At 40.6% G+C, this 72,089-nt stretch overlaps 1 protein-coding gene across 4 annotated transcripts; it reads left to right on the top strand.

Moving 5' to 3' along the window:
• Window positions 1–5,691: 5,691 nt before the first annotated feature.
• txlng (taxilin gamma) lies at window positions 5,692–37,948 on the top strand. Of its 4 annotated transcripts, XM_077563408.1 has the most exons (12): window positions 5,693–5,814; window positions 9,155–9,256; window positions 14,607–14,754; window positions 15,109–15,150; window positions 15,788–15,879; window positions 17,813–17,983; window positions 21,770–21,964; window positions 26,131–26,250; window positions 26,678–26,752; window positions 26,980–27,072; window positions 31,514–31,609; window positions 32,903–37,948. In XM_077563408.1, exons 2-12 carry the CDS (start codon window positions 9,164–9,166, stop codon window positions 33,212–33,214), a joined length of 1,437 nt encoding a protein of 478 aa, XP_077419534.1. In that variant the 5' UTR covers window positions 5,693–5,814; window positions 9,155–9,163; the 3' UTR covers window positions 33,215–37,948. The 4 variants fall into 4 exon arrangements, with proteins under 4 accessions (XP_077419536.1, XP_077419534.1, XP_077419538.1 ...); XM_077563410.1 differs by lacking the exon at window positions 17,813–17,983 and having other exon boundaries at window positions 5,692–5,814; XM_077563409.1 differs by lacking the exon at window positions 15,109–15,150 and having other exon boundaries at window positions 5,694–5,814.
• Window positions 37,949–72,089: the final 34,141 nt, after the last annotated feature.

Genomic DNA, 72,089 nt, shown 5'->3' on the forward strand with positions numbered 1-72,089 from the left:
GGCCTAGGAAGGCCATCATCTGTCTTTTGGTCTTTGGTTTGGGGGCATCAAGGATAGCTTGTTTCCGATCAGAGGTTAGTTTTCTTCCTTCTGCCGATATGATGTGACCTAAGAAAACTACTTCGGTCTGAGTCCACTGTAGTTTGGTCAGTGAGGCTTTGTTTCCTGTCTTTGCCAGGTGTTGACACAGTTTCACTGCTTCTTCTTGATTTTCTTCTTTGGTTGGACTGGCGATGAGAATGTCATCTACGTAAATCAAGATTTGAGTGGTTTCACTGTGTTCATGGAGGCTCAGACAGTTGTTGATTTCTTGAGAGAAAATGGTGGGGCTCTCTGCATAGCCTTGGGGTAGTCTCGTATAGGTGTACTTCTTTTGATTAAAGGTGAAACCAAACCAATGACGGGCAGACTCGTGCAATGGGATGGAAAAGAAGACGTTGCTTAGATCAATTACTGTGAACCATTTCTGTTGTGGCTTCAGCGCATTGAGTAGAGTGTGGGGGTCGGGGACGCAGGGGGCTCTCTGTTTTACTGCCTGATTTACGGCTCTTAAGTCGTGGACCATTCGCCAGGTCGTGGTGTCTGCTTTCTTTACTGGAAAGATTGGAGTGTTACAAGTTACCTTGGGGGCTTCTATGAGCACTCCAGCTTTTACCATGTTCATGATTACTGGTGTGATTCCTTCTTTGGCATCAGGTTTGAGTGGGTATTGATTGATTCGTGGGCGATAGTTTGTTCTTGGTTCAATTGTTACTTCTGTGGCTGTGGTCATTAGGCCCACATCGGTTTTTGACGCTGACCACAGCTGAGGTGGTATTTGATCCATGACGTCTTTTAGTGCCAGGATCGTGGTTTCCTCCGGATGTCATGTACTTAGGTGGGTGCTGGGGACAAATGTTGTCACCCAGTTTAGTTTTTTCCTCCAGACCACGTTTCCTGATGACATGATGCGTTTAAATCTTCCATCTTGACATGGAGTCCACGGGAGTCGTTGTTCGGACCATGTTACATCTCTTATTTTTGATCCTATGTCTTTCCATCTCCAGCCTGTTGGTTTTGCCAGTGAAATGTGGAAGGGAATGCCAAAGCCTTCATATGTGGTTAATGCATATATGTAATCTGGAAAGATTACTGTGGCTGCCATCCATCCTGCCTGTTCGTCCCAAATTAGGTCCTTTATTTGGGCCCGCATGGTTGTCAATCGGGACCATTGATCAAAGAAGTCTCTGTCCTCTCTGTTCGGGGCGAAGCGGATGGTGGAGTGAAGTGGGTACGTGGTTTGGGGCACCCAATTTGAATTTGGTAGGATTTGTTCTGGCATCTGTTGCAGATTGTTTGTTACTGATGTTGGACCTTTTTGGATCGGATCCAGACTGTAGAATGGGCGTGGTTTGTCTTTTCCTTCTAGTACTAACATCTGCATTGGTGTTTCTTGTCCTCTTTTTGTCACGACCATGCTAGAGCCTTCGACCATTAATACAAGGCTCATGGTTTTTATCAAATCTCGTCCGATGAGGTTTTCAGGACAACGAGGCACGTAAACGAAAGTTTGATCTGGGTATTCTGTTCCGTCTTCATCAATAATGGTCAGTGGTTCGGTAAAGTAATGGATGGCTGGTCTACCTCCCACTCCTATGACCATTATTGTGCTTTTTGACAATTTGACACCTGTTGGTAGATCAGTGATCACGGAGGATTGTGCTCCTGAATCCACAATGAATTTCAATGTTGTAGTAAATGGCCCTAAGCCTAGTTTTCTTACTGTTGGGTCAATAGAGGACATCTGGCTAAACAGGACTGTCAGGTCAAGCACCTCGACGATCGTTCTGGTGTCATCAGGGTTTTCATCACATGACCTTTCCTGCTCGCGTCATTCGGTTGGATCCCAGTGGTCAGATTTTGGGGTCTCAATTTTTTGTTTGGAGCGGCAATCTCGGGCGAAGTGGCCGTACTTGCCACAATTGTAGCACACATCCTGTCTGGTGGCTGGTCGGCCTCTTCCTCTTCCGCGTCCACGTCCTCTACCCCGATTGGGTTGGTTTTGGTAGTAAATTGGTCCAGAAGGTGGAGGAGAGGCATGTTGAAAAAATGTGTGCATGGCATTGAAGACTGATGATTGCGCTTTTTGTCTTTTTAGGTCTTCAGCGTGTGAGGCCCAAGCTACGAGATCATTCACCGGGGCAGTTCTCCAGGTGTGGTAATGTTTCTTGATAAAATTGACTGTACCGTCCACTAGTCCATCCAGGAATGTTGCCCGCAGTAATGTTTGGTATGTGCTTTGTGCCTCAGTGCTTTCTTCGATGCCACCATGTAGTTTCAGTACGTCTTGGAGGCGGTCCACATATTTTTGTGCGCTTTCTTCAGGTTCTTGGCGGCATTGGCGGACTTTAGTTAAATCAGGTGGTTTCTTGAACACTGCGATGGCTCTTTCTAAAAGAGTATTTAGGGCGTTGTCTAGTTCTTGGCCTGGTTGGTAGACCTGGCCTCGTTGGTTGGCTGGAGCAAAGGCTCCTTGGAATCTTCCGACTCGATGTCCTGCGGTCAGACGTAGGACGCTTAGTAATTCATTGCCATTGAGGTGATAGGATCCATGTAGTTCTCTAATTGCAGCTGCCCATTTTTCAACGTTATCTTCAATGGGAGGAACTGATGCGCATGCGGCTACTTTTTCTTCTTCAGTCCATGGGCGATAGAGCAGCAAGGTCTGTGGATGGGCGGGTTGGCCAGGGTTTGGCATTCCATAAGCTGGGTTGGCTACAGCTACCATGGGATATGCTGCCACCTGCTGGATGTCTGGGTATAATTTTGTTGTTGCAGCCAGGACGTCTGCTGTTGGTTTGTTTGATCTTGTACGGCTTCCAATAGGAGGGGAGGCTCCGTCCCCAAAACTCGTGGAGGTGGAGTTTGGGGAGGAGGTAGACGGGGTAGGCGGTTCCCGCTGTTGGTTGACGTTTACTTCCTCTTCTGGATCATTTTGCTGTTGCACTTCAGCTGGTGCATTTCCGTTGTCTCTTCGTCTGGCGCCTGTTTCTTCCGTTGGTCTTATCTTCATCTGGTACATTTTTCTTTCTGTCTTTTCCTTTTTTCTTTTCTCACTTTCCAAAATGCTTTCTGCCCTCATTTTACACTGTTTTATCCACACTTCAACAGCACGTAGTTGTGCTTCCAATTTTTCTACATTCTTTCCCTTTTTAATCTTCTTTGCTCTTTTCTCCACTAAACTTTTCTTAACTTCCTCTTTGTTCCTGACATCTCTCAAAGACGGGTTAAAATCATACTTGGTCACCCAGGATTCCAGATACTTGCACGCATTAGCGTCAAAGCTTGCAATAAACTTAACATCCTGGTGTTGTTCTATTTCTTTTCTCAATGACTGGCCCATTGTTTCTACTCCGGAGCGGGCAGCAGTTACTCCCTTTCCTTATCACACACACACACACACACACACACACACACACACACACACACACACACACACACACACACACACTCACTCACTCACTCTTTTCTGTGGTGCACCATTTTCTAATTTAAAACCATGTTTTGTGTTTTAGGCGATTATTTTTAATCGCAGTCAGTTCTGTTCTGACCTGATAAATCTTAGTTATATTGAACACAGATATTTTGGTAAACAATGAGTGGGGAGGTGTAAATTATTACGTATTTACGGCAACGTTTAATTTCCTCTACCCGGGCACCCGAAAACTACACTTTTATTTAACAAGTTAAAAACTAGTCAATAAAAGTATTATGGATCTCATCTAATAAAACCGTGATCCCTTTGATGCCCGGATCATATATACCATGGGTTTTTCTATCTTCACGGGCCAACGCCCAAGCGCTTTGCTTTTACTCCCCACTTTTCTATTTTATGTTACTTCTACAGTATATTTAGTGTTCCTTTTTCAAACTTTTGTGTAAATCGTGATAATTAAACAGCATAATACCTGTTAGTCCTCGGTGCCGGTCTGGTTCGCAGGACCCGGTGTCCGGGCGAACGGCCGGGGCCGGAGTGGGGAGACCCGTCCCGCAAGGGGAGACGCTGTCGACAGATTCTCGGTGTCCTCGGTTCGGCGGCGGTCGTCCGTCCAGATGCAGGTCCCGGGTTTCGGCACCAGTTAAATGTTGGGTCTGATATTACAGATCCCCTTAGTTACCGACCGTGCACAAAGGAAAAACGAGGCAGAAGCTGTGCTTTGTTTCAATGCAACCGCGGCTGGGGAGAGAAGGGGAGACGTGAGACGTTAACTCACGCTCGGCTCCGTCCGACTCCCTCCCCTCCCCCGGCCACAAGTCGCTTTTATTACAGTTAAGTTTCAGTTTCATTTTCATATAAACATGGTTAAGTTTCTGTTTTCATATGTCATGGAAAAACACAGAACAGTTTGAGCAAGTTGAGCCGCGCCTTAGGCGCCGCCTCTAAACGACAGTTGATAATATAAAAACATAAAAATATATACAGGATATTCTTTAAAATACACATAATGTTAAGACTACTGTTTTAAGCAACTTCACAGACCGCCAAGGCCCCCGCCTTTGGCTGCCACCCAACTCACTGCGCACCCGACCCCTTTGGCCCCTTCCACCGGTGGTGAGCCCATGGGAAGGGGGACCCATGTTGGCTTTTCGGGCTGTGCCCGGCCGGTCCCCATGGGTATAGGCCCGGCCACCAGACGCTCGCCTTCGAGCCCCACCTCCAGGCCTAGCTCCAGAGGGGAGCCCCGGTGACCCGCGTCCGGGCAAGGGAAACGAAGATCCAAGGTTTGTGTTCGTCATTGGGGTCGTTTGAGCCATGCTTTGTCTGGTCCCTCACCTAGGACCTGTTTGCCTTGGGTGGCCCTACCAGGGGCATGAAGCCCCGGACAACATAGCTCCCAGGCTCATTGGGACACGCAAACCCCTCCACCACGATAAGGTGATGACTCACGGAGGGGTGCATTCTTCTTATTATTATTATTTTTGCTTGAGCAGCAACCACTGCGAGGCCCCGCTATTGCTTTTGTCTGTCTTTTTTTTTCTTTCTCTTTATCTCTTGGTATAAATTATTATAGGAACTTATATAGCTATATGGAGCTTTGACGCTTCAGTGAAAGCAACATTAGCGACATCTAGTGGGGGAAGGACGTCAAAGTACCCTATATCACTAGTGAAGCCCAATACAGTACTCACTCTTATCGTTTTCACTTTCTGCAATAAAAGTAAAATAAATATGTTTGTGTTATTTTTAAATAGACAAACTTGCCATAAAATGTTTGTTTTTTCATAAGTAAATATGTTGGACATCGTTATAATGGGAGTAGGCCTATAATGTGAAAAGAAATAACAAAATGACAAAGGTATATATTTACTTCACGCTCAGAATTTTATTTCTTTATTTCTGGCTTTTGCAAATCTGTTCAGATGGCACTGAAGAAGGGAAGGAAATGGAAGACAAGACAAGACGCGGGAAGATGTGTTTACATTGCAAGACACAAACCTGCGGTCCTAGCAATTTGATTGATGGTAAATGCAGCAAACAAAAAGCAGCCTGTAAAAATAATATTGTGTTGGTATAGATTAGAAGATATTTATCACATATCCTGGTTAAAGCAACACACCCTTTACTTCTTATTTACTAATTGTACTGTTTTAAAAGAGAAAAATATGATTTAAATAGGAATTTAAACACATTTAAACGATCCGATCAAGTGATCAAGCAACATAATGTTATTTAACCATTATTGTGAAAGCCATAAACGGACGTAGTACTTGTTTCCTTTTTTCTCCCGGCGCTAGCTTGATAACAGTTACGCCACCGGCACCACATTGAAACAGGTAAATACCCCAGATATTTGATAAACGTTTTTTTTTTCATTTACATTTGGACGATCTAACAGCTAACACCGTTTTGTCACCCACTTTGAGTTAGAATTAGTTGCTGTTGAAGTGACCGTTACACGTGATATTTACCGAAGTTCACTTCTGGAGTTAGCTGTTAGCATAGGATTGGCACCGCTAACAAAAGCTAACCCACGATAAGATCAGGTTGAATACCGATTTAAGAACACATCTGTTAATTAACCAGTGAGGTGCCGTCAAATAAGATATCGATGTCAGGCCAGAGTGCGATGGAACTCTTTTATTTTTTATCGGAGTGGATATGAATAAGATACGATTGGTTGGTGTTCGTCTAGCTAACAAGACTTTTACATTCCTCGTGTGCTAACACCGTCACACCAGAGTCCCTATATGATTTTCAAAACGTCAGTAAATTAAAACAAATCTAGTTCTTGTGAGCACATTCAGAAACATTTTTAGCTCCGAAAAAAGGTTCATTTCTTCTACGAAGTCGATATTTTGCTGTGACCGGCAATTCTCATGTAAGCGCTATTTTACCGTGAACCGCGCGAAAACTACGAGTACGTATTTTGCGCCAATGAATGAAACTAGCTGGTGAAGTATTGGTTAGAGCGGTTGCCCTGAAAGTGCGATGTCAGGGGTCGAAACCCGCTCTGTATAGTTTTTCCTACGAACTCGTGAGTTGTAAACGAGTCGTTTTGCTTCACATGTTTATTGAAGAATTGGGCGGTTATTGACGTTTCCAGAAATAAGTAGTAAACGCGATTGATGCATTTGAAAAGACACAAAGTACTGCCTTTCTGAGGGTTGACAGAAAACAAAAAGTTTGAACATCGCTAGCCAGTCTGGTGCCCGGTGTTTATTACTTTGGCTGCTAAATGCTATCTTGGTTGACAGTTCAACAGATGTAAGCATAACACTCACCAGATATCCCAACTTTCTTGCTCACCATTCTCCACGCCTGCGGCTCCTTTTTGACTGGGTGCTGCTCACAGACCGCAATGATTTTGTTCAACATTGTTTTTATTTCACTAAGCTGTTTGTGGCATAGTAAGAGAAGTTAACTCCACAACGTCCGAAACTCGTTGCAAGACGCGAACTTTACGACTGATGTGTTGCTCTACTCGAACGTAATGGGCATAATATGTTAATTTTGGCTGTAAACTGCGATGGGAAACTGCATATTTCGTCCCTTGGCACACGGCCGCTGGGGACATGCAGTGAGGTGACTACCATTTATTGGGGGGTAGGTGGTCTGCACGCTTAGCCTGGTGGGTAGGGGGAATCAAGGAAAGCCCACCAGTAATAAAACGCTGGGGGTAACTTTGTATCCTAATATTTGTGTATTACAGTGTTCCCTTCCCTCGTTTATTGTGGGGTTACGTTCTAAAAACTACCTGCAATAAGTGAAATCCGCAAAGTGAAGTTTGACCCTTTTTTTCCTTTCAATTTTTTGGGGAGGGCTGGCGGCGGTTACGCCTCTAATGTAATTATAAGCCACCCCATATAGTTCCTATTCTTCTCAACACCTTCTACACTTAATAAATTTGATCCCAAGATTACACCGTGTGCGTAACGGCTCCGCTCCGTCTTGACTGCGTGCTCCAGACACGTCAATTTTATGGACAAAATTCACCGGCTGCACGCAGCTCCGTCGCAGACAACTTCCCGCCGAATCTCGTGTGATCGTGCGCGATAATGTGGCATTACAAACAATGACAAACACAAAGAAAGTGTGCTCAATAGAGAAGCAGAAAGAGAGGTGGACTTTGATTGAACCGCACCGTCCACTCCCACAGCTTCTGCTATGATGTTTCATGCGCATCCATTTTTAGGTTGTCCAAATAAAAAAAGATGTGCCGTGTCATATAATCCACCTCCATTATAAATCTCTCTTTGTCCATTTTTGCTGCAGTGAATTAAGCGTTAAGGATTATGACGTTTTGCTGACATGATTGCGAAATAGGATCTGGTGTGTGTTTTATTCTGAAAAGTAACCGGAATTTTTATTTTGAAAGGAACGGGGATTTGGGGGCATGAGCTGTTATAGTCATGTCTCGTTTTTTGTGACACAATTGTCAACCAATCAACCAACCAAACAAAGATCAGATTTTTTGTTAAATCCGATCTTTTTATCTACTGCTCACATTACAAAAACGAATGCGACATCTAATGTGAATGCAACGCGCCCATGATGCGACTCACATGCGCAAAGAGCACACGTCGAGTGACGTACACCCAAAACAACGTCACGTTGTAGTGTTCACGGAATTAACCAGACTTGCAATGCAAGCGACCTTCAGTGCCGAATGCAAATTTAGCTGTGCCAACGCGCTCTACTGATTGGTAGGCTGGTGGACTCCTTTCGCGGACGTGTTAGGAGTTGGATTCATGTGACTTGTCTGCATGAATTATACAAATTAAGATGCGCAAACGCCAGGTCCCGATTGGTGGACTGTTTTCATGCTCGCTCATGTTTGGCTGCTTTCCTCGGCTTCCTCGAGCTTCAGTGTTTGCAATCAGAGCAGAAACCCATCAAACTCATTTTTTTTTCATCTCATAACGCCAGAGTAGCAAGGTTGGAAGAGGTAAAAATATTTTTGGGAAATGAGGGGAGACTCCTCTAGCTACATTTCATTGAAGATGACGTCGCGTCATTGACGTGTGTGATGAACTGTCTGCAGGGCTGAATTTCTAGTGTCGCCACAAATGTCAACTTTATGCTTCATGTTTCAAGTGTGATTTAAATTAAAAACAAATAAAAAGTTAACACTGTTATTCAAAACAGCTTTGTATATTCACAGAGGTGTCTATAGTCTACCTTCCAAGCACCCTCTCCTGCCTGTGCAGAGCGCATATCAGGCTTTTGATGGCGTTTGAATCGGATGCGTGTGGATGAGCGTTCACCATGCAGATGCATCGCATACATATCCGATTTATATCCACATACAAAAGAGGCTCAGGTCTGGTGTGAAAAAATCGAAATTGTACCGTTCACACTGCATGAAAAAAATCAGATATCGGAATTGAGCTGCAGTGTGAACGCAGTCTTAGAAGGAAGAAAAACAGCAAGAAAACCAACAAGATAGCGAGGGAAACCTGCAATACCTAAAGCTATGGTCACAAATGACAATCCGTTATGGTCACAGACGGAAATCCTCGAAACAGCGAGGTCACAAAGGGTGAACCGCGATATAGCAAGGGAACACGGTATTGCCAAATTGGGTTTCTGACTGTGCTGCTTAGTTTTTTATTTAATATCTTCCTTTTGAGTAGCATTTATCTCTTACAAGCCTTGTTCCCTTTGTCTATCTAGGTTGACCTAATGGAGACAGCAGAAGTTTGTCAGATTGATGTGGCGACCAGAAGAATTGTGGAGGGAAATGACTCACCAACTGAACAAGACAGCCATTTTGAGGTACTGGCAAAAGCATTATTTCAGGGGGTTGCAAATAATTTTCCATAGGGGAAACTGGAATGGTTGTTAAGGGCCGGTTGTCATGCTTACCACAACTGTCTTCCATAGATCTTTTGTCACAGCCCTCATAGGACCACGCTGGATGGCAAAAGAACCACTTGCCTCTTATGAAACCATTGATAGTACCAACTCGTACGGCATATAGTCCTGTATCTAATCGATTATCTTCTAAAATATATCCTGCTGTGCGGCTGGTTGTACAAATAGACAAGGGTGTAAACCAAACAGCTTTTTATTGCATACCTACTAATGAAGATAAAAGATGTCAATGAGTAGCAATAATCAATCAAAAGGACTCCTGGCAGCCCTCAAAGTATTCGCGGATTTGCAGCGATAATTTTTTACAAGGTTAGTAGGTCAATGTTCATATAATTTGACTTCAAACATGCACTAGCTAGATAGTTAGCCTCCACTCAAACTGCACACACAGCTTGGTTTTTAAGTGTACCTTCTTCAAAAACTAGGGGTGTTAGAAAAAATCGATTCGACAATATATCGCCATATTACAGCGCGCAATTCTCGAATCGATTCGGTATGCGGCTGAATCGATTTTTAAACATACATTTTTTATGGAAATATTCAACAAAACGTCTTAATTAAGGTTAGGATTCACTCATTAAGCATGGAAGAATGTTATATTAATGGAAGATTAAGCCTTAATATTTTATTTCAGTGCTGTTCAGACATGAAACAGACTGCAACCTGTTTGTTAAATGCAGTGGCTCTGCCTGAATTTTCAGATAAATACATTTTCATACAAATCTTACAGTGTACATGTACAAGTTTACTGATTAGTATTTTCTAAATTTGAGTAAAAAATCACAATAATCAATTTATAGATTTGTATTGGGATTAATCGGTAGCGAATTGTGATACGAATCGAATCGCCAGATACTAGGCAATTCACCCCCCTATTCAAAACTATTAAGTGCATTTGGGTGTTTAATAGTGGGGGATTAGGTATTCGTGCTTGGAGTTTTTAACTCTACATCTCAATATAGAACGGAATGTGTAAAAATACCCAGCCAGCGACAACCTTTTAAACCAGCTCCGCTGTAAGGAAGATACGGCATGAACTACATGATGATATAGGTCGTGCGGTGTGAATTCTGGCAAAGTCGTCGATTTGATAAACTCTGTAAAAACAGCAGGCGACAGAAGGTAAGGGTCAGTTTCCAAATTACCGATCTTATGTAAATGTCAGGCTCTATGAGCCCCGACAAAATATGCCACTTAGACCGACAGGCGAACTTCATTTGAAGTAGTAGATTCCATGACTCGATGGACAATAATAACTTTTAACTAGAAAAATTCCCGCGGAAATTTTGAATGGGACTGCTGACTCTTGTAAATGAGCTGAACAGTTTAAAATTTAAACCACTGGAATCGCTCAAGAAATGTGGAATTGCTGACTCTTGCAAGGTGGAAACACGCATGTATGTAGTACTTGTAGACATAGTAGTAGTAGTATAGTAGTAAGTAGTAAGCAAGTACAAACAGAAGTAGTAGTATTAGTAGTACTTGTAGTAATTTTAGTAGTAGTCAATTGGCTAAGATGGCCGCCGACCCGGGTGGGCGAGGGGGAGAGAGTCCTTGCCGTACCTAATTAATTGGCCAAGATGCCCTTGGTGGGCAGAAAGGCGGTAATCCAGGGTGTACCTAATTAATTAGCTAAAATGGCCGCCGCCCTGGCGAGCGGAGTGGCGAGAATCCTGGGCGTACCTAATAAATTGGCCAAGATGGCCGCCGACCCGGGTGGGCAAAGGGGAGAGTCCTTGCCGTACCTAATTAATTGGCCAAGATGGCCGCCGCCCTGGGTGGGCAGAGTGGGGATAAATTAGGTACACACCTAATTAATTGGCTAAAATGGCCGCCGCCCTGGGCGAGCGGAGTGGCGGGAATCCTGGGCGTACCTAATAAATTGGCCAAGATGGCCGCCGCCCTGAGCGAGCGTAGTGGCAAGAATCCTGGGTGTACCTAATTAATTGGCCAAGATGGCCGCCGCCCTGGGCGAACGTAGTGGCGAGAATTCTGGGTGTACCTAATTAATTGGCCAAGATGGCCGCCGCCCTGGGCGAGCGTAGTGGCGAGAATCCTGGGTGTACCTAATTAATTGGCCAAGATGGCCGCCGCCCTGGGCGAGCGGAGTGGCAAGAATCCTGGGCGTACCTAATCAATTGGCCAAGATGGCCGCCCCCCTGGGTGGGCAGAGTGGCGATAATCCAGGGTGTACCTAATCAATTGCCAATCCATTGCATTTAATAGAAAAAATAAAAATAATAATAATAATGTGTTATTTTGGAAAATGTATTTTAAAAAATGGAAATGAGCTGAACAGTTTAAAATTCAAACGATTGAAATCGGTCAAGAAATGTGGAAGTTAGGCATAATCACCATAAAGTAAAAGTATCTTACTGTCTCTTTAAGAAACATGCACATTGACGCACACGCATTGGACTAACACGTTGGAGAGACGTCACGCACCAAGCCTCTCACGACTTAACGGTTCAAGATGCTTAAGGTGAAAATAAAGGTACTAAATGACACCTTAGCCAAATAAAAGTTAGTTTGTCTGAAAGAAGACACTCGTGACTACAAAATGTGAGAATTTGATGTCTAGTGAGCAAAGATTGTGGCCATGGTGACGAGTTGAAGTGACGTCACGCACCCACATTGCATTGAGATTGAATGAGAGACGCACACCTCAAAGAAGAGCCTCTCACGACTTAACGGTTGAATGGCTCGTTAGAACGGCAAGGGTTTGGGGAACACGAGCATGTTCTCATTTTCTTAATCGGATAAAAAATGACCAAATGAGAGCAGGTTGAAAACTTATGATTTATCAGAAATGGAGAGAGGAAGGCGCCTGAAATTAACATGGCAGAGATAGGCGAGTTGGTCCGACTTGTCCGAGCTTAAAGGAAAAATAAAGGTACTAAATGACACCTTAGCCAAATAAAAGTTAGTTTGTCTGAAAGAAGACACTCGTGACTACAAAATGTGAGAATTTGACGTCTAGTGACAAAAGATTGTGGCCATGGTGACGAGTTGAAGTGAAATTTTTTCAAATACATTATTTGGTTCCCGGCACTGGATGGCTAATTAGCCAACAGAGTGTGTGAGAAAGCTAATTCAGCCACTGTCTTTGAACCCGCACAGGGGGGGGGATCTTTCATTCCTTAAAAAAGATTTCGACACTGAACTAAAGATGGGAAAAATTCCTACAAAATGAGCTAAAATTCGTATCGGTCGGACAACGTATGCGCGCGCAGCGTGTCTTGGAAAAAGGTGCTTGATGTGTGATCTTCTCTTCCCTTTTCCCATTCATTCCCAATGGGGAGTTAATTTGGGAGTTTTTTGGGAATAGCGTCGCCATGGTAACTGGGAATTCTTAGAAAAATAATAGCGCAGCGAGTCAGATCGAGCCGCATCGTTTGATACCTCATTTGTGCTGGTGCGATGTACGGTGCGGGCCGCATTTTAGCGGAAAAATCGCTGGAATAATAAAAAATAAAAAAATAAATAAACCACTGTCCTAGGTAGAATAACAATATGTGCCTGCTTGCTCCGCGCGGTCGAAGCTGCTGCTCCGCAAGCAGTCCCATAATTAGTAAAATAACAGTCGCTAAATCCCTAAGTCGCTCCGCGTCCTGTCCACTTTAATTCAACAGTCATTTCCTTTTGCCGTCCGCCATGGGGCAGTCACATGATCATGTGATGTTGGTGAAAAAACGCTTTTGTCCATATGGTGCCGCCATAATCAACATAAACTAAAAGTTCCTTATGGTTGCTTTAAATTCTTATATAAACTCTGTCCGTTCCGAGAACTGTCTGTAGAAAAAAAATTGTGCCTGTTACGTTGTTGAATTCTACTGTCTGCGTGCTGAAAAACGTCCACACCAAAAGTGAGGGGGTGCGTTTGTATTGTAGTCAATTTAATTCGGGCAGGCGAGTAGTTTGTAGCCGTTAGCCGGTATCTAGTTTGTTGCGTTCGGATTACGGCAGATTGCCACAAATTGTTTTAAATTAGGTGGGAGTCGCTGTCTGTGCTTGTAGCGGACATTGAGTTTGATTATCTGTGCAGCATTCTCAGAATTAATCCTGATTTGTCTTTATTCATTTTATTAACAGCTTTGATTCGAAGTTAGCACATGACGCTAAAGAATCCCTTTGTGGCTCTCTTCTTCGGCTGTCTATGAAGTCTTTCAAAATACTGTGGTGGGACCTGAAGCGGGCAGTTTATGCTAGACGCCCATCCAACCTCTCTCAACTGTCTGCATTTTGCAAGGAAGCGTGGCAAAAATTCCCAAAAGTAGATGTGAAAGACTGATAAGTCACTAAAGAAAGTGTTTGGATTAAGTTTTCATTGCAAAAGGAGGTGCAATGTCCGATTAAGTGAGAGGTTCACATACTTTTGCAACCATGAAATCTGAGTTTTTCTTAAATCAACAACCTTTGTTCAAGAATGAATGACAATGTTATCATTCTTTTCGTTCAATAAGATTATTTTAATATTTTATACAAAAAATCTGACCATGCCTGAAGGGTTTACAAAGTTTTGAGCAGCACTGTTTTATTTATTTATGTCAGGGGTATGAATTGCCTAGTACCTGGCGATTCAATTCATATCACGATTTATAGGTCACGATTCGATACGGATTAATCCCGATACGAATCTATAAATTGATTATTGCGATTAAATATATATTTTTTTAACTCAAATTTTGAAAATACTAATCAGTAAACTTGTACATGCACACTGTAAGATTTGTATGAAAATGTATTTATTTATCTGAAAATTCAGGCTTATAACTCAGCCACTGCATTTAACAAACAGGTTGCAGTCTGTTTCATGTTTGAACAGCACCGAAATAAAATATTAAGGATTAATGTTCCATTAATATAACATTCTTCCATGCTTAATGTGTGAATCCTAACCCTAAGTAAGACGTTATGTTGAATATTCCCATAATAAAATTTATGTTTAAAAATCGATTCGGCCGCATATCAAATCGATTCGAGAATTGCGCGCTGTATACACCTTCGTAAGAGAAACGTTTCTTGGGAGGAGTAATATGGTAGCCTTGCGGCTTCAAAAGTCTTGGCCTATCGGCTATTCAGAGCAGTGGTTCGTCTTCGCTGATTCTTCTTCTACGCTTTCTGTTACTGTTGAAAATGGCTCAATGAGTCAAGGTATCCCTTTAATAGCATCATATTACTACTCTGTGGGTTTAAAAAACTCTATAGTTCTCCACTTTTAACTTCCTTGTTTGCATATGTCTCTTGTCAGGAGGAGGTTGCAGAGTTTGGTTTCGAGTTGTGCTGCAATGAAGAAGAAAGAGGCGAGACTCCTGGCAGAGAGGACAGCCCAAGTGACTTGAGGGAGGCAGAGCTTGATCCTGGAGGAGAATTGAAATCTGCTGAAGATGATGCATTTGGTACGAACTCTGAAATGTTACAATTTTCAGACTAGATTTTATTTATTATACTGTACATTACTTTATGCTTTTGTCTTCTGTTTCAATAAGTTAATCTGCTGTACCTTTGCTCCCTGTGATAAAGAAATGCTTTAAGTTATTATATTAAATATCTATTCACAGTAATGCAGTTTTTGTTTTATTGAGCATCTTTTATTGCTCATCCTTTATAAGTTATTATTTTTTTTAAATCATGGTTGGACAGTAAAACGGAAGTTTTTACTATACTTTCCGAACTATAAGCAGATACTTTTTTCCCACGATTTGAACCCTGCAGCTCTCAATGTAACATGATTTATTTATGATTTTTTACAGATGAGCTTCAAACTGCCAATGGAGTAGATGCCTCCGACTTCCGTAGGTCACACACCTACGCTGTTTCTGCTTACTGTTGCGACATATAGGCCGCGTCCCAATACTGGCACTTCCACTCTTGTGCCCCTTGATTGCGCGTTCTCGTTGATGAGTGTGAGTGTGTAGGTTGTCTCAGTTCTCCAAAGCACTCTGAGACGCACTCGGAGAACTGAGACATTCTACACACTCGCACCCATTTACGGTAACCCGCAATTGAAGTGCGCGTTTTGGCACACAGCCTTTTATGGCGCAACAGTAACCGGAAACGGCGTAGGTGTGTGTCTTAAGTAAGTCGGAAGTCCCGCCTCCTTCGTGGTATATACCCCACAGATGTACACAGTCTCATCACATCTGACCAATAAAATTGCTTACAATAAAAAAAATTTTTTTTAAAAACACACCATAAAGTCACAGTGGACTAATAAAGCTCATACTCAACCCCTCATACTCGGGGGGAGTTGAGTTCCATGAGTACCTAATGGCAGGTGTTTGGGGACCACTGTTCCAAGCTATATCCAACCAAGTTATGTTTTTTACTATTATCCATGATAAGATATAACACAGTGTTTTCTGTAATATGGGGGAGTGTGAACATTTTTGTGACATACTTAAGTTCTTTGTGTTTTTATTTTCATTTCAGGGAAGGAGGTTGTGTTACTTATGCAGGCCTTGAATTCCTTAGCCACACCTGAAGAAAAATTGGCTGCTCTGTGCAAAAAATATGCAGACCTGGTAAGATTGCTATTTCGGATAGAGATTTTCAAATTGTCCAATTATCTGTTAAATCTTGAGTCTAAATATAAATGTTATTATGTATTGAAAAATATGAAACTTGTCCTAAGACTACAAACTAAGCAGAATTTGAATTTGGATATGGCTATTTAATAGCGCAACAAAGTTGGTCCTTTTACTGTGCAGTCTCAAAAGAACTTTAGGGTTGTTAGTTGCAGAGTAAATTGTAATACGATACTGCTAATTGCAATATAATTTTTTTAATGACGTATATAATTGTAAGTCCTATGGTGTGATCAAGGCATTGCCTTTATATTGTATATTGAAATTAGCAATATGAAAGTAAAATAAGTCCTTTGCAATAATTGCACCTGCATGCTTCACTTATACCTGCTTCCAAAAATGTGCAGTTTTTAAATCATCATCTTTCATTATTTCATTCCTTACCCAATGCTTTCAAGACTTTTTTTTTTTTAAATATTAAATAACAAAAACATGACTCTTTGTTTGTGCCAAGTAATGGAACAGTATAACTGCACATTTGTCTTATACATGTTGACAATGTGTGGAGAATACAGAGTTTGACAACAATTTAGACATCTTGTGCAAGTACACAGATACCAATGCCATCAACATGTGATCTTGGTGTATGAATACTGGAAAGGGAAATATAATGCAATACTTTTTGTTTTTATTGTTATTATTTTGCAGGGTTGGACGATTATGGAAAATAATCTAATTAGGACCACCCTCCCCCAATCAAAATTCCGATTTGTGATTGAATTTGTAGTGATCTTTTTTTTTTTTCAAGGTCCTTTTCCAATGTAATTTTTAACAATTAATTAATCTTTATTAACAAACAATATCAAATCTATCATGTATTATAGCGCAGTAAGGTAAAGGCTAATGAAGCGTTAATGTAAAAATACAGTTTTACTACAATTACAGGTATAAACTTAATAAATACTTCATGACAACATAATTCTGCCACACAGGTGTAGTATAAACATAACTATATATACAAACTAAAGTGCAGATTACAATAATAATGCAATCAAATAGCGATAGTAGCTTTACCACTTCCTACATATCACTGCTCCCGATCTTAGTCACTCAACTTATCGATGGATAAATAAATAAAACTTAAATGTCTAAAAATTAAAGATTCCGATCTGACTACAAAACATCACACACGCTAATGGGTAGGAAAGGTAAGATATTGCATGCTTATGATGCACATCTTTCTATGTCAATAACCGATAAGCGCTAGCAGCATTAACTTGGTGGTGTCTCATCGATTAATTGTGGAGTAGTAAAGTCTTTTTGTCTGTTTTTGGGTTAATTCAGGAAACACAGCCTAATTTATCCTCTTAGTATTTGACTGTTTGACAACTTTACACGCATGCATTCTAATTTGTCAGGGCTCAAGTGGGAACACACTATCGTCCGACGTCCGTGTGAGTGTGTGTGTTCAAATATCAGAAGCGTTAATCGAAGGTAAACCTTTTCTTCTACTGTACTTACGCGGTACCCATCCGCCATTAGACAGACACTTCCAGCCATGTGCTCTAACATAGGACGGCAGCTGGAAAAAAAAATCACAAAATAAGCACACGCGTACATGGTGAGTTTTTTTTCCCTTCACACAGGAAGTTTTTCTTAGCAAGGCAAAAAAAGCTAAACCATATTAGATACTCGCCTCCTTCTACAAACTCAGGTGGACAAGGAACATATAGGGAATCACACACTGCATAGCAAAAGGAGGATGGAAGGTTTGTTGTAGGACAGTAATATCTTGCTAGCAACTTTAAGAAATAATACCACTCCTGACCTCATACTTTGTGCGGAGATAAGGTAACTTGTTATTGTACCAACATGAAATGCTGCAGTAACTAGGATAATAATTGGATGTTTTCTTTTATTGTGCATTCAGTTGGAGGAGAGCCGTTGTATGCAGAAGCGTCTGAAAGCCCTGCAGAAAAAGCAGTCTCAAATCGTAAAAGAGAAAATCCACCTGCAGGGGGAGCACAGCAAAGCTATCCTGGCCCGCAGCAAATTGGAGAGCCTCTGTAGGGAGCTCCAAAGACACAACAAGACTTTGAAGGTTTACAACAGACTACAATTATAAATGCCAAAAACATTTATTATTCCTAGGGCTGGGTGGTATGCTTGAAAAGTGTATCACGATATAAGTATTTCAAATCAGTCAATATCTGTAATTATTGATTTATTTAATTTTTTTTGCTATTCAAAATAAGGACCCGGAGAAAAAAGGCAGAATTTAGTTAAGTTTATTTTAAAATATTATATTTACCCATTAATAAGAGGTCAACACAACTATGAAAAAGTCAAGTCGAGTTAATGCTGAAACCTGAATACTAATATTTGAATGCGTGTGGAATGCCTTTGGAATGCTTATGAAGTATATTGAAAGATGAATGATGTGAAAATTACAAATTATTAATTGTAGTTAAATGATAATATAATAGAAGTCGAACTGCAATCAGTCTAAGCTTGGATTTGAACCATGCGTTCCAGTTTACTTCAAATGCTTCACCTAAACCACAATAGACTTATCGTATATCCAATGTTGTGAAATGGTATTGAAGAATGTTTTGCTGAATGCCAATGAATGTATCATTGAAAATAAATGGGGATTTAGCGGGTTGAATAACACTAAAACTGGGAATTTTAGGAATGAGAAATGGGTGTTAAATAATTAGACAATGATTATTACATGAACTTGAACTCAGACTGTGCTACAAGCGGGATTTGAACATCGATCTTTCACGCAGTAGGCATATGCTTTAACCACAGCACTATTGTGGGCTTGGAAGTATCTGTGATATTGTAACCCTCTCAAATGCCTCTGTGGTGCAAGGCAAGTGCTTAACCACTTGGCTAACTGACTTGTTGTCATGGCACAAAACATATTTATATTCAATAATGTGCTATATAATACTGAAAGAAAATCACCTAGATGTATCATGCATTTCCTGATATGATAGTGAGTTGGTAAACATGTATATCACTTAGTGGAACGGCCATGGATACATTTGCAATGTACAGTCGGAGGTGGGATTTGAACCCACAACCTCCTGGTTACTGGACAATGTACTTTACCAACTGTGCCACTGTATCTAACACCTGGGAATGATGATCAGTTGTATGTAAATGAGTGGGCGTGGAAAGTAGGACTTACAAAAAGTTGAATTACTGTCCCATTGAAAACGAATTGGGAGCATTTGATATTAAACGTTAAATTGCGCAAAAACTGTACATAAGTGGAATGAGAAAAATAAGGTCCCGGTTGGCGTGAATTTTTTAAGTTGAAATTGAACCAGTGAAAATTGGATGTTGTGTGTGAAAGTTGAAAGAGGACAAATAAGTGAGGAGATGAAAAATAATAATAAAGAATCTGAATAACATTTCAGCATTCACACAATGTGCTTAGTAGGGCTGGGTGATATGGCTGAAAATGTCTCAAAATATAAGTATTATCACATCAATCTGTAAATGTATTTTACCTCTTTATAATAAAGGGACCGCTGAACATTGGCACTTACAGTATGTAATACTGATCACATGAATTTAAAAGTATTTTCCTACATTACATATGTTTGTAATGTCCTCGAGGACATCTGTGGGTGGGTGCTCCGGGAGTACGGGGTAAAGAGGCAATGTCAGAGTTGGGTCCGGATTGCTAGCAGTAAGTCCGATTTGTTTCCAATGAGGGTTGGACTCTCCCAAGGCAGCTCTTTTTCACCAATTTAGAAACAGAATTTCTAGGCACAGCAGAGGCGTTGAGGACGATTCAGTTTGGTGGCCTCAGCATTGCATCTCTGCTTTTTGCAGATCATGTGGTGCTGTTGGCTTCTTCAAGCCACGATCTCCAACTATTACTGGAGTGGTTCGCAACAGTGTGTGAGCAGTTGGGATGAAAATTAGCAGCACCTCCAAATCTGAGACCATGGTCCTCAATCAGAAAAGTGTGGAGTTCCCTCTCCAGGTTGCATATGAGATTCTAGCCTAAGGGGATGAGTTCAAGTATTTTGGGTTCTTGATCACAAGTGAGGGCAGGATGGAGCGGGAGATAGACAGATTCGGACTCTGTACCGGTTTGTTGTCGTTAAGAAGGAGCTGAGCCGAAAGGCAAAGCTCTTGATTTACCAGTCGATCGGATCTGCGTTCTGCCCTCGCCAACGGTCACAGCCCTCCTTTCAAGATAGGGTGAGAAGCTGGGTCATCCGGGAGGGACTCAAGAGTCTAGGCACTGTTCCTCCATGTTGAGAGGAGCCAGCTGAGGTGGCTCAGGCGTCTGGGTAGGATACCTCCTAGGCGCCTCCCTTGAGAGAGGTTCCTGACATGTCCCACCGGCAGGAGGCCCCAGGGATGACCCAGGACAAAGACTGGGAAGTCAGGGTTTCCATGCATCCTGGAAAACCTGGAAAATGAATGACGAATTTTCCAGTCATGGAAAACGTGGAATTTGAGAAAAAGGTAAAATGTCTTGGAAAAGCTTGAGCTGTCCTGGAAAAAATGTTTTTTCTTTCTGCCTTGTGGGTGGACGCAAACAGGATATAAACATACTTGTGTCTGTTTTCAGCTGCCTTTAATGGGCAACATTGAGCTGTAGTGTCTTGCTGCTTCATCTCTGCTTCTAGCTAGCACAGCGCCCCACGTGACACTGCCAACCAATCAAATTGTATATTCCCATAGAACAGTCCTTTCAGTTCAAGTGTTTTTGTTGCGCTGTGTACTTGAGTGTAAGGTTTTTCTCCCTTCCGCCATTGTCCGACAACAGAAACAGAGAATATGTCAATGACAAAAACTTAATTGGGAATTCACCGCTATTAAAATACTGTATATGTGTACAGAGAGCAGAGCTTGCAGTTTTTATCTAATGTTTTTTTGCTAGTGTTATGCCCCCTGGACTAGACAACCTGGCTGGCTGTGGTGCTAGTATTTCCTTTGGCCTCTCTCCAACCAATCAGCAGCTCATTAGTCAATCAGCTATATTCCATCGACTTGATTTACTTAGCAATGAAAGTAATGTGGATGTCAACATCTAAGTGAGATCTTATACTGTATTAGTGTTGTGTCGTTCGCGAACGAGCGTTCTTTTGAGCGGCTCTTTTGGTGTGAGATGAGAATCGATTTGCAACTGTGCGAGAGCTGTTCATTATTTTTTAGCCAATTTGGTAACATTGAAGCAGTGTGGTTTAATGTACGAAACATAAGATGAAGAAGCCCGGAGCAGTCCCGAGTAGTCCTGAAAAATAATTTTGAAACAAAAGAGTAGGAATCCTGGATGTCCTTTACTTCTACGGCACATAGCCATCTTGAGGTGTTTGGTTGTGTTAATGTGCACAATTTATTCTTATTGCAAGAGTTGTACTGAGGCAAAATTTATCTGAACGAAGTTAATCCACACTTTTGTTTGGTGCGCATACGCCATATGCACAAGGCGTGCGCATGTTCACTTCTTTGTTGGTTCAACAGCTTTTTCTTTGGCGTGGCAGGTGAGGAGTCTATGAACTAGACCCAAGAACGGTTCCTGTGTGCTCAAAATGTCCTTTTACATACTTGTAATTGTGGCGTAAATCTTAACGCCATAATGTAGCCTCTGCCTACAAACACGCACCATGTCGGGGTTGGGGTTTGCTTCCCATGGTTTTTGTATTGATCATTTTAGCAAATATATTTTCTATTGATATTGTTAATGTATTTACTGCGATACAGCTTGACAGTATCTTATTGCCCAGCCCTAATTATTCCATTACATTAAATATTGCAAGACAAGTTGTGCTGAAATGAGGGACATTGTCACCTAAAATTTAGCACAGGTCTCTCCCCTCCTCTTCTTTACGCTCACTTTGTTTTCTAATAGGAAGAGAATGCCCAGCGGTCCAGGGAGTATGAGGAGCAACGCAAGGAAGCCATGCTTCACTTCCAGATGACTTTAAGTGATATCGAGGTCCAGATGGAACAACACAGCTCACACAACACTAAGCTGAGGCAGGAGAACATGGAGCTTGCTGAGAAGCTCAAAAAGCTCATTGAGCAGTATGAGCTCAGAGAGGAGGTAAGCCGCCTGTGGTACACTGGTGTTAAATGAAATGGCATAAAACTATTACACTCAAATATTGCATTTGAATATAATTTGAAATTCGAAAGGAGCGTTATTGTAAAATATGTGTAATGTATATTTGTTGTTGTTGTTGTTTTTTTAAAATCCAAACTGTCTTGTAGACTTGTAGACTATTACGTTAATAAAAGGCTTGTACAGTATGTATAGACCATGACCAATCAAACCCAGAATAACTTTATAATAACTTTAACATTAGTCTAATAGTGGCATTGAATCTAAATTGAATGGTCATTCCCTAAAAGAAGCCGGTTTGCACTTTGTGACTGTACGTTGGTAAACCCATTCTTACTTTACAACTGTTGTAAAGCAGTAATCTTTTGTATCTTGTGTTTTTTTTTAACTAGTCTTGGGAATTACTGAGCTAAGCTAGCTGGGACCTCGGGGATTGTATTTCGTGCCATTCATGTGGAAATGTGTGTTAAAACAAAAACAAAAAATTATTGGATGTTTGCATCTTTGAATATGAGAAAAAGTCTTAGAATCATCGAAATATCAACTTTATATATAAACTGAAAGGACAGTGACAAAACAATAAGAAAGTGAAATAATAATAGTATAAACTAAAATAATAGCAACTGAAAAAACAGTAAGAACAAATACTGACTGTTCCTGTGCGTTTTGGCACTATTGGTGTAATAGTGGCATTGAATATAAATTGATTGGTCATTCCCTAAAGGACGCCGGTTTGCACTTTGTGACTCAGGGTTCGTACACCTTTTCCATGGCCAAATTCAAGCACTTTTTAAGGACTTTCAAGATCAATTTTCCAGTTTTTCCAGTACCCTTCGGCTGGCTGTCTTTTCTGTGCTTGCCTGTCTCCCACCTCTAGCGCGTGGGGCATTCAATAGTGTCTGTGCGAAAACTCTCCTACTATCTTTGTTTCCGCGGCGCGTCATCTCCCGCTAATTAATTTAATGAGAATACGATACGCTAGAGGACCGAATCGAACATGCCGTACCGTAACGTATTAACACACTCACGTAAATTACACCCCCTACTGTTTACCTTACATCATATGTGCCAACAAGCTGTGCTTAGATTTTTAGTTGAGTGAAGTTCTTTTGACCATTATAAATTATCATTGACAAATGCTGACTTTTTTCCTTTTATAGCCCGTAATAACTGTGCGTAATTAATATGTAATCTAGCTCTGATAGAAATCTCACAGTTTAGATTTGGCATGAACCAAAAGGTTAGCAAACAAATTCTACATAATGTTTGTTAACTTGTAGGGCTAGTACTTCAGGCTACACAATAAGACGTACGTGAATTGGCAAAGTTGTTTTGAGTAAGAGTTGTGGCTTTATATTTGACTTTAATTTAATCCCACTTTAAACATGAAGTAGAACGATGTCATTAGTGGTGGTGGTATTAATAATTTAGCCACGCAGACGGGTCATTTATTATGCGCAGCAATGACGTGATGTCATCGTTGGGGAGAAAAAAAAGGAGAGGTCTCTGAGATAAGGCGCTCAAACAGGCTCGCCTCATTTTCACAAAATATTATTTCTGCATCCTCCCGCATCACTTCTCTGTATACATGAGATGGTAAAAATATGAGCCCCAACGACGGACTTATAAAAGTCCGTGGTGCTGACATGCTGGACCATGCGTATTTACTTCCGCAAACACAGCGTTGTGAGTGACGTTGTATCCTCTTCTGCGCATGCGGGCCACTTTGGGAACACATTACGTCCACACAGCAGACAAAATGTCGCAATTAATAGGTAATGTGAGCGCAGTGTGAACGTAGCCTTAGTCTGACATTGCTTTTACAGTCATTATTTTGCACCAGAGTGCTGACTTAGACTTAGTTATCCAAAGTATATATATTTTTCTGTAATTGTTTTTTTTTTTTAAATACATTGCTATTCTATAAAGGACTTTTTAAACCAGTAAGCAAATTAGTTAGATAAAAAACACACACACACACACACACACACACACACACACTCAATTCCATACCGTGATATATACCGTGACTGTGATGGGATGCAGTTTATACCTTGATATGACTTTTGGGCCATATCGCCCAGCCCTACGCTGGAGTGAGTCTAGCCAGCTACCGTTTACATGAGAGAAGTCAAACCGGCCACATAACATTTGTTAATTCGTACCGCAGTGGAAAATTCTAAATAAAAGCATCATAATAAGTAACACTTTATGGACATTGATGACTTGGGAGTTTTTTATTCTGAAATTAGCCCGAGGAAGCAATCAAAGCGACTGTTAGCCTGAATTTGACTTTGAGAGGCTGCCCTGCCCGCAGATTGCTGAATAAACCAGTACTTGAGGGCAGGAAAAAGCTCTCATAGATATATATATTTTTTTACTCGATTTACTCAGGACTCGTTTCACCCCTAATTGCTGCCGAGAAATATGATGAACACTTTCAAGCATTTACAAGTACTTCACCCAAAATTCAAGCACTTTTCAAACTTAGAAAACACAACATTAAAATCCAAGCATTTTCAAGGTTTTTAAGCCCCCGTACAAACCCTGGTGACTGTACGTTGGTAAAACCATTCTTACTTGTTTACAACTGCTGTAAAGCAGTAACCTTTTCTTTTATATATATTTTTTATCTTGTTGTGTTATTTTCGCAAGTCTTGGGCTAACCTGGGATCTCGGAGATTGTATTTCGTGCCATGTCATGTGGAAATGTGTGTTAAGACCCCCCCCCCCCCCAAAAAAAAATAATAATTGGATGTTTGCATCCTTGAATTTTGAGAAAACAGAGTCTTTGAATCCTTGAAATATCAACTTTAAATATAACCTGAAAGGACAATGACAAAACAATAAGAAAGTGAAATGAGAATAGAATAAACTAAAATAATAGCAACTGTGAAAACAGTAAGAACAAATACTGGCTGTTCCTGTGTGTTTTGGCCTCTTGGGGGCAGTGTGGTGCCTTGCATCCATGGTGTACACACTTAAAGTGAGTATAGAAGAAAGTTGTGACTGAATTCTATTAAAATAACTCGTGTTTCACACGTTTGGGGAGAATTTTTGCCTTTGCTTAGTATCTCACCTGTGGGTATGTGAATATTGGGTATTTGAAGGGAAAACACTCTTGAAGTCGAAGCTAACTTCTTGTTAGCATTTGAATGGGATCTTCCCTTTGCTTTTAGCATTAGTGCTAGGCTAGCAATGTTTTAAAAAAACAAAGCATGTTTAGTATTTAAAAATAGAGTGGATTTATTATTATTACAACTATTATTGTCGTGTGTTTATTTTCACAGTTAACTCCAACTGAGGTGTCATTAAACATCTTAAAGACAGCTTAGGGACAACAGAATAACCAGAACAACATACGTTACATACTTGCTAGTTGCTAATGCTACACAAGCAAAATGGTGCATTCAGGATACTTTCACAGTGTCAGAAACTTCAGTTTTCTTCAATAACGGGAAAATAATCGGCCATTTGGCCCAATTGTTTTGGCCAATGTTTGAAGGCCAATAATCGACCGATTAATCGGTTTGTCCCGAGTATTAATGTATTACTCATTAAAAGCGAGGTAGATGGTGTAAAATAACGTGCATAAGTAAATCCAAAATTAATTTGAGTTATTTCTCCAAGACTGTTAACAGAACTATGTAGGGTGGAGCATATCAAGACTTTTTTTTTTTAAGAAGAATTTTTAAGAATTCAACCCAGGGGCCTGTTTATTAATGAATGGTGGGGTGTAGGGGAGGGGTTAAACAAAAAAGGATGATACAAAGAATTGAGTTGGTGCTACTGCAACAGGCTGCTGACTCAACGCTTGAAAATTTTACGTCTCATAAAGCATGGGCAAACTCAATTCTATCCATTTTAAAATAAGGCTGTAATATAACAAAATGTGTAAAGAGTGAAGCCCTCTCAATACTTAACAAAGTCACTGTGTACACACCATTGGTGGCACGCTGATCAGTTTATATTTAGCAGTTGGTGGAATTGGCCAGGGGCACCCATCTTTTGTATACTGTTAGACCAGTCTCATCAAACCTGGGCACGTTTGCCAATTTGCCCAATTTTTGACCACCACTTGGATTGTGAGAAGCCTTGATCACAGCATTCCCGTATTATGACCTGTAAAATGTGTGTCCCTCTTGTAGCACATAGACAGAGTATTCAAGCACAAAGAGCTCCAGCAACAGCTGATGGACGCTAAGTTGCAGAGAATCACTGAAATGATGAAGGAAGTGGAGGAGAAACAGCTGCGTGAAAGAAACTTTGTGAGTACATTTTGTGTTCCTCAGTGCTTCAATAGTTCTGAGAAGAAACAAGAAATTGTCAATATCGTGCTGTTGATGTAAAATACAAAATGTTTGTGGTCTGTGAATATTGTTTATTCTTTTTATGATGCTGGCAGGCGCCTGGTTGTGTCTTGTCTATTTTCCTTAAAATTGCATGAAATTAATGGCAACTTTCTAATCCTATAATTTCTAAATAAATAATGTTTTAGATATTGGAGTCCAGCTCACGAAAAATGGGAGCAATTGCGTTTATATTTGTGTTCAGTGTATATGTGTGTGTTTTTCAACTTTGCATTAAAATATTTTGTCCCTTGTTGCACAATTCAACCCAAATCAAACAAAACAGATGTTGGAAATGTAATTGTTTATGTAAATTGTTAATGAGCATCTTAACTTTTGATTTCAGTTGCTGAAAGATGCCACAGATTCGAGACACAAGGTTGACATGATGAAGGAGCAGGAAGTTCATCTCAAGCAGCAGGTCAATAAGGAATCACTACCACAAACTTTAATATGTCGCATATATAATGTTTAGGAGGTCTTTAGATGTGGCCGCAAAACGCTGTTGGGGACAGGAATAGTCAGTTTTCTGGGTCCCCAGACCTTTATAGACCTTATTTATGAGTGTATGTATAAGTATATCAATAACACTATATATAACTTAACTCGACAATCGTAAGATTCTAAAACTCATCTCATGTGCTTTAGCTTTCTCTGTATATGGACAAGTTTGAGGAGTTTCAGAGCACTCTGGCTAAAAGCAATGACGTCTTCACCACTTTCAGACAAGAGATGGAAAAGGTAAGAAATCCAAACAGTTCATCACTAATCATAAATTTTGCTATTTTTGTTCTCTTGTTTTTTTGTTGTCACCGAGCAATCTGGCCAAATTCCACTGATTTCTCGCACATTGTGTGGGCTTGGGCAACTAGTTTCCCTGAGTTGCTGACAGTTGGCCACTGGTTTTGCAGTGATGACAATTTTAAATCATTGTTGCAATATCAGCATTGCCAATCAACGGCCAATCAAAATGCTCTTGATGTTTTCACACCCACAAAAAATTACATTTACGTGTTTCAAACTAGCGAGACCCAGCCAGCTGTCGTCAGGCCATACAAATACAAAATATACAGTAGGGGTGTGCCAAAAAATCGTTTATCATAAGAATCGCGATTTTCATTTACTTCGATGCAGAATCTATTTGAAATGTCCCAAAATTGATGTTATTTATTTTATACTACAGTCTTGCCTTTTTGTTCGTGTGTGCCTTTATTGGGAGCGCTGTTCATGTTGTACACGATTTGACCACTTATGGGCAGTGAAAAGAAAAAAGTTACAATCAAGTTATGCCACTAAAAGCTGTTTGTGCAGCTTTTTAAGAACATATGTCTTTGAGTAATGTTAAGTTTTTGCATGAATAGCTGTTCTTTTGAGTGATAATAGTGCGCTAATTAGCGTTAGCGAGTCAATGGTGCTTTCCATTGTGCGGGAAAATCAGGCATTTATTTTGAAGTGTGATAACTTAGTCATTTATGAATATTTTTTTCGCTTTCAACCGCTCGAAATGTTCAGTGGCATCAGACCTATCTATACATATATAGTTTTTATTTTATAATTTTTTTTAATGCCCCCTATGGACAATAATAGCAGTATTATGCTAATAGCAAGACTATATGCTGTATATATAAAATAAAAGACTAATTTGAATATTTCATATGACGTAGTTAGAGGCTCAAACAAGTCCATAAGTCATACCAATATAATTTTTTTATGCATGCCCAGTTTTTACACAATGGCATTTTTCTGAATAGCACAAAACTCTTGTAATTTTGCCAAAATCAGGCATTTCCTTTGAAGTGAGATAACAGTCATTTATAAATATTTTTTTCCACTTTCAACTGCTCAAAATGTTCAGTGGCATCAGACCTATCTTCACATATATAGTTTAAATTTATTTATATTTTTCTAATGCCCCCTATGAAACAACAATAGCAGTATTATGCTAATAGCACGACTAACTATGCTGTATGTATGTATGTATGTGTATATATATATATATATATATATATATATATGTATATGTGTGTATATATATATGTATATGTATATATGTATATGTATATATGTGTATATGTACCCGCACTATTAGCATGCTATTATGCTAAACATCCATGCTAGTGCTAGTGTATGTTTTTAAAAAGACAACAAGTGGAGAAAAACTGAGTTTGGTTATACTTTATTGAAGTATTTACAGTAAAAATGTAAACAGTGAGTGTGAGAGAGTTGTATTTGTAGTATATAACAATGTACTCGCATTTCTTTTGATCCAAATCCTTCAAAGTCCTCATCCGAAACGAATAACTGGGCAAGTTTTTCATCAAACACTGCAGACTCCGTCTCATTATTAGAGTCGGTTTAGTTTTCTTGCGGCTGCAGCTCCTCGGAAATGCAAAAGCGCTTTTGATCAATCCGCAAATCCTTCTAAGTCCTCATCTTCCGTATCCAAACCGAACAACTGGGCAAGTTCTTCATCAAACACGGCAAGTTCCGTCTCATTGTCAGAGTCAGTTTTATTGTCTTGCAGCTGCAGCTCCTCGGAAATGCCAGCTTTTGCGAAAGCTAGAACAATAGTGCAAGCAGACACGTTCTCCCAAGCATTCACAATCCACTGACAAATTGTCGCGTAACTAGCACGACGCTGCCTCACAGTCTTGGTGAAGCTGTGTTCGCCATTGGTCATTCAGCGCTCCCACGCCGCTCGCAGCTTTACCTTGAACGCCCTGTTTACACCGATGTCCAGCGGTTGAATTTCATTGGTCAAGCCTCCCAGAATGATGGCAAGCTCCGCGTTCATTTGCTGCAATTGTTTTTTCACGGCGGCTGTGAGATGTGCGCGCATTGAGTCTCAGATCAAGAGGGACGGTGATGTGTGGAAAAAGCCATGTGGTCTCTCCATACACCTCAGTAAGCCACTCTTTCATTTTGTCCTCGTCCATCCAGCCCTTTTGATTGGCTTTGACGATGACTCCGGCTGGAAATGTTTCATTAGGCAGCGTCTTCCTCTTGAAAATCACTGTCGGCAGTTTCTGGCAACCAAGTACAACAGTAAACACGCGCTACCATGGGTCCCCATTTTCTCGACAGTGTGGTTCACCGGGATGTCAAAAGTCACCGGCATCTCGTCCATGTTGGTGATGTGGTTGGGCTGGATGTGCTTGTCGGCAATCTTCTTGCTGCAGTAGGCTTGGAAAGTAGCCAGCTTTTCCCTGTAATCAGCCGGAAGTTGCTGCGCCCTGATTGGTGGCTCGTGTCCCCGACTCTGTCCACCAATCAGGGCAAGGGATTGGGATTGATTGCCATACTTCATGTTTTGTGTGCAGCATTCGATAATTTAACTTTCAAATTCATTAACAATGATTGACATTTTTATGTTGTCAGTTTCTGTGTTCAGCAAGCTTTCCAATGGTACAAACCTTTTGAAAATCGGATAAGGATTAAGACAGAACAAAGAAAGAAAATTTCTACCTCTATTTATTAGTAAATTTGTCATCTTTCAGTTGACTCTTTAGTGCTCTCATCAGCATGGGCGTGTCTTGAGCGTCCGCATGCCGTCATCTTTCTGTTGACTTTTTCTCACATGCCGCCTTTCATGTATATGAAGCAATGTGTCGACGGCGCAGAGCCAGTCAGATTTTGGACCTTGGTCCACACATAAGGCGCACCCCGATTTTTGAGAAAATGTATGACTTTAAATTGCGCCTATTAGTCGGGAAAATATGGTATTCATTTATTTATTGGCACAAACTTGAAGTTGGAGTGCAGCTTGTGTACTGTGCAGTAGGACAATCTTATTATTTATTTTTTGGGATACAGAACAAGAAAATATTTACAAATTTAAAAATATTAACACCAATTTAAAAAAATAGAAACACTAATTATGTAAGTTCCTTTTGGCCCTAGCGAATTTATAATAATATATATATATTTATTATTATTATTATTTTCTGGCAAAAACTTGAAGTTGGAGTGCAGCATGTGCACTGCGCAGTAGGGCGATCATTTCATTTATTTTTTGGTACAAAGCAAGAAAAAATATTAAGACAAATACAATTCTTTGAAACACTATAATTATGCAAGTTCCTTTTGAATGAAACCAGGGGTGTCAGGCAATTTTTTATTGTAATTAATTGCATTACCCCAACACCAACCGTTAACTCTCGATTAATCGCAAATTTTATGTTATAAAATAGAATATTTATAAATATATATATATATAAGTTTTCATACTCTTGTTAACATAAAACTGAAAAAAAATAAACTAATAGAAATGGCTGCATCTTTTAGTCATTGATACAGTAATTTCATAATAGTCCTCTATTTATGAACATCTGAGTTACGAACATTCACAGATACGAACAAAGGCTGACTGATGTCCATAAAAGCTGTATTTTGCATGTAAGTTATAATTTAAGTGCGTGCCACATCATACATTATGGTACAGTATTGTACTGTAGTGCCCCTCTCTGCAACAATCCCGCCGAGCAGCACCGCACCATTTGTGCATTTCAACTACCTCTCTGTCCGCCGATGAACAGCATAGCCTAGAGCCACGGCCAATGGCCAGCCACGGCGCACGCACTCTTCATGCACTCGATATTGGCGCCACACTGTGAGTACATTTCAGAGGCTCTCCTGGAGGATATTCATGAAAAGCAGTCCTCAGTCGTCTTCTTTATTGGCGTAGTAGCAAAACGTACACTATCTCTTCTTGGCTCGTCATACACACCAATCACAATTCATGTGCACTTCAGGGACAGTCAGTTTCATGTGACCGTTACATCCAATACGTAATGCATTCCACTTCAGCCTCACATGAACTCAAAACAAAAGTACAGAAAATTGGTGCTGTTAGAGGTATCAATACCTCGATACTGACAATTGGAACCAAACTGGTTCAAATGCGAAAGGTACCCCCATCCCTACTTGAACACAGTGCATGCTGTTTTTTCTAACATCCATCCTTGGTCCAATAAATGTAGCAAAGATGTTCGCATTTTTGCAAACTGTTTTTCTTGAAGGCAAAATTTTGGTCAAAGTGCTTCTCACCTTTTTCACCCCTGACCCTTTTTCATTCCTGCAAGGGGTAACTCCGTAATAAAGTTTTCAATGGATGGCTTGCCAGTCGGGTAGGGCCTACTAGCACGTAGTGTCACCGGTGGGCCTAACACTTTTCACTTTTCAGATGACCAAGAAAATTAAGAAGCTAGAGAAAGAAACAACACAGTGGAGGACTAAATGGGAGAGCAACAACCAGACTTTGCTGCAGATGGCAGAGGAGGTATTCTTAATTTTTTTATATATATAGTTTTATGCAAACACACACACCCACGCACACACACACACACACACACATTAGTGCTGGGTGGGTGTGTGTGTGTGTGTGTGTGTGTATATATATATATATATATATATAAATCTAGATTAATCTCACTCTAATTCTGGAGTTAATATAGATTAAAATGCTCCATTTGAATTTTGCCAAAGGCAGCACGCGTTACCAAAATAATGACACTTGATGATAAATAAGTATTTTACTTAGTAAAAGACCGATAAAGTTAGGCCAGAATGTACATGAGCAGTCTAATTAACAATATCAACCAAGTCTGTTTGACATGATGGGGGGCAATGAGACCAGTCCAGGGATGGAGTGACATAAAAAAATGGCCTGTCATTTTAAGTTAGGCCTGCAAACCTGGCCAGGCCTGCACCGACTCCAGACCATGCAGAGCGAAGAAGTTCAATTATTTTATCTTTGGCGAATATGTGGAATGAGTGATTTTTTTCAGCGCACTGCACCGCATTCCACCGCTGTCGTGAGCAAAATATTCTACTAATAGTAACCTAAAGTGAATACTTTAAGTTTAATGCTCATTAAACACTAGGATGCCCCGAAATAAAAATTTGGGGCTGAAACCAAAAACCGAAAATGAGAAATGCTTGGCCGAAAACCGAAACGCCGGAAAAAAATAATGGTAATTTTTTATTATCATTGCATTTATTATGATGGATTAAAATTATAATATTATTATAAAATATTTAGTCCTATTTAGCATGGGCATTTTAACAAAGCACAATATACATTGAAATGCGTCCACACCACAGACATCAGAGACATGTTGGCGAATGGTAAATTAAACACCAAACGCGGGGTGAGCCAACTAAGCATTTTCTGGCGGTGCAATTGCACGTTATAGTTAATGTACAGTATTTCGCACCGGCGGGCACTGATGCGTGCGGTGCCGTGCGGATGACGCATTTGTAGGCTATTTGGAGCTGGACACGGTGCGGCGCACTTAAAATCGGCACATTCACATATTCACCAACGTTTAAAAATAAAAAATTTCGGTGGCCGAATATTCAGTGCATCACTAATATTCACTTTGGATTTAATGATTCAATCATGGAAGCGATTTATTTTAATTTTTTTAAGTTCAACAATTCTTTTTAAACTTAACTTGGTTCAACAATTGTCTTTTTTGAGTGCACTTTGTTAAAACTGCATTTTTTTTGCACTCATTTTAAATGGCAGTCTTCATTTTTTCTTCATATTAGTATTTTTATTCTATTCCAGAAAACTCTGCGAGATGGTCACTTCAAGGCTCTGCAGGGCAAGTTGGAGCTTCTGGAGAGGCTGTGTAGAGCTCTGCAGAAGGAGAGAAATGACCTCAACAACCAGGTTAGCCTCCTGCAGGAGCAGGGAAACGAGCCACCCGAGTTAGCAGGGGAAGGAGATGAAGGAAAGGATGATAAACTGGCCCATGATGAGAGGCTGGATACGAAGGGATTCAACAAAGCTCCCAGACCACCTGAGATGGCTGTTGAAAGCAAGACTGCTTCAAAGTTGTCAAGCCAGCCCATCGAAACCAAAGCCACGCAGGACTGAGCCGGTCTTTACCTAGATGTGTGCTCTGTTTTCTAAATTCTACACTTAGACCTCCAGTTTTCTACATGAACAATGAACCAATTATTTGTGCAATAATGGAAGAAGGATCATTTGATTGTCTGATTTAATTCATCTCTGAATTTGTATTATCCATGTTTGCAGTGGTTTTAATAATTGGGGTTTATAAGTTCTTTGCACACTATTTTCTACCATAAGTACCGGTTTTGTCATAGGTAATATTCACAACAATTTTGTCTCTTTTCATGCTGTATACATGCAGACAAGTCTCATTGATCATTTTAAATGAATTCAGAGGTGGGTATTTGACCTGCAAATGGGATTCTGATCTGTACTGGACACAGCATTTTGAATATGATTTTCATACCTTTATCATAGTGTGACCAAGTTTTCTTTTTAGAGCATAATAAATGTAATTTGTAGTTGGTTCTGGTTGTTCAAATTATTAGCAGGAATGATCCATTTCAGCAAATTTACAGCGTCTTGTCAAAGTATTAGCCTCTTTGAACTTTTTTTTGCGAAGAATCAACTCCTTGTCGGACACAATCATGAAATGGAATGGAAAGCATGCAGTATTTTAAACTTTTTTTTTTTAAAGGGTGACAAAAAAAACTGTCATCACCTAAACTTGAATAACTTTAGAAATGATTAATTATTTTTATTTTTCAGATTTACCAAGAAGAATTAATGTTCCAAGAGTCTACCAAATTTGACCTTCGAGATGCCATGGACTACTGAGAAAAATACATTTATAGTTAAGGCATATTTTCGGCTGAAGTCTATTGCTCAATTTCAATTCAAAGAACTGTTCGGATGTCGTGAATTTCCTGTCCACTCAATGATCTACAGATGGGTCAGCAATTTCAGAAGCTATGGTACTGTGCATAACCTCAATGGTAAAGACACTAACAGACAAGCACACTCTGGATGACCGAAATAATCAAGTACACCACACAACGTTGCTGCAGTCAGAGACTCGGTTGTCCACAGCCCAAGCAAGTCTGTGCGTCGGCGAAGTCAGGAGCTTGGAATCAACCGGGAGTCTGTGCTGAGAATTTTGATCGCATATCTGTCTGTTAGTGTCTTTACCATTGAGGTTATGCACAGTCCCATGGGTTCTGAACTTGTTGACCCATCTGTAAATCATTAAGTGGACAGGAAATTCATGACATCCGTTCTTTGAATTGCAATTGAGCTGAGGGGATAGACTTCAGCTAAAAATATGCCATCCATCCATCATTTAGCGCTTATCCGGGGTCGGGTCGCGGGGGCAGCAGCTTTAGCAGGAAAGTCCAGACCTCCCTTTCCCCAGCCACTTCAACCAGCTCCCCCAGCGGGATACCAAGGCGTTCCCAGGCCAGCCGAGAGAGTCTCTCCAGCATGTCCTGGGTCGTCCCCGGAGCCTCCCGCCGGTGGGACATGCCCTGAACACCTCTCCAGGAAAGCGTCCAGGAGGCATCCAAACCAGATGCCCGAGCCACCTCAACTGGTTCCTCTCAATGCGAAGGAGTAACGGCTCGACACGGAGTCCCTCCCGGATGGCCGAGCTTCTCACTCTATCTCTAAGGGAGAGCCGAAAATATGCCCTAACTATAAATGTATTTTCCTCAGTAGTCCATTGCATCTCGAAGGTCAAATTTGGTAGACTCTTAGAACATTAATTCTTCTTGGTAAATCTGAAAAATAAAAAGAATTGATTGATTATTTCTAAAGTTATTGAAGTTTAGGTGATAACCGTTTTTTTCACCCTGTATTTTTACTGCAAATAACTAAAAAGTAGGGTGTGTGAAATTATATTCTCTATGTGCAGCTAATTCGCTCCAGAAGTTCCCTAATGATTTCTGAATGATCACCAGACAGGTTCAGGATAAAGTGGTGGAGAAGTTTAAAGCAGGATTATGATTTAAAAATAAGAGAGCAATTTCACAAGCTTTTAGCATCTTGCAGTGCACTGTTTGATTAATCCTATTGAAATGGAGACAGTATCTGACTATTCCATCTCTACCAAGACCTTCCTCTAAACCAGGGGTGTCCAAACATTTTCCTTTGAGGGCCGCATACAGAAGAATTGAAGGATGCCAGGGCCGCTTTGACATCGTCTGACTTTATTAAACACGTTAAAACTAGTAAGTCATGCAATTATGTACTATAGTGATTTTAGCGGGGTTTCAGTTATTTTTAAACAAGACAACAGTTAGGCATTTTTCATGGTTTTTGGGGTGGCCTACACCCCTGTATCCCACTAGAATAGATTCACCCCTGGCCTGAGGCGATCTCCACTTTAGAATGATCCAAAATAAAATAAACAAAAACAGAATCAAAGGAAGAGTAATTGGTAATATAAAAAAATGTAAGCAGTGTTTACTTGAGGATCTTAGTTAATCATCAATGTGATTTGTTCACAAATCCAGAGGTGGCAAATCCAGGTCCAGAAAGTAAAAACCCTGCCTTAGTTTGGCTTTAGCTAGCTCGCTAGCTCCTGAAGAGGAATAAATTTATTTGTCCTCTTTTGCGTGTTCCAAAAATATGAAGACAAATTTCTTGTAAGAAAAAACACCTTTGCGAAAATGATTTATTAATAACAGAGATCTCTGGACATCGTGACAGACTCCGAACATCACGTAACAGGTGGAATTTTCAGAGTGCCGAATGTGTCTCTTCCGCGGGGAAGATGGCTTCTTATAGTTAAACAGACTGCCTCCCTTGCATTTGTAGACAAAACATACTCTCTGGGTACTTTTCCGTGAGCGATGGCGCAAACAGAGTCAGGGGTGTGTGGGTGTGTGTGTGTGTTTGAAGCAGATTCTGTTCTCAAGGACCAAATGTGTTTTCGCACAGAACACTGAGAAGGAATTTTTTTAGACCAAACAATATGTTCCAGCTTAGTTTAAGGTCAAATTATACTGAGTTCGACACTATTTCACCCACTTTACACATCTACAAAACACTTCAACATGGTTAATATATGAAGTAAAGAATTAAAATGTTAATATCTAACACTCCCTAGCTTGCTCCCTGGGTGCTTGTTTGCCTGCTAAGGAGCTAGCTAGCTAACACGAGTGACTAAAGCCAAACTGTGGCAGGGTTTTTACTTTCTGGACCTGGATTTGCCATCCCTGCACAAATCAGACCTTGACACAGACAGTGAAAAGTGGAGGAAAACGTTTTTACTTCTGAAATGGAAATGTCTTCATTCATTCATTCAAATACAAAGAACAATGTTTCAAGTTGAGTTTTAAATAGTCTATTTGCATATCTTGAAAAGCAGGCTGTGTTAAAAGTTATTTTTTTGTATATGCTGAAGGCCGCTAGAAAATGGAGAGTGGGCCGTAGTTTGGACACCACTGCTCTAAACGTGCAACCCAATCCAGGAGATTGGTCAACCAAGAGGCCCATAGTCATTCTGGATGAACTGTCAAGAACCATAGTTAATGTGAGGGAATCTGTCCAAAGGACAGCTATTAGTCCCACAATGCACAACAGAGAAAACCATGGGAGAGACAAAAAACATGGAAGAAAGTGCTCTGGTTAGATGAGAACAAAGTTGAACTGAAATGTGAAACATTTGGTGTGCAAGTCACCCTAAAAACACCATCCTCACTGTCAAACATAGTGGTTGCAGCATCATGGTCTGGGGCTGCTTTTTTTCAGTAGGGACACGGAAGATACAGATGATGGGAAGATGGATCCAAATATGGGGCAATTTTGGAAGAAAACCTGTTGGAGTCTGCAAAAGACCTGAGACCGGGACAAAGGTTTAACCTTGCAACGAGACAATGATCCTAAACATAAAACAAATAACAATGGAATGGTTCAAAACTTAACATAAACCCAGGCGTTTGAAGGGCAAAGTCCAGATCTGAATCCAATTGAGAATCTGTGGAAATACCTGAAAATGGCTGTTCACCAACGCTCTCCATCTAACCTCACTTATATGGAATTGTTTTGCAAGGAAGACTTGGCAAAATTTCAATTTAGATGTGCAGAACTGATAAGAGATGTACCCAAAAGAGCTGTAAGTGCAGCAAAAAGTGGTGGGATGAATATTTGCACGTTTCAGTTTTTTATTTGTAATTTTTTTATTAGGTATTATATAAATTTCGTTCCACTTCACGATTGTGTCCCACTTGGTGTTTTTTTTTTTTTTACAAAAAACACATTTTGTTAGAAGCCTGAAATGTGGAAAAAGGTCAAAAAGTTATAGGGGGCTAATACTTTTGCAAGGCACTATAGTCTAAAGCAGTGTTTCTCCTTGGGGCACGCTATCCACCCTCTTTTCCATGTCTCCCTATCCAATGCAGCTGATTCCAATGACGGCTCATCAGCTAGCTATGGAGAAGCTTGATAACTAACGATCCTCACCTGTATTGGAATAGGGAGAGATGTTAAACGGGCTGGAGAGTGTGCCCTGAGGACCAGGGTTGAGAAACACTGCTTTAGACTAAAGTGCCTTGCGAAAGTATTAGCCTCCTTGAATGTTTTGACCTTTGGCCTTGGAATCATGACATGCTACTTAGAGGGAGTATGTTGATAATGAACTAAACAGAAATTGCCTCTTAGCTAACATCCTTTTTTTTTTATAGTAGTCTTGAATATGTGTTCTTATTCAGTTGTTGAACTTGTTGCTGTTTGTTGAACTTCTCATGTTTTTCTCAACTTATAAAATAAGGGATGCTCATGTGCTATTTTTAACAATAAAAACATCACAGCTTTTCATTTGGTCTGCTTTTTATTTGATCTAGGGGCCCATGACTGATAGAACCCTTATTAATTAAATCCAAGCCTCCAGCTTATGTACCACTTATCCTCTCTAGGGCAGTCCTTTGCAAATATGTGGGCGGGGAGTAGTGGGTGGGAGGGATGCCTTTTTGAACAGCCTCTCATGTACTGTAGACCACACATGGACCACCACTGTGATGAGCAGTCTGGTTAGTGGATTCAGCTCTATACACATTTATTTAAGGCCCTGTTACACTGGGCTTCCTCATCTGAATCAGAGCCCGAAGTAAATCAAGAGAGAAGGAGCCTCTTTTCGCTTTCCCCTTGCAAGAGTGGCAATCTTGAGCCATTTATGGTTGAGTGTTGCTTCACATAAGTCTTTTGTAAACTAAATGTGCACAAGTGTCATTAATCTAATACAATATCATAAAAAAGAAAATATACCATTTCAGGTGCTGCATATTGGTAGAATATATTTAAAAAAACAACTCTTATTCCTTATTTGACAAATAAATAAGTAATGACATAATGTTCTAAGCCCAGCTTTTTTTTGCTCCTGCAGCCGGTTTGGGAGTGCAGAGCGCAACCAGCAGTGTTGTGCTCATTACTAAAAAATAGTAACTAATTACAGTTACTAGTTACTTCATTTTTCAAAGTAACTCAATTACTCTGATGATTACTTAAACAAAAAAAGTAATGTGTTACTATTAAAAGTAACTCTTTAGTTACTTTAAAAAAAGAACATACACTGTTCCTTTATGCTCAACTAAATATATTATATAATATATATATATTTTATATTTATTTTATATATATATATATATATAATTAATATATATTTTTAATTATATAACAATAATAATATGCACACACAAAACCCACTTTTTTTTCCCCACCTGCACTGCTCGCGATCGAATTGCAACATTGTAACATGGTGCATTACGCCTCCCATTTGTCCCGCAATGAGCATAGGACATTTTCATGAATTTATATATTTTTTTAAAGATGCCTGGACAGGATGTAAAAGAGTGGACATATCCAGGCAAAAGATCACGTTTGGTCACCCTCACCAAGTAGTTTGAGTGATCATCTGAGACTTCCATGGTTTGTTGCAGATCAGTGACATCTAGTGTGTTCATGACTGGTGAGGCAGTCCTCCTCATGAAGTTGCATATAAAAATATGAAACCAAACTATCAGATTAACGTATATTGCAATTTGAACCTTAATTGAAACATTTGTTTTCGCCGCTTTGAATCATGCTTCAATCAATTCCACACTGTTCAACAATGTGATAGCAAGAAAAACTGAAGAATGTTTATGTGTATGTGAGCAGAACACATGAAAGAAGAATGAGGTCAAACCGAATATCCTGCCCCCTCTGTCTAGAACAGGGGTGGGCAAACTCGGTCCTGGAGGTTTTGAAGGTTTCCCTCTTCCAATACAAGCTGATTCCATTCACAGGATTGTTATCAGGCTTATGCAGAGCTTGCTGATGAGCTGATCATATATACAGGTGTGTTGGAGAAGCGAAACATCCAAAACCTGCAGGTCTCCGGCCTTCCAGGACCGAGTTTGCCCATCCCTGGTCAAAAAAGAACTTAGGTAAATATGACCAGGTTCTTAGAAACAAAAATCAGGACCGGGAACAGAATTTTTCACGCCATTCCTCCAGCCGCACAATTTCCATCTCAAAGTTCTCCTACTAGCTGGCGGTGCGTCCTGGTCTGACTCAATACCGGCATTGGTGTCTTTGACAGAGAACCTGCCTCAGACATGGTATGGCAAGATGGCAGAAAATAAACAAGCTTAATGTCATCCTTTCCTCTGCACTTTGGTCTGGATGACATGCCAAATTGTAGAAAAATTACATTGTTTTGTGAGGTATGCTGCTACGTGTGGACAAGGCCTGGATCATTTTGTCAACATCAGTTCAGCCTGCTGGCACAAGTTTATGAGTCATCCAAATTGACCAAATTTCTGCAATCTGAGCATCTGCCATTTTGTGAGCACCAATCTTTATGAATACTCCACAACACGCAACACTAGTGTTGTCACGATATCAAAATTTTGATTTTGATACTTTACCTGTAGCCTCCCGGTACTGAAACAATACCACGGCAACACTTCAATAAAAGCAGTGAACTAATAGCTGACAGTTAAACAACTTCAAATTTGGTTTATTTGTATTACTGTAATTCAAAAAAATACTACTAGGATACTAATTAGATACATTTTGTAAAATAAAATGCATTTTGAACATGTTTAAAAACGGTCTGAACAATTGAACAAGACATTTTTCACACACGACTGATAACTATCATGTACTGTACAAAAGTTAAAGTATTAGGGTGCCAAAGGAATCGTTGTTCCTTCAGTCAGTAAAAAGTCTCATAGCATATTTAACCTTTGACTTCCCAAACACTCATGCTAGGAAAATTTTAAGAATGGAGGACCGAAGCCCAGTGATTTTATTTTGAATTGAAACACAAGTGACTATGCAGCTCAGCTCAACTTGATTTGTCATTTTCACAACAGCTGCAGCTGTAATAAAGCATATTGAGATAAAGTATGAACATGAACATTGATTGTAATTAAGTCAAACAGGGGAAAAAATCACTCCCATCATTTTTCTTGTGTGTCAGCTTTTATAGTTTGTTAGAAAGCCCACATTGTTCTGATATTTCAAGTCAAGTTTATTTATATAGCCCTTAATCACAAAAGAGTCTTAAAGGGCTTCACATGCCCTCAGTTGACAAATATCAACGAAATCCCCTAATCAAACCACAAGAGGGCAAGGAAAAACTTTAAAAAAAAAAACATCAGGCGATAAATGAGAAACCTTGAGAAGGGACCGCCAATGTGGTAATCCCCTCTTCCAGGATGATCAGGCTGCAATGGATGCCCAATGGGCATCCGTTTACATAGTCTGTGATGCTAAACAATATTAACTAGAATAGTATGAAAGTCCATTTAATAAGTTGAAGCGCAGCGTTTTTTATTTGCGGTTATTAACGTTTAATGTATTGATAAAAAAAAAATTCTGTCCAAGTTTGAAATGTCCTACTGTGTACAGGGTCTCTGCATGCATCTCATGTGTCACATGTAACACAATAGGGCAGTTTACAATTACGCCCAAACTACTATTTTTAGAACAGCGCATGGGCGTGGCCAGTTGATTTCCGGACAAAGAACACAGGCATGCGACTGAGGGAGTGTATTCGTACGAGCCAAAACTTGTGAACTGACTCGCTCTTTCACCATAAATATACATAACAGACGTATTATGGTTACAACAAACCTCTGTTGCTTTGGTGTCTGCCGTTATGTGACTGGCGATGTGACTGAAGGGAGTTTCCAGTGGAAATGTCTCCGCTGGGTTCAAGCATGTAGAATTAACATGAAAAATGCCACCAAAGACACTACACTACTACTGTGCTCTCTACATTTCGTCGGTGGAAATGGGCAAGCAGCAGAAAATCCACAACCAATCGATTGCAGGTATGTTTATTGTCTGCTTTCTTAGCGTTAGCCTTGCTAGCTGCCTGTCAAATGAAAATCATGTCTTTTTTTTTTCTTCTTCTGGAGAGCTCAGTATTGTTCATTCGGTAATTTTACCGATTTGACATGTCATCATTATTGCTCTCTCTCTTTTTCCCTGCTGCGTTGGGTTGGGGGCGCAGGCCATGTTGGAGTGGCTCCTGGCTCCTGGGTTTGCTCTCCGGCCGGTGGCCCCTGCGGGGCCCGGGGGTTATCCCTTGGCGCTGCCGTGGCCTGGGGGGCCCTGAGGTGTTGCGCTTGCTCTGTCCTGGCAGTGGTCGACGGCTCCCCTATTTGGTGGAGATTTTCATGCATGCCAGATCCACCACACCAGCATCTATCGAAACTGAAACACAATCTGCTTCTTCCTCTGGTGTTGAATCGGTGGAGGCTGGTGTCTGTGGATCTCACTCTGCTTCATCTGTCCTTCCTTCCTTTCCTCAGTCTCTCCTTTGGTCTCTTGAGGTCTCCCTAATTTGTTGGAATTTAGATGTTTCTGGGGTTGGTGAAAGACTCGGTGGGTAGTAGGTAATGTCTGGTCGGTGCTGGATTTCACTTTCCTTTCTTTTCTTTGATCCTTGCTCTGGTCTCCAGACAACCTCATGACTAGCTGGATTCTGAAGTATTCGGTTTAGGTGAACGGTATGGGATTTTTAATAGGTTTTAGGTGAACCAATGAATACACACTCACACGCACGCACATACAAAATAAAAATGAACAAAAAATTAAATAAAAATTAATAAAAAAATAAAATAAAAAAACAGAGAACAATGATGATGACATGTCAAATCCGAATGAACAATACTGAACAATACTGAGCTCTCCAGAAGAAGAAGAAGAAGAAGAAGAAGAAAAAAAGATTGCCTTTGGGTGCCGTAGAGACCCGTAGACCAAGTCATTGAGAATTTTTTTGTATCCGTCAATTGCTCCAGTATATGTTTACTGTTTCCACGACTGTGGTGGGTCAAATGCATTTATGTGTGTGATGATTCTTGTTTTTCTACGTTATTATGAGTGTGATCAACATATATGAAACTGAATTAAATGTGTATAATTTATCTTTATTTGATCAGTATTATACCGCATGATTTTAGTTAGCAGTAGTACTACCAAAATGTGCAGACAGCTTTTGAATTTGCATGGATTATATACAGTAGTTGGTGTTTAAAAGCAAGCATTGTTTTATATGTATGCAATTGAATGAAGCCACTGAGAGCGACATACGCAAACAGGAAAGCATACAGAATAACGGTCAGTCAGTTAAAAATGTAGTCTAAGTGGTATGAAAAGTATCACTGTGTAGTAACCCACTTCATCGGCAAGCAGCATTTTGGACAGACCAGATGCAGAATTTGCCCCGAGCTCAGAGGCATCTCTGCAATAGGGAAAAGGCAGAGAAGTGAAATAAGCACCTGTCATGTGCCAAGTGAAGTGTTAAGTGCACAAATTGTGGAGGCGAGTGTGATGTTTCCGGAGGGGTGACACCTCTGGGTCTTGGTCCCTTGTCAGACCCTGACAAATCATATGGCGTTAACACCCCCAACCCAATCCTTCCTTTTGAGCCCCCCCAACTACTTGCCGAGGGGCAGAATGGCAACTATTATTTACTGGATGTCTGCCCCATTTCCTCATATTCATCCTGGCTGGCCATCACAAGAACACAGTTACTAGCGGGTATTAGAACCAAAACCTCACCCCCATCTCTGCTAGCTGAGGGGGCAGCAGTGGCAAAATAATATCTGACAAGCATTTAGATCATATATACAGTGTGCCAGTGTCAGCTGTGAAACCACATTTTTGTGCCGGGGTTTGTTGTTGCATATTTCCCCCAAGGTTGGGCATGAACACAACTTGCAGAAGGTGCATTAAGGCTTGCTGTCATGAAGGCTGCTCTCAAATAAACAGTAATTCCATTTGAAGGCTTCACTGTGAGCGGCGTGAAAGTGCAAAATGTATGTTAAATTGTGTGTGCTAGAGGGGCTTGTATGGCGGCGAAGTGATATGCTATAGGCCATGTTGTGATGACTGCGATTTCAGATCATATGAGTTGGCAGTGGTCACTGGCAGCCATTTTTATCTTGTTGTCTGTGCGTGCTTGCGTGCGTGTGTGTGTGAAAACGAATGAACTGGACTCACAGTATAGGTGATTCTCAACATACGCCAGAGTTCCAATCCTGCGACACATCATGAACCTATAAGCGAAGTGCGCATTACGTTTGCGCATGCATGAAAATCAAGTTTTAAAAAAGCGTGGCTACCAAAATAGCTGTCATTTGAATGGCGGAGATTGGGGCGCTGAAAGTGTTTGCGCACACCTGTACACCTTAATGTCATGTATCGTCAAGACACTTCACACACATTGCCTTCAGTGTCACTCACACTGGTGTCTGAAAGGTGCGAAGGTTTGGTGGTGGTCGGAAAGGACGTAGGCATACACTGGCAGCCACGCTTCCGTCAGCCTGCCCCAGGGCAGCTGTGGCCACCAGAGTGTGAATGTGTGAGCGCACGAATAAGCGTCTGTGAAGCGTCTTGGAGTATCCAAAAAAGCACTTTATAAGTCTGATCCATTCTTCTTCTTCTTCTGCTTCTTCTTCTTCTGTGAGGAGTGGGAGGGTTAGAGAGAGGGAGAAGTGCGAAAACTTTTTGAGCGTTTTTTGGTGTTTTTTTCACCTCTTTTTGATATTTATGTATAATAGTTTTTTTTTTCTTTATCTTGTAGTGTTTTTTTTGTGTAAAACTTAGTGGTTAGTGTCGGTGTTTTGTTTTTCGGTGGTGGACCGGCGTAGCCGGTAGGCAACATGCCGGTGGCGGAAACGCCCGCTGCCGAGTTCGAGCGTCTCACTCGCCGGCACGCAGTTAAGCTGTTGCCGGCAGTGGGCTGCTTGGTGGAGGAGGCAGGAATGGCCGTGGGGAAGGTGGTGGGATATAGCAGTATAAAATCTGCGTCCCGAATGAATGGAGCGATCGTTATCTTCCTTGATGACACTAACAAGGTGGGCCAGGTGGTTGAGAGCGGTGTAGTGATTGGCGACACCTTTACACCTGTTCTCCCACTCGTGAGCCCTGCAAGGAAGGTAACGATCTCGAATGCTCCACCGTTCATTAAAAACGAGGTGCTCGCTAAAGAGCTGTCGAGATTTGGACAACTCGTTTCACCAATAAAAATGGTGTCTTTGGTCTGCAAGTCACCGCAGCTGAAGCATGTTGTGTGTCACCGGAGACAGGTGCACATGGTGCTTAAAGACACGACGGGCGAGCTGAACTTGACATGCACGTTTAAAGTTGAAAATTTTCCGTATATGGTGTTTGTTTCAACCGAACACATGAAGTGTTTTGGGTGCGGTGCGGAGGGGCACTTAGTTCGCTCCTGTCCGGAGCGGAAGGCGTCCGCTCCGGACAGGAGCGCCCCCCCACCCGGGGATGCGGCGGTGGCCGAAGGGGCGCCGCCCGCGGAGCCGGCGGATTCGGCGGCGCCGGAGGCTCCGGTGTTGGCCGGTCCGTCGGCGGGTTCGGTTGATGCGGTGCCGGTGGTGGGTGGGGCCGCGGTGGAGTTGACAGGAGCTGGCGGTGAAACCGATAACGTAATAGAGGGATTGATAAAGAAAAAAAGGGAGCAAACGCCGTCATTTTACGACCGTGTGAGAATGTTGGTGTGAATGAAAACATGGCTGATGTGGGTGATGAGGGAACGTCTGATGATGACACATTACTGAAAGTGTCACAAAAGAGAAAACTTAATGTTCTGGTGAAAGGTATGGTTAAAAATAGAAAAACGACTGAAAGTGAATGTGATTTTACACAGGATGACAACGATGTACCCTACTCTGTTGAAATGCTAAAGAGGTTTCTTGAAGATACAAAAGGGGTACGGCAAACCGCCATATCCGAGCATTTTTCCGATCTCAGGCTTTTTATTAAGTCCGCAAAGCCTCTTTCTCGAAGGCTTGGGGAAGTGCTCACCGACCAAGAAATTTATCGGCTCAGAAAGAGCATGGCGAAAGCTAAAGATGAATTGCACAATGATGAAATTGGGGATTAATCTCATTTTATTGTTGTTTTTGCATACCTGTCAACCTCTGCCGATAACTGCCCTTATAAATGATTATGATTCCCCTTACAAACCCCAAAAAAACCTTACAAACACCGTACGACGCATGTTTACTCGCGGTAACCAGACAGTGTAATAGAAATAACAAAGGTAATTTGCATACAAAGTCTTTTATTCAATTTAAAAAGTTTACAATGCAATAAACTGTGCCTTCAGTGCTTCCTATTGTAAGCCAATGTGCATGATTTAGCAGACTTTATCTGCTCTAATGAGGGTCTCACTTGTGAGCAACAGTTGTCACAGTTCAATTTCATCTGTAATAAAGAAGTAAGAGTGTCTGTTCCCATTGTCTTTCTGTACTCTGTATGAATTTTCCTCACATGGCTGAAAACCCGCTCGCTATCAGCATTACTGTGAGGAAGGCTGAGTAAAATTAGATACATCTTTCTCATCAGTGGAAAGCGATCCAGCCCCAAACCAGTTTTCATTTTGAACACATGAGGCCAAAATGTCTCTGGACGAATTGGTTGTCCATCCTGACTTTTCTGAGGGAGAAGATCATCAGGTATTAGTTGATAGTCTTCCCATTCATCTTTTAATTGTTCCTGATCAAAGTCTGGTGTAAACCTGTTTGCAAGCTTAACAATACTTGTGTAATCCAACATCTCTCTCTTTCTTGGGTCCAACACCACCAAGTCACTCAGTATTGTATTCTCAAATGGAAATTTTTGTATCATTTTAGTTACAACAGCCTCGTAGAAGGAGCGAACAGAGGAAAAAAAAGTTGCTTGCATGGCTGGTGTGATGCTTTGCCTGATTTCATCCTCCTCATTGGTGTCTTGGAAGAGGGCCCTGGTGCCCAAGCCAACAGCAAACCTGCTATCTTCATGCTGCAGGCATCTGTTTGTATAATCAACTGCCAGCAGGCTATCAGCAGATTTGACATGTTCCATTTGCACAAATTTCACCAAGAGTTTCTTTAAGAGTCTTTCCATTTCTGGTAGCAAATCTCCAATCATACATGCCTCTGTTTGGAACACAATATTGAATTGATTTATTTGAGGCAGGATGAAGCTGAGGAAGTGGAGTGTAAGGAGAGTAACAGGGTCTTGAAGTCGATCATGGATGCTTTTCACTTTACCTGCCCTTTCAACATCCGCATGGCTAGCGAAGTAGCTTTTGAGTGCTTCGTACTGAGACAATGTTCTTTCAACCACTTTTTGCAGAGACAACCATCGTGTCGGACAATGCTTTAGGATTTTTTCTTGCTCGGAATTTGTAAAGTCCTGAAACTCTTTAAAATCCTCAATTCGTTTGGAACTATTTTTAAAAAAATAAAATATATCCACCAGCAAGTCATCTATGTTTACTGGCAATGTCTTCAGTCCATCTTTGACACACAGATTGCCAAGATGACAAATGCATCCAACACTAAAAACAGCCCCATTTTTTTCTTTTATCCTAGACAAGACAGAGTTTTTCTTTCCAACCATGGTGTTGCAATTGTCGCTTGCAAATCCCACAACGTTACTCCATGGAATGTCATTTTCTTGTAAAATGTTGTCAATAACGGCAAAGATTGATGCTGCTGTGCCTGATGCCAACTCTGGTAAATCGAGGAGTCTGGTATTTGTGTTCTCCCCATCAAAGAAGTGAGCTAACACAACAAGTCGCTTTTTGGTAGTACGATCATTGCTTTCATCAATCATGAGGGTAAATGGGTGAGTTCTGCAGTACTGAATGACGTCTTGGGTGTAGCCACGTGCAAGGCTCTCCTTAACAATCATCGTAGCCTTGGTCCTCCGACATGCAAACTCCTGCAAAAATATAATATTAAAATATAAAATTTAAATTTTGGACACGGTGCCATAAATGCTGATTCATTGTAGATATGAATGATAATAATAATAATAATAATAATAAATTACCTCAGCTGTCTGTGAATCCGGAAACATAACTTTCACCAAATCCGAGAAGTGGTCCGCAGCTGTGAAAGCAATGTTGTGCTCAGCAAGAAAATGGCAGAAGAGAATTTCCGCATTTGTTGTTTTGTGGGATGCTGCAGGATTTGCGGTAGAGACGAAGTGCTTGGTTAATGGGACATGTGAATTGTTTTTTTTCACATTCTCCACGTGTCCGGCAGTTTTAAAGTGGCTCTTCAGATCGTAAAATCCACTCGCAGCAACTTTCACGTCTTTATTGCAAGGGACACAGAATGAGAATTGAGTGCCTCTTAACGATGCTTTAATCCAGCCAGCATATTCACCTTGAAGTAACTCCCATTCTTTCTGGTGTCGACCCGATCCTTGAGTTCTTCGTTTCTTCCTAGGTGGCTCCTCCATGCTTGCTTCCACGATATTTACTCTATGTATATCTACGCATGCGCATGTCAGCGCTTTTTTTTTTCCCCGTACAAAAGTCGGTGTACGGCGTACATGATTTGAAATGGTAAAAAAACGTATAAAATACGTATAAAACGTACAAGTTGACAGGTATGTTTTTGTCAAAGCTGTGTTGTCCTAATGGGTTGCTATTTATTTTCCCACTTATGTGTGATTTTAATATGGGAACTCTGAACGTGAATGGTGCCCGGGCTGATTTCAAAAGAGCTGCTGTTTTTAAGATGATGGAATTGAATGGACTGAATGTTGTTGTTTCTTCAAGAAACGCACAGCACTGACAACAATGTCTGTGAATGGAATATAGATTTTAAGGGGGAGGTAATTCTGAGCCATGGTTCCAGTGCCAGTGGGGGAGTTGGTATTTTATTAGCTCAGAATTTTTTACCGGCTTCTTTTAGTGTAGAGGAAATTATTCCAGTTTTTTTGCTGAAAGTTATAGCGTTTTATGAAAATGTTAAGTTAGTATTTTTAAACGCCTATGCTCCAACCAGAGGGGTGGAGAGGATAACGTTTTTAGATAAGTTAGGTGATGCTCTTAAAGCGTGTTGTGGTGATTTCGTGTTTTTAGGCGGTGATTTTAATTGCACTGAAAATCCCACTCTGGACAGGAATCATCCTGAGCCACACCCTGGGTCGTCTCACAGACTCAGACAGCTCATTAAAGACCACGAGCTGTCTGACCTATGGAGAGTTTTTCATAATGACACACGACAGTACACATGGAGCCATAGGTATGAGAATTATTTATCCCTCGCCAGACTTGATCGCTTTTACTGTTTTAGTCACCTTTTAAATATTTTTAAAAGGTGCTCGATTCGGCCTGTTGGTTTTAGCGATCATTTTCTTGTTTCTTGCTCTGTTTTTATTCAGAACATTCGCTTACGTAGTGCCTATTGGCATTTTAACACAGCTCTTTTGAATAATCAGGCTTTTAAAACAGCTTTTAAGTTTTTTTGGTTATCCCACAGAGAGAGCAGACCCAGTTTTCCCACCATCCAGCAATGGTGGGATTACGGAAAAACTCAAACCAGACAACTGTGCCAGAATTTCACTCGCTTTGCCACAGGTGAGTTGACCCGGACTGTAAGGGGTCTGGAGAGACAAGTAGAGGAGTTACAGTCTTTAGCCGCTTCTACGGGAAATCGAGGAGTTTTAGACTCCCTCAAGTCCAAACAGTCGGCGCTGGCCAGCCTGCTCGGGGTTTCTGCACAGGGGGCGCTGGTCAGGTCGCGTTTTATGAACATCTCGCAGATGGATGCCCCCTCTCAGTTTTTCTTTGGGCTTGAGAAGAAAAATGGACAAAGGAAGATCATTCATTGCTTACGCACGGGTAGCCGTTCAGAAGTCTCAGATTCTTTTGGGATCAGGAAATATGCTGCTGGTTTCTACAGAGACCTTTATAGGAATGAGTGGTCAAGTAATCCAGAGGCACACAGCAATTTTTTAAGCGGTCTCCCTCAGGTGAGCCAGGAGCAAACCCCTCAGTTGGCGGCACCGGTGAGGCTCGAGGAGCTGGAAGCTGCCCTGGGGAGCCTGCAGTGTGGCAGGGCTCCTGGCATTGATGGCCTTTCGGTGGACTTTTACAAGTCCTTCTGGCCGATTGTCGGACCAGACTTGCTTGCCGTGATGAACGACAGCATCAAAAATGGGAAGCTCCCGTTGAGCTGCAGGAGGGCCATCATCACCCTGCTACCAAAGAAGGGAGACCTGCAGGACATTAAGAACTGGAGGCCTGTGTCCTTGCTGTGCTCGGATTACAAGATCTTGTCCAAAGCGCTGGCCCTTAGGCTGCGAGGGGTGATGTCGTCCATCATCCACCCTGATCAGACCTATTGTGTGCCGGGCAGGCTCATCAGCGATAATATAAATCTAATTCGGGATTATTTGGAACTCTGCAATTCCTCGGATATTGGGACTGGACTCATTTCTATAGACCAGGAAAAGGCTTTTGATAGGGTTGAACATCAGTACCTGTGGCAAACCATGGGAGCCTTTGGTTTCAGCCCTGTTTTTATAGCCATGATCCGGGTGTTTTATTGTGACATTGAGAGCGTTCTTAAAATAAATGGTGGTCTGAGTGCCCCGTTCGACGTCCGGAGGGGAGTGAGGCAGGGCTGCTCTCTCTCTGGGATGCTTTATTCTCTGTCCATAGAGCCTCTGCTCCACAAGTTAAGGGAAACTTTAAACGATGTGTACATCCCCCAGTGTTGCATGTCTTTCAAATTATCTGCCTATGCTGATGATGTAGTGGTTTTAACTAAGTCACAAGAGGACATTGACATTTTAAAAAAAGTTGTGACAGAGTTTGGTTTTATTTCGTCTTCGCGGGTGAACTGGGGGAAGAGCGAGGCTCTCATGGTGGGAGAGGGGCTGAAGGACAAGTTGAAATTGCCGGGCGAACTGGAATGGAAAATTGGGGGTTTTAAATATTTGGGCATCTTTTTGGGGGATGAGACCTACAAAAAGAAAAACTGGGATAATGTGTTGGAGACGGTGAGGGTGAGGCTAAAACGGTGGAAATGGTTACTGCCAAAAATGTCTTACAGGGGCAGAACCCTCATCGTCAACAATTTGGTTTCATCTTCCTTGTGGCACAAACTAATGGTCCTAGACCCTCCAGCCTCTCTTCTAGAAGAGTTACAGCGCATTTTAATTGATTTCTTTTGGGGGGGGAAGGAGGCACTGGGTTCCACAGAGCATCCTTTTCCTCCCTATAGAAGAGGGGGGGCAGGGCTTGGTGCATTTGGCCAGCAGGGGCGCTGCTTTTAGACTCCAGTTTATACAAAGGCTCCTGACTGGCCCCAAGGATGTTCTGTGGAGACCATTAGCCCGATGCACTCTGCAGCGGTTGGGTTTATGTGGTCTGGATTTTAGTTTGTTTTTAATGGACTTGTCTCGCATGAGCACAGTTTCTCTGCCTTGTTTTTATCGGAGTGTTTTTAAAGTCTGGAACTTCCTGAAAAAACAGCGGGCGGATCAGGCCGACTCACTGTACTGGCTCATGCAGGAACCTGTCCTCCAGGGAACCCTGCTGGACTACCCTAGCTGGGGGGGAGCGACTCTGTCCAAGACCCTTCAAGCTGCAGGGGTCACAATGCTTGGCAGAGTGGTGGAGCTGACCGGTCCCAGTCTCGAGGACCCCGCTCCGCTGGCCTCCGTTCTGGGGCTACATTCAGTGAGGGTCGTTGCACAGCTGCTGAACCACTGGAAAAGAAGACTGGCTGGACATGAGCGCTCCCTCCTCAGTCTGTATGGCAGTGGTTCCCTAACGCCGAACCCAGAGCACGGCTTCCCCCACATCGGCCTGCTCCCAGACTTGGGTGACTGCGGCGGCCCCCTGCTGGAGAACATTCCAGCAGTTTCTTTGGGAGCCGCGCCCGGAAAACAATTTTACCAAACAATGGTCAAGACCCTACACAGAAACAAACTTACCGGACACTTGGACACTCCATGGAGGAGAGTCATAGACGATAAACTGAAGCCAGCTTGGGGCACCTTATACAAGGCCCCAGTGGTCAAGAAACACGGTGATGTTCAGTGGCGGGTCCTCCACGGCATCGTGGCCGTGAACTCCTAAATATCCGCGATAAATCCAGCCGTTGCGGATACCTGCCCCTTCTGTGGGCACAGGGAAACAGTTTTTCACTGTTTCTATCAATGCGAGCGTTTACGATATGTTTTTGATTTTGTCGATAGGGTTTTTACTCTATGTAAAGTAGCTTTTCACAAGCACTGTTTTATTTATGGTTTTAACCACAAGGGCCAGATCAAGAGGGAAAGAATGTTTTAAACTTTGTTTTGAGCCAGGCCAAGATGGGTGTGTGGTTGTCCCGAAAAAGGAAAGTTGACGATGGGGCAGAAGTTGATCCCACGGTTCTGTGTAAAAAGTTGATAAAGTCCAGACTTTTTATTGATTTTAGTTTTTACAAGAGAGCAGGAGATCTGGAGAGTTTTTGTGACATGTGGACTGTTAACGGGGCACTGTGCGATGTGAATGAAGAGGTGCTGTGTTTTAGTGATGTTCTGCTGTGAAAGCATTTTATTTTTTTGTCTATTTATTGAATTGTTCTTTGCCGACCTGTGTGTTTAGGAAAAGAATGTAAATAAGAGCGGCAAATAAATGTATTTTTTCAAAATCAAATCAAATCAAATCTTCTTCTTCTTATTATTATTATTATCATTATTAAAACTTGCAAGCATTGTTTAAACGTCTTTCAGCCTTAAAGTGACAAAATGACGGGTGCACTCTGTGCCATTTTTAACTTTCTTAATGAGTTTATAGGCAAAAAAACGAACAAACACTATTGCAAAGCTCGAGAAGACGAAAGTGTATGCTTGGAAAGCTACGTTCACTCTTCCCAATTTACAGACAGAAAAGAAAGAGCCAAACGTATAAAAAAGGATTAGGGCCAGTGAAGAGGGAAAAAAATGGGTAAGCAGGATTCTCACTTTATTCTCCAAATTCTGACATTTAAAGTGAGAATTCTTACTTTAAATTGAGAATTCTCACTTTGTGACGTAGAGCTATGAATTGTGGAGTGAACTCAAAAATTCAGAATTCTGAAACCTTTTTTTTTCTTCACTGGCCCTAATCCTCTTCCATACAAACGGATATAAAAAAGGCTAAAATTGAAAATGTCTTTAACACATTTATTTTGTGAGACCATGGTCCTCAGTCGGAAAAGGGTGGAGTGCGCTCTCCGGGTCGGGGATGAGATCTTGCCCCAAGTGGAGGAGTTCAAGTATCTTGGGGTCTTGTTCACGAGTGAGGGTAGGTTGGAGTGGGAGATCGACAGGTGGATCGGTGCAGCGTCTGCAGTGATGCGGACTCAAAATCGGTCAGTTGTGGTGAAGAAGGAGCTGAGTCGAAAGGCGAAGATCTCAATTTAACGGTTGATCTACGTTCCTACCCTCACCTATGGTCACGAGCTGTGGGTCGTGACCGAGAGAACAAGATCCCGGATACAAGCGTCCAAAATGAGTTTCCTCTGCAGGGTATCCGGGCTCTCCCTTCGAGATAGGGTGAGAAGCTCGGTCATCCGGGAAGTACTCAGTGTCGAGCTGCTACTTCTCCGCGTTGAAAGGAACCAGTTGAGGTGTTCCGGACATGTCCCACCGGCGGGAGGCCCCGGGGACGACCCAGGGCACACTGGAGAGACTACGTCTCTTGGCTGTCCTGGGAACGCCTTGGGATCCCGTCGGAGGAGCTGGCTGAAGTGGCTGGGGAGAGGGTAGTCTAGGCTTCCCTGCTAAAGCTGCTGCCCCCGCGCCCCAACCCCAGATAAGCGGTAGATGATGGATGGATGGATGGATGGATAGATGGATGGACATTTATTTTGTCAATATCCTGAAACCGAGGGAACAGACGGAAGCATCACGAAGCTTGCTAGCGGACGTACATGTAATGAAACTAACGGTCATTTAAGAACCTGCTTCTAGCCCCAATTGACGCCCTCAGCTACTACGATTACATGCAGGCAACAACCCTTTTAAAGCCTTTAAAAAATATATTGGCAATATTCAGGTTTGGTAAGGCGAAGTAAACATGCGCAAAAACCCAAATATGCTATTATTCTGGGTTTTAAAAACCTGAATGAGAGCCCTGGGTAACTCTTTCCCGAATATGCTCTTATTTGGGTTTTTAAAAACCCGAATAAGAGCCCTGGGTTACTCCTTTCATAATTGGAATCCTTGCTCATTTATACGCATTTGGAATACCTCGAAGGATCGGGCGATGTTTTTCGCTGTGCGCATGTTTGCTATTTTCTTTTTTGTCTTCTTTTCTTCTTCGCTTGTTTGATTCGCAAGGAATCTTGAGTATGTAGTCACGACACGTATGGCAGCTCTGTCCTACTCGCTAAAGAAGCCTCTCTTGAATACATTGATTTCTCCGCTCTGTTTCCACGTTATTTTCTGTCTCTATGGCGAAAACGCCACAATTTGTGCCTATATACACATACAGTAAATACAAGTATATAAGTCCGTGCTTCTGGCGTGTAATCCACCAGAAACACTCAAGCCGATGTCAACAAACAAGAACCACACTTCTGAAGCAAGGAGGAAACCAACTACAGTGGTACCTTGGCTCACGAACTTAATTGGTTCCCACAGAGAGTATGTGAGCCGAAAAGTTCGTCTTCCAAACAAGTATTTCCCATAGGAAACCATTGAAATGGGAATAATCCGTTCCCAGGTCCCCATAAAACACAATTTTCTACTAAAAAAGCCTTAAAACTACACAAAATATACCTTATTTTATGTATAATAAATGTGCTATTGTATTGTAATTAAAGAAATACACTGTACTGTATAATAAAGCAAAACTTGCAACTTGCCTTTGTGATGGTACAGTAGTTGAAGGCTTGATGGAATGGAGTGGGAGGAGGAGGGAGGGAGGGAGTTACTGTTTGGAAGGAGAGTCCTCCGGTGTGGCTTCTCTTCTTTGCTTCTTAGGAGACTCTTTATCCTTGTTGCTGACTAAAAACCTCTTAATTGACACCTGTTGCTTTCTGAGTTGTACGGTCTTACGAAATTGAGGCATCACATTATCATTCATCATGTTGATGATTCTCATAGCCACAGTCTTTTCTGAATGGTACTGTTCGACAAAATGCTGCACATCACTCCACTTTGCTAACATGGTCTTGATGCTCTCACTTGATGCTGACAAACACGCACCTCGTTCGTGTTTGTCGATGATCTCCTTCTTCTGCTCGACCGTAATTTTCTTCAATGTCTTCTTAGGCTTAACACTAGCCTTTTGTGGGGTCTTTTTCGGTCTACCGAACACAAACCACGTCCGCACTCAAACAAAGGGGGCGACGAACTGGGACGCCGTGAGCGTGCGTCAGCTTCTCGTGATTTCTCGTGTCGCGAGATTTGGTTCGTCCGCCGAAAACTAGTTCGTCAGCCGAGACAAAATGCTCGCGAATTTAATGTTCGTGAGGCGAAAAGTTCGTGAGCTGAAGCGTTCGTGAGCCGAGGTACCACTGTACTTTATTTAGCATGGTGAGTGACATAAATATAATGTATTTTATTGAACGTATAGTAAATTAAAGGCGGAAATGACGTTATTTATGTAATTACGTTGTCCGTGCGTCGCGGTCCAAACGGGTTATTCCAATCTCTTTCTGTCACGCAGATAAACGTGTTACCTTGATTGTTTCAGAAACCGGAATTCTGACCTTAACCCGAATATTGACTGCATGTAAACGTAGTCAGTGAAGAAAGATCCTATCCGTCTTCCTTCGCGTCCCTCCTTGGTCCAACTCCCGGTAAAGTGCACACATTCAGCTGAATATTAAGCACTTATATAAGCTTATCTGTATGTGTCACGGCAGAGGGAAGTCAGTAACGACACGCTATACATGTTTAAAATAGATTACATAAAAAAACTCAATAGTACCTACTACTAATATTAATAATGTGCAGGGACACTAGTAATAGTCTTGGTGATTTATCCAGAGGCAATGCTACATGAGTAGTAAGGGTAGGAATCTCTGGCATGAAGCCAATTCGATACGTATCTAGATACACGGGTTACGATTGGATACAAAAAAACGGTATCTGTAAAGGCAGAATGGTTCGATACGATTCGGTTCAGTTTGGAAGAGATACGATTCGATTCGATATCCGGTTCGATATGTCAAATAATGCATATAGTTCAAATTTGTTAACGTAGACAATTATTAAGAACTCAATTCTATAAAATAACATTCCTACAGTATTTTCAAATATGTAAAAGACCACTTATCACTGAGTATTGTTTCTTTGTGGCACTGGAGAAAATAACAAAATGTCACATGTATTTATTTTTAGACACAGGCAAAAAAATATGTTCTGAGTTACATCACTGTTTGGACTGTACCAGAAAACAAAATAGATTCAGGATAAACAATGGAAAAATAGTCTATCATTTCAGCCTGAGCATAGCCTAGTGTTTTGAACACAATAGGTATTGGGTACTAGTAGGTAACAGAAGTGCAACATTTCAACCTAAATATAGTGTTTTTTTCCCCAAACACAATAGGTATTAGAGGTAGGTAACAAACACTTAGAACACAGCCCGTAGGTAAAGTACAACATTTCAACGTAAACAATTTACAAAGTGAAAATTAAGTAAGCCTAACAAAGCAGAAGCCCTAACAAAACTACAATCAAACTGTTATTATGCTTTCAATGAACTTGTGCCTTGTTTATTTTATTTATTGTCAATGTTTACATCTTTCTTACAATTGATTTGTGATGTCATTTTGGAATTGTCAGTAAGGTATATTCCTTGTGCACAAAAGTGCCCTTTTTTACCCCCTGGAGCACTTGCCCCCAAAATCTCTGTGCACGCCACTGGTAACGTATATCTCGGCTCTAAGGTATGCAGCAAATCCTGAAATCCATCACACTCAACTACTGTATACTGTAAGGACATAATCCCTTGGCAATGAACTGGGTTATTGTATTCGTGATTTCCTTAGCTCGTGTCAAATTGTGGCAGAGTTTCCCAAAATAGCTCAGGATACTGCCTGTTGCTTGCGGTGCATTGTTAGCATGCTGCTGTTTGTTCCTTGATTTTAGCTCACCATACTCGTCACGGTGCTTCCTTGTGCCATGGCAGTCTAGATTATTCGTTGAACCAGTGTACATCAACGCTGCACTACACAATTTGCAAATGGCGTAGCTTTTATCAAGTTGTCCGGCTCTTTTGTAAAATCCAAAAATGCTCCATACATTAGATCTTTGTTTGCCTGGTGCGTTGAAAATCGTTCTCTCTGAATCCATATAGTTAATTTGGCGCTTGAACCGGCAATACTCACATCCATATTGCTCACTGTCGTTGCTATTTTTTAAGCATTTTGATTGATCTTTCAAGGTCCACAGAAAATTTTGTGTTTGGACTATGGAAACACACATACTACCAAATGAAAGATTGGACTCTTCATCAGAAAAAAAAAGTTTGTTTCTACCTTATTCCATTTTTCAGTAATCAACAATAGAAAATGGTTAGTTTCACCCAAATGCTCTGTTTTGAAACAAAATACGGAGAAATCAAGCTTTTTGTGAAACGATATTATTTCATGCACTCTAGTGAATTTGACACCTTTTTTTCCCCATGAAAGATGCCACAAACACCTAAACAGTGCTTTACTTCTGTAAAACACTACCACCAACAATGAAAAAGTGTTTTTTGATAGCAAAATACATTTATTTACATTCAACAGTGTAACAATTTGACAATACAATTTGGCAAACTATTTACAAATGTGTGCAACCGTGGTACTATTTACAATTGTGTGGATGTTTCAAATACAGTTTTTCTTTTTGTAACACTCCCCTACGTGCAAGAAGACGCAGCAGGATTTGCACAACAGATTAGTTTCACTGCGATTGCCCCTTCGCGTGCAGACGCTACACTTTCTTGCCGGCCTTTTTTTCCGGGGAATAGCAAGTATATACTGCAGTGTGTGTTTGGCCATTTTGCCATCAAGTCTAATCTCAGGATCATGATACGGTGACGTTACGGTGGTGTTACGTCTGGCTTCCTCATGTCCTTCAGTTCCTACCGGGTGGTAAGAGCTGTTCTGATCCATCTTATCCACTCTATTCATGGTTGCATCGTAGTCCATAACCAGTGTCTTCTCCGTAATCACACTGTACCCACTCCTCCGATGAATATGCATTGGACTCGGGGTACTCTTTGTCTTCCGATTGAACGTCCGCCTGTGCAAAAGTGCTCGGTTGTGCTCCGCGTTTTCCGGCGTTAGCATCGCTAGCCGGTGAGGCTTTATGATGTGATCATAGCCGCCGCGTCAACCTCGAAGTCACCATCATCATCATCGTTGTCATCAATGTGCTCTTTAGCATTGGTCGATGCTTTTTGTCTTTGAAAAAAATGCTACGTGTGACGTAATATAAAACGTGCAACGTGTATCCGGTTTATTCGCAAAAGCTGTTTCCATAGCCAAAAAATTTTGGGTGAATTTTGGGCCCTTTAATTTCTAGCATTTCCATTTAGTTTTATTTTCACATCGCTTGAAAATTCAAATAAAAATGGGTGGATGTAAACCCCATGACCATGAATGACCATGAGGTAAATTGGCAGGTGCATATTATGTACGGCGTGGTGTAACGATTGGTTGTAACTTGTAGCAGAATAGCTGGGAAAAGAGGTAGGAAATTGTGTACTAACTAAATAAACTTATCAACTCATTTGTACTCATTTGTCATTTAAAAGGGAAGCATTGAGTCCAACCCTCACTGGAAATGAATCTGACTTATATTTTGTTGAAACTTTTGTTCATTTGTTCTCTAAGTGCAATTTAGTTTGACTTCTTGTCGATTTGTTTCCTGAAATGTAAAATTTTAACAAATTTTATGGAATGTCAAAATGTTTTGGAGTTTAAAATATGGTTTTGCCCTAACAATAATTTACTTGTGTAACACAAGCATTCCAATACAGTATTAGTGCACTTAGTCTGCTAAAATGTCTGAAAATATACATTTGCCATTTCATGGAAAGATTGTAAAGCTGTTTAGTCTTTCCACCTTGTTATAAATATTTTAATGTCTTGTTCAAAATGTGCTTTACCTTAGTGCCCTCAAGGACCAACCTAAAAATTTTAATCACACTTGTCATGTCCAAGTCCTTTACTTCTTGTTGTCAAAGTCATTGTTTCATCCTTCACAGTTAAATCCCAAGGCTGCAGTTGACAATTAAAAACAGAAGTGGGAATGCATCTCGTTTTGTCCTTGTCAATCACAAGGAGTAATGACTCTTCCTGCAGGCCATAGGCAAGGCTGCAGGGAATGATTGTCAAGTGCCATTACTGTCCTACTAAGGCTCCAAAAAAAGGCAGCATTTTTACATTACAAAAAAGATGTATGCATTATTTAATACAGAGATCAGGCACAATTTAGAGAAGGATCTTGAATTCTCTCACTGAGTGCTGCAATCAAGACTCCAGGGTAACATGGCAGCAAAGGGTGCAATGAGGGCTGTTTGCTTTTCTCTTTCTTTCACATAAAAACATACATCTCGAGATGAGTCATCTCATTTTAGAGGGGCTCCAACATATGAATACAATAAAATAACATGTTAAACAACATAATATTATAGGGAGTCTTTTTGTCGTTGTTGAAAGAAGTTATGGATGGATATTTTTTTTAAAGTGCATGTACATAGAGTAAATCAATCGAAAAAAAACATAAAGGAAAAATTATACATATAAAAGTACAAGGAACAAAGAAAAAGAAAAATTATGCAAAACATTTATCCTTTTGGATCAACCAACCAATCAATCAATCAATCAATCAATCAATCAATCAATCTCCCCCAACCCCCACCCCAGATTTGTATAACACACAGCCCACAATGCATATTAGTTGTATGTACCACAACACCACTAGGCCCTGTTAACTCATGAAAGGCTTTCCCCTTTGCAAAAAATGAAACCGGAACAGGCCTAATCACACCACTGTCGCCAAAACATAAACATTGAGCTTAAATTAAGTGCATCAAAAATGAGAAATGGGGATGAGTATTGGTATTAAGTGGTAGAAGTAAAAGTTCCACATTTCCAAGTCACGCTAGAAGGCAGCGTGTTGCTCTGTGCAGATTGTATGCTCAGTCAGCCGAGTCGAGATGTGGGAGGAATTCGATGACTTAGAAGCAAACCATTTTTGAGACAAAAGGGTGTGCTGTATTTTTGTTGTCGGAATATTACATTCCAAACAAGTACTGCATGGTCATGCATATTTTAGTTTTTGTTTAAAAAGGGCACACAGTAAAATAAATGAATACATCTCTAAAATTTGGGTGGTACTCGGATATGATTTGGGTGCTTGAGTACCCTAAAAATGGAGTAAAAATGCAAATGCCAATTGCTTCCTGTGCTATTGGCTTCCGTATTATGAAAATTCATCTGACCTTAATATAAACAAGCTTCAATAATATCAGATAAGCTATATAGAATCATCAAAATTGGATGAACATTTCTATGGTCAAATGGTAGTGGGTTTTTTTGTTTTTAAGAAACTTTCACAGTTTAGATTTTTGATGAACACTACCTATGACTGTTTGGCTATATTCCACATTATTTATTAACTACAGGACAACAATCTCAAACTGCCAATGGAGACAAGGTCATGCAGCCGACAGCCTCCTGTGACCACCAAGAAGAATAAATAAATACTGTGGCCCATCATCACAAGTTTTTGTTGCAAATGTACTTATCCTGTCAGTTCACCATGTATTGTGAAGCCGCTGCCCTCAGCCTTTTCTCTGGATTAACATGAAAACAAGCTCCATGAAGAGGGCTTCTCAATAGTGACACATTGTCATTCGAGTGACACTTCTTTACAGGACTAAAAACATGCTTTTCACTCCGTGAAGAAAACACTTTATCCATGTTTTTACACATTTTGTATGTGTATGAACCTGGGTCACTCTGTCGCTTTATCGCTTGGTGCTAAATTGATAGCAGTGCAGGTGTTAATTGTTCAGACATGTGGCTGGCTCCCTGATGGAGAATGGATGAGGATCAGATTGAAGTCAAAGTTCACAATGACGTGCATTTTCTGAGTGCTGGAACAAGAGAGGAGGCCATTGAAGAGTACTGAATGGGAGTTGCACTTAAATCTTTCTGTATACTGCAGCCAACAAAAGAAAAACATCTTAAAGTAACAGAGATAGTATTTGAGAGCCAGTGCCTTGGAGAAACTCTGACACACTCAGCAAATGCTGTAAACACAGAGAAGAATTTTAACATGTGTGACGGACTCTGGGATATTAAATAAAAATTGAGATATTCATATTTTGTAATTCTACTAGGGGTGTCAGGCGATAATTTTTTTGTCATAATTATATATATATTCTAAATGTACAATTAAATGTACAATAAAATATTTTTTATTTCTTATTCGCTTTATTTTTATTTTGTAAGTTTTCATACTTTTGTCAATATAAAGTGGAAAAAATGTTAAACAAATAGAAATATGGCTCCATCTCTTAGTCATTGATACAGCAATTTTATAATAATTCATAAAATTGAGTTTAAAAAAAAAAGTGTGACATTGATTTGTGTTGAGGTAATTTTTCTGCCACTAGATGGCATAATTGCATTTGTAAGACATTGGTGACAGTTCAGTGCATTTTCTTTTTCATATTAAAAGCTATCTAATCTTTAACACGGAGTAACAAATTAACATGAAATTTTGCACATTTTTTAAATTGTAAAATAAAATTTGAACCCAGTCTCCACAAATATATGCATTATTATTAAATGTATTGCTACTAAACTTTAACGTGGGCGTGTCTGCTGCATTCCGACTGGAATTCCCCCAGTACAGGTTTTCCAAGTAAGAGGCGGTCATTAATCGCGCGTTAAAATAATATGTGGCATTAAAGGAATTTCAAATTTACTGTAAATTAACGGGCAATTTTGACACCCCTTAAATTCTACACCTAATTCCCTTTGAAATGAAACATAATACATGGAAGTACCTAAAAAAAAATTACGTTGTATATTAAATACAGTCAACAGTTCATTCACAAATCAAACCCTCCCGACCTACAGTTGAGAGTTGTAAACAAGCAATAACACATATAACTGAATGTCAATTTTAAAACATGGAGTGGAGTAAATCAAAAGAAACAAATTAAGGCCTGGATTCTCAAATCAAAAAAGACACCAAGAAACACATTGCTGGCGTCAGGCAGAAACCTCTAATTTGGTGAATTTCATATTTTTCACAAATCTATACTATTAGTCAGTCCACACCTGTCTACGTTATTTTGACAAATTACTGACCAATCTAAAGTGTCCGTTTTGCGGGTCTCCTGAAAGATGATGATTTTGGAGGTACATGGATTCACCTAACGCCAGCAACAATACAAATGAATGATAATAATGTGACGTCTTGCAAGAATGCCACCAGCAAACGTTGTTTGGTGTGTCACCCTTTTATTTATCTTGAAAAAACGCCGAAAACAGAAAACAATTCATGAGCGGCTAGCAGTAATAGCAAAGAACACACAACCCGAACGTAACGTGACATCCCTCCTCTCCCGCGAGACGTGTGTTGCGTTTACTAACACTCTGACATCAGACTGCTCAAGAGAATGGGCAACACCGGAACACACAACACACTTAGCCCCTGGGCGTTATTTGACCATTTTTTGGCTTTTTGTTGGTTATGACCAAGCCATTTCAAAATAAAATAACGCCCAGGGGTTAATTCATTAAAATAATAATAATAATAATAATAATAATAATAATAATAATAATAATAATAATAATAATAATAATAATGTTTTATTTGTGACACACTGAGTTTGCAGAAAGGAAAGCAGAAAATGTCCAACTTGATGGCGGTGTGCTCAACACTTTTCCATTTTGACATTAGTCAGTGCTGAGAAAGGACTCTCTGGGTGAGTGGGCAGGATGAAAGTAGCACCCAGCTGGGTAGACTTTCCAGCTATGTGCTGGTTACTGTGGGATGAATGCCTCATCAGACCCACAGCTGACTGCAAGACAGCTCACATCAATGCACAGCATCTCGTGGCATTATTTCAGCCAGCTTAAGCCATGTTCAAATTCAAAATTACACTCCATGGTTATTTGTCTCAGCTGCTGTTTTTAGGTCCTTTTACTTGGTTCACTGTCAATGTGGGGTGAGCGGAGTCAGGAAATCATGGGGGTATTTAACAAAGCTTGGGTAATTGATTGTGGCAGATCCCGCCAGCAAACAGCAGGTCCACAGCCCCCTTCCCGTAGCCCAGCAGAGAACCAGCACTGATGTGGATAAGGGAATTACTATCGCTACTCTGGCCATTTTTATACAGGATGACACTCCAAATTCAATTAAACCAATACACTTTATAATCTCAAATGATGAATTGTGTCTTATGCTTTAACCAAATAAACAAACAAATGAATAAACATAACAATAAACAGTCAAATGAAAGATGCTAAAATAAGATCTAAAATGATATCAATTAATGTATTCTGTCTTTGTATGTGATACAAAAAGCTCCACAAGCATTTATCCCCCCCACCAACAATTCTGTGTGTGTGCGTGCGTTTCTCTTTGCTGCATCGTGGGGCCCATACAAACGTGTTGTTCCAGGTTTAACTACTATTGTGGGGACCGACTTGAAATTGTGGGGACATTTTGGCGGTCCCCACAAGTTCAGACCTGTTTTTGAGGGTCAAGACTTGGTTTTAGAGTTTAGGTTTGAATTGGGTTATGGTTGAGGTTAGGGTAAGGAATGGGGGGTAGGTAATCGTTTTTGATGGTTGGGGTTAGGGGAAGGGGCTAGGAAATGCATCATGTCAATGAGATGTCCCCACAATGATACAAAGACAAGTGTGCGTGTGTTGGTTTCGGATTAGGCTACAATTCTTTAAACAGGTGAAACAACCCGTCAAAAAAATACTGAAATTCAATGCAAACATACAACATTATTTTCACTCACAAACAATCCAACACTAACCGCCACCTCCCTCACGTTTGTGACTAATGGATTTTTATCACGGCGACAGTATCGGGGCTGATTTTGATGAGTCCCAAGGCTACTCTGCAATTCCTTTTGAAATCTCTTTCTTTAGTAGTCATATTCAAGTAGCCTGAGGCCTTGGCCCTCTGAGATCACAATGTTATTAATACAAACATGTCAAACCGCATGTTAAAATTCAAAACGGAGGTGCCAAAAATGTCAAGGTGTCAAACTCCTGAAATATAAATGATCCTTTAATATATATATATATATATATATATATATATATATATATATATATATGTGTGTAAAATACCACTATACACTCAACAAAAATATCAATGCAACACTTTTGTTTTTGCTTCCATTTTGTTATATTGTTCACAAATCTGTATTAGTGAGCACTTTTCCATTGCTGAGAGAGTTAATCAACCCACCTCACAGTTATGGCATATCAAGATGCTGATTAGACATCAACTCAACCAAATGGACTAAAAATTCCCACAGGCCAAAGGGCAACACATGCCCACTACTATTGTAAACAAGGGCACTGCACGACAATATCCCTCCTAAAAACAGTAGTTAAATACTCACAAGAATCTTCAACATACGCATGCAATTTGGCAATGCAGATTGATGAGAAGAAAATACTCTTGATCATAACACAGACACACTCAATTATGCTGTGCTTTTTTATGACATCTGTTAGTTGTACCCATGAACGCCAATCGCTATAATAACTTCTACACCTGTTTTCTCGGTTTCTCTCTCTGATGGCTACCAGTTGGGAACTGCTGTACCAATTAGCACCTTGAATATGTTTAGCAAAACATGTCCTACCTTCCTGACACTTTCAGTGACCATGACTGTTAAAAATACATTTAGAAATCCTACATCTATGGCAGGAAAGGGTGGAAATCATCCGGAAAGACATTACCTGATGTGTTTTGTCACCTCTTCCAGCTCCCTGAACAAGCACTTGTGTTGCTGCTTTTGCTCCAGGGCCTTGAAGTGTCGTAGCGCATCTGTTGCGGCTGCTCGATCTTGCTAACTTCTCTTTATGACATGTGAAACTAGCCAGACTAGTTCTGGTTTACACATGAAATGCTCGGGCCACTCAACCCTGTGAGAACAAACTGTCAATCAGACAGCAGAGGACCTTGAAGCGCAGAGCCGCTTCATGAATCCAACTGTGCTGCACGGACTAATACAGGAATCCCTCCTATACCGCCGTTCACCTACCGGTGATTTATTATTCCCGCTATATTGCAGATTTTTCCGTTACCAATACACAAAATGTATGTAATTTTACATTTCGGGAACGATTGCTATTGTATATGCAGGGGTGCATATATAAGTGACACTCATATTAAATTGTGCATCAGATTCAAGTTTGTCACTGCGCATTTGCGGACCAATTTTGTTTATTTTTTTCTTCTTTTTTTTTTTTAGAAGAGGTGCACTTGTTTATTTCGTTTTCCACGCACCCTATATATATATAAAAAAAAGTTCCTCATACTACTACTTTATTTACAGCCACATAATGTTATTAATGTTATTAAATCCCCCAATTCTAGACTAAAAACGTTAGGGCCTATATATACATTAAGTGTTAAGTATTCTTCAAGCTGTTTTGTGTGTGATGTTTAAATATCTTATTATGATATTCATGCATTTAATTTGGAAGGCAACTCCGTAGTTCAGTGTTCTGTTTCACCTCGCTGTTCGTCATTCAGCTCATGCATTTATATTTAGTTTGTGCAAAACAACGTTAACTTATTGATGTCTGTCCAAAACAATCTAACTGAACATACTGTAAACGTTATTTTAAACAGTCACTCACGTCTCACGGCCCGGGGAAACCAACATGACATTGCCAAAAACATGTACCGGTAATCTTGTTTGGACTCGGGAGATTCTTCTTCTCTAGACTCTTAGTGAGAAGGATTTCAACATTTTGTGATAAATAGCGTCAGCTACTGTGCAGGAGGGGCATAAGATAACAATTAGTTGGTGTCTGATTGATAAAAATGCTGGCAGGCTGCATTGTAAGACGTGCGGCGCCACTGCGCCGGTGCCATGATATATAAATCATTTGGCGCCTACGGGGTCCAATCACATTTGAGCAGGGGCACGTGCCACCCCGGCTTCACCCCTGGCTCCGCCAGTGGCTGGCACCTTTTGCTGTCAAAAGGTTGACATAACAAATATTAGGCAGCGGAGCCAATGAATTGTGCTAACTATATGGTAGTACACCGTGAAGGGGTTCCTAAATTATGTGACACAAAAAGCTGCTATTTTGGGTTTCATGAAGTATTTAGGCAAGGGGTTGGCAACATCTGGCCCGTGGGCCAAAATTGGCGCGCTGCCAATTATATCCGGCTCGTCAGATGTCATTAGCCTGGTTTACATGGAGCCATGTATTCCGATTAGAATGCATCCGAACGGCCAAACGGAATTGAAATGCTCCATATAAACACCTCAGTCGGAATGAAAAGGCTGAATCCGAATTGAATTTCATTCAGAATCACAGGGTTGGTATATTCCTTTCGTCAATCCGAACGAGCGTCATGTATACACTTCATTCGGAATGGCGAGGTTGCATCCGGCATGCGCATGCTCTGTCTTGACGTAAATACGTCTTGTTGTCATCGTTTCCACCCACTAATATGGCGGCGTCTCCCCAGAGCTTTTCTGTGAGGGGAGAAATACATAAAAAAGTAAGAAAAATAATGAAGTCAATGACGGACGCCAATTTTGTTAACAAATGATGGGAAACTTCGAAAAATTGACGAAAATTAACGCTATTTTAATGTTTATTTTATAGACAATTCTTATTGATTAACATACATGCGTCTACCCTGGGCCCGTTTTTTCCTCCTCTTCCTTTCGCGGCTTTATTAATGCAGTACCTGAGGGCTTGGACCTTTTCATTGTAAGGGTTTTTGATGTATAGACAACAAAATAAGCGGGCCATCCATCTATCAATAGCGCTAACATTCTGAGATGATGCGTGACCCCTCCTCCTACCTTTTACTATAAACAGCAGCAGCAGGTCAGATTCAGGGTGCCAGGTCATGATCTCATATTTATTTGGACTAGAAGTCATAAAAAAAAATAAAATAATTATATAAAATACATATGCAGTATAATAAAACATATATAAATAATGTAATGTAATAATGCAAAATAAATAATATATATATGCTCTATAACATTTTGTAGAATCCTCGGTTGAAATAAAGGTGGTCTCTCTAAATGATGGTTCACAACTTTTATTAAACCTTCCTTTGTGTCAACACACTGTAAGAGCTACAATACAAATAAACAAAAATTGCCATTAATAACTCAAACGGTAGGTTTTGGTATTCTTTTACCGTATTTAAACCATATACTAGGGTGACCATATTCGCATTTCCCCAAAAAAGAGGACACTTGCTCCGGCCTTGAAATTGTGGTACCAGTCGCAGTTACACAGTGTACTTCACCTCCTATTAGTCACACCACGCCAACTGGACATTTTCATGAATTTATAAAACCCACAGACGCCCCAACAGGACGTAAGAAAATGGTATGTCCTCCCAGAGGAGAACCCATTTGGTCACCCTACCATATACTATAAATGAATTGCCTTAAATGATTACCTTTTATAACCTTGACAATCCCTTGAATACAATTTATATTGTAAATAAACATTTTAACCTTGCCTGTTGCCTTCATAAATACCTTAAAATAAAAATGAACCATACAGAAATGCAGAATCTTGAATAATAGCGTTGCTAAATATTTACCAAGGAGCGTTAGCACACTCCAGTGGACGAAAACGGTAACGTTTTACTATGCAGTAAATTACACAATGAACATGAAATATAGCAACATTAGCTGAACAATAAAACATTGTTCCAATACGAACCTCGTTCACTTCTCAGCCAGGTGCTAAAGAATCGTTCACTGAATTAGTTGTAAACTTCAGTTTTCTCTGATTTCTTGCGACGCGCATACGTCTTCTCTGCACTTGGAAGACGGCGCTACTAAGTACTTCGGTTACTTACGTCAGTTCCTACCGGGTTATGACACCTTTTATCTTGTATCAACTACATTATAATAGCACAATAAAACAACGCAATTCTGCAATGCAAAAATGCAAAAACAAAAATAATAGCAGGGTCATTTATATATTTAATTTTTAGAAAAATATTGTTTATCTTTTTTTTTTTGCCCTGCAATTTGGCCTACACTAGATGGCGCCCTAGGCGACTGCCTAGTTTGCCTATGCCCTGGCCTATCACAACTACTGTGCTAAATGACGAATGAACTCCATAACTTCATCTTTAGAAATCACGTGATGGATGTACGTGCGTCCCGCGGCTGCCACGGGCAGATCTGATTAAACGTGGGAGCATATAAACAGCAGATCGGAATGGATCACATCACATGTAAACAGGTGACCAGAGATCTTCATTCGGAATGATTTCAATCGGAATGACTAAAAAGCCTGTTTGCTAATGATGAAAAATAAAACCTTGAATCATTGGGATGTCAAAATAGTCACAGTCTTAAAAGTTCCTTTCTATCGTCGGGGTCTTGTTTTGCTGCAGAATAATAAACCTTTCGGTTTATTTTTATTTTATTTTTTATTTTAAGCCTATGTTGCACTGCAAGCGACATCCTGTGTCATCCACACCAAGCTCCTGGTGGTGAAATTCACAATGGTACTGTAGTTTATGGGAAAACAAAAATAAAGGCAGCAGCCTGTGGTGGGTACCTTTACCGCAATCATTCAGTGTTAGTATTGATTTAATTTACCTTAAATTAATTACCAAATTATGTAACATTTTCAGTTAACATTAAGTCATTAGTTTTATTTGGACACATATTTTCTAAGGGATGCACATTTTAGTTGACATTTGTCTGAATATTTACTACACTTGATTTTTTTGGTTTGAGGGCGACAACCAGGCTAGAGGGTTGGAAGAGTGTGGAGGACCTGGCACCAATCACCATTCAGAACTATAATGACTGTTTTGGGGCATTTCTTTATGCTAATTTAGTTGAAATACACTTTAGCTTTCCCTTGTCATTTGGTGCTGATATATTTATTTTTGCATTTTTATTCTTACTGAATTAAATTGGTAGTTTTGCTAAATTTGTTGTCATATGTCCCTCTTGTGTTCATTTAGGTTAGCCCACCCCTATTTATGCAGCCTGATTTGTTTGTCAGGAGGTCAGTCCAGTTTTAGTTTCGTTACTGTTAAGTTGACCTCTTTTAAGTTGGGCCCAAGACTTTGTATATCAGTTGACGTTGAACTTTTGTTAAACCTTTTTCAGATTTCATTACATGGATTTTTTTGTGTCCAAAGTTGAAATACCTGTGTCCCTCCTTTCTCGTGTTTGGTCCAGCACAGAGCCATTATCCATGGTTGCTTGCAAAACCAAGTGGTGGTTCTTCCCTTTTTACTGACTTGTGGCACAAATGAATTGTATTTTTTTAATGGCAAAATAGACTAGGAAACAAGTAAAAAACTAACAGTGACATGTTACAGCACATGTTACGTCACTGTGATTACATGCCTGTACAGGGTATGCCATTATTTTGATACTTAATCGGCGTAAACTTTTTTTTTTCAGGGAATCAGATGCTATTTTTATATATGCACTAATAATGTTTATACACGCTGCCTAATTGAATGAAGGACAACATTCAGTGCAGTGGTGTGTTGCTTTAATATCACTGATTAATAGAAATAAATCCTAGATTTGACGCTGCCCATGAGTTCATTTTGATTCCTCAAACACCACGTCATGCTGGAAGTTTGGTCATATTACTGTTTGTTTTGCTCCAGACTTTCTCTCGTCACAAGCACGTGAACTTCATGTTAAACTCCTGTCTTCTCTCATGATCACCACTTGTGGCCATGAGGGGTGAAGTGGCTCAGTGGTAGAGTGGCCGTCTCCCATCCGTGAGGTTGTGGGTACAATCCTAACCATATTGAAGTGTCCTTGAGCAAGACACTGAACCTTGATTTGCTCTACATAGCAGCAGCCAACCAGTGGCCTATAGTAGTGTTGCACGGGATACCAGTACCGTACCTTGATGTTTTGGCGTCAAAAACGGCTCGGTAAAATTTTTTTCTTAGTACCGGTACTTAAAAAAATTAATACGAGACAGCCCACCAACTCTGTTTTAAAGGCAGGTACACCTACACGCATGTGAAAAACGCCTTAAGTAAGCGACACGCCTCTTTCAGTGTGTGTGCACTGTGCAGAGCGCAGGAAGATGGCTTGATGCACTAAAACGCTCGCTGGACGTGCACTCCTAGTTGAGAAGCATGAAGCGCTAATTAAGCTTATTAAAGCTTATTAAGTGTAGCGCTCGCTGGCCGTCCACTCCTCGTTGAGAAGTATGACGCGCTAATTAAGGCTTCACGGGAGCGCGCAAGCAGAGTAGAAGACACGAGACAGCATTGGCATTGGCTACGCATGTTTTCAATAAACACATGAAGAACACACGTGTGGTTTTCCTTTTTCAGTTTTAGAAACGTTTTGTAACAAAAGCAAATGTTTTTCGCGGATGAGCAGAAGACAAAGCAGCATTCATTCCTGTAGTGGACTCCAGATGCGTTCAGTGAAAAGGCACACAGTAGGAAATCACGGTTATGCATAGAAAAAGCTCAGACGACTGACAGAGCAACAGACACAGGTTGTGACGCATTTTTTTACACTTCCCTTAAAAATAAGTGGAGTGTGAATTATTTTGTTCCCAGTTTGTAGTATTTGATTATGCATTCGACTAATTGGGAGCGGAATGTCTCTGCATGCACGCACATTCAAGCAAGGTTACATTGAGTCATTGGAGTGCCACTGTATTGCCAATATTTAAAACGGATGACATCAAATACAGTCAAATACAATACTTCAAAAATATGGCAAGCAATGTAAGAAACACATTGGGATGTGCTTAAGTCACCATTGATCATCCCAGAGCACTGAAGTAAAAATTCCTCTTCAATCCTGACATACTTATCTCCAACACAATCTGTACCACTTCATCAGGGCCCAATTGTTAAAATATAATCTGGATCAGAATTATTTGGATTTTGAAATCTCTGCTTTTGCTATTCAGGATCGCAAAATCCTATTTTACTATTACTTTCAGTTTAATCCAGATCCAAGCAAAATCCCAAATCTGTATAATAAGTGCTCTAAATGAGACGCAACCAGTTCAGGGTGTAACTCGCCTACTGCCCAAAGACGGCTGGGATAGGCTCAAGCACAATAAGCAGTTCGGAAAATGAATGGATCACCAAAATAACAATTAATTTATAAAACTATGGGATTACTCAAAATGTTTATATTTGCAGAAAAGAAGGCAGAACTTGAAATATACAATTTTCAACATATTTATGTGTGCTACAATATTACTATTCTCTATCCTATGATGAGGTCAATGATGCACTGATAACAACGAAGGAATACCTCAGACTTTCTCTCAGGACAAGGGAGTGACTGGGACATGCAGTAAGGAACAATTATAAAAAAAAATTTATGTCTGTATACATGCTCAGGTTTCAACTAGAAGTAATTGAATAATTTGATCTTTATATCTTTTGAGAAGATTATTTTATTTCTACTTTAAGTAGTGTGAATTAGTCTAATTTCAACTCTATTGTTTGAAAATCACTGATATATATATATATATATTACATTTCTTAATTTCAAAATTATCCCAATCCTGCTAAAAATTTTGAACAACAGAAAATGAGTGTTTCATTCAATTAAAACCAAGTTGTGTAGCAAGTTGAGACAGAAAGAGGAGGGGCTATTAAAAAAATGGAAGGTGGAATTGTTGCATTGCATCTCCCTAAATATATCCCTGTGGCCCTCACTGTTCTTGAGTGGAAGGTGGTGGAAGGTGGTGGAAGGTGGAGGGAGGGAGCCCTCCAATATCAGGAGGGGTGAGTTTGGTCTGCAGGGATGATTGGTTTGCAGAGGGCATAGCAGGGTCTATAATCCAGTTAGGGGTAAAAGGAAAAAGGGCAGCCAGTGGTTGGTTGGGGTGTTTAGCCTCCAGCATATCAGCAGGCGAGTTTACAAGTCGTTGAATCCCTCTTCTTCACCTTCCACTCCTTATGACCTGTTGGGAAGATTACAGAGGAGAGAATATCTGAGGTCAAGATAAACAACAGCCTGAGAGAGAGCTGTAACATATAGCCTTTTGGACTGCTATTTCAACATTTTACCACATCTTAAAAGGAATGATGGAATCTGTTTGATCCTGTTTGGTTAAGTCTACTTACATCGCCACTATGAACACAGTTAAGCTGTTTGGAGAGATACCTACAGGGGGCAGCGCTTGTTGAGGGCTTTTAAAATTGTTGTGAAATCGAGCTCCCTAAATGCACTGATGTACTTCAAAAGTGACATCAAAATACTTTGATTCAAGACATATATCTTTCAAAGTTTGTAATATTTGATGTAATTGCCTTTAGCATTCACGTAAACAACACAGATGTGACCAAAGCTGTGCAATGCTGCTCTTTGATCCTAGTTTCAATGCTTTGATCTGTCTCAGAGTAAAACATGTTTTTTTTTTCTCTAAGGGGGAGACAGGCCAACGCAGCAGTGAAATGGCCCTGGCAGCATTAGCAAAGCCAGTAA

The sequence above is a fragment of the Vanacampus margaritifer genome, chromosome 4 (assembly GCF_051991255.1).
Source record: "Vanacampus margaritifer isolate UIUO_Vmar chromosome 4, RoL_Vmar_1.0, whole genome shotgun sequence".
NCBI classification, from domain to species: Eukaryota; Metazoa; Chordata; class Actinopteri; order Syngnathiformes; family Syngnathidae; genus Vanacampus; species Vanacampus margaritifer.

What these genes read in the sequence shown, in the direction of transcription:
- txlng (XM_077563408.1), top strand. Translation starts at nt 9,164, where the DNA reads ATGGAGACAGCAGAAGTTTGTCAGATTGATGTGGCGACCAGAAGAATT. An exon ending in TCAGACAAGAGATGGAAAAG is followed by an intron (nt 27,073 to 31,513) that starts GTAAGAAATCCA and finishes TTCACTTTTCAG; the next exon opens with ATGACCAAGAAAATTAAGAA. An exon ending in TGCTGCAGATGGCAGAGGAG is followed by an intron (nt 31,610 to 32,902) that starts GTATTCTTAATT and finishes ATTCTATTCCAG; the next exon opens with AAAACTCTGCGAGATGGTCA.